Source organism: Vanessa tameamea, chromosome 15, assembly GCF_037043105.1.
Source record: "Vanessa tameamea isolate UH-Manoa-2023 chromosome 15, ilVanTame1 primary haplotype, whole genome shotgun sequence".
NCBI lineage: Eukaryota > Metazoa > Arthropoda > Insecta > Lepidoptera > Nymphalidae > Vanessa > Vanessa tameamea.
The window spans coordinates 7,148,158-7,209,105 of NC_087323.1; the positions used below are offsets into that span (position 1 = coordinate 7,148,158).

Here is a 60,948-nt window from a genome sequence, read left to right on the forward strand (position 1 = left end):
GTTCGAACCCCACACCTGACAAACACAAACACTCGATTTCATTTTTATACATAGTACGTACTCGTCAAAATCAATATCTTTTACAAATGAATGACAATGAATGTCATGTTAAGTCTTTTTTAAGTTTAAGTCTTAACTTATCACCTACAGTATGGCCCCATTACAATTTAATTAATATTTGAAAGTATATTTGGTATTTTTTTTAAAAAATATAATCGACTTTTGGATGACTTTTAAAGTAAAAACCTTAAACGTAATTTTCGAAAAGTAACATTTTGGCGCGTTAGACCTTCTTTTTCACTGATGATATTATTATTACCAATTTAAAACAAAAACATAATTGTGCCCTCATAAAATCGTAGTGTATAACTATTATTTTAAAACGTCATTTTTCTATTCGATAAATGTCGTCATTGGTTTTGATTTATTGATCATTTTATAAATTATCCAGTGTAATTATTGACAACTGTTTCTATTTGAATGATTGCCACGAGGCTATTGTTCATTTAACTAAATACTCGAATGAAATGCGGATTTAAATATGTACACAATGGACAATGCATAATTCTTATTTAATCAATTTATTCGATAATATATATATATTATATTTTTTATATAATTAGAAAATTATTAACTTTTTTCTCATATATTGAGATCATATATATTATAATAGGTATGACATACAAATTAATTTAGTTACAATAAATTACGTAAGGATGATTGAACAAACAGAGACGACAGATTTCATAAAAAGTGATTGTCTCTGGACGCTGGACTTATGAGAGACTTAGAATTTAATGGTTATTAGAAGTACAAAATATTAAAGAAAATCATAAGTATGTATGTAATAGGGAATATAATTTAAAAAAACCGGTTTAGAGGTAATATAACACATCATATTTTTATTATAATGGGAAATATAATAACAACCCAGTGTTAAAATATTATATAGTACAAGCGTCACGCGTCCACAAGATAGACGGCTGCGGTGGGGGAGGGCATGACGGTATATGAGCGCGTCATACAATATAGCGTCACGGCATATAAATCGGTCTCACTACCGAGACACGCCAATATGCGTTTTACATAAAAAACCGAACAATCGGAACTTTGTAACAGGTGAACACTTGAAAATATATAAATATGCCATAACAAAATGGGAAAAATAATACATAAAGTATAATATAAAATAGTTACTTTGATATTTGTTTTACTTGTTAATAGTTAATAATAATTATATAATAATAATTTTATGTTTTATTAATAATAATAATATAATAATAATTATTAATAATAATTGTATGTCATTAATTTGAAGTGATTTTCATTCTTTTAAAGTTTTTTGTTTCAATTTAAATGTAACTTACAAGGTACAAAATATAAAAAACGAAATCGGCTTTCACTCGGCCGAGATATTGCGTAAATTCATTAAAAATATATAATATAATAAATACACTATATTTTGTTTTGAATTTACCCAAAAAAAAAATATAGTTATAAGGCTACTTGATTTATAGTAATTCATATTTTCACTTTATCATATCAGTCAGGTTGGCCGAGTGGTCTAAGGCGCCAGATTTAAGCTCTGGTTCCCGAGAGGGAGCGTGGGTTCGAACCCCACACCTGACAATACTATATTTACTACAAATACAACATTTTTTACTGCTGTAGAACTTAATATTTTTTTTATGTTATTTATAAAATAATAAAATTTTAAGTTTTTTTATAGTCGAAAAAATTAATTACAAACTACTTATTTTTACGAATAATTTTAATTTAGATTGCCTTTATTTCATTCATTAAATATATCATTCCAGCAGAAGTCAGTACATTATGAACAAAAATGAAATTAAACAACTACACTGTGGCTATACACAAAGCTCTGTTTAATTACGGCCCATCGGAGCCACGGTATATTGTAAATTACGCGAATTTTAAAAGGATAAATGGGTGTAAAATATAGGCTCGATTGAGCGTAAAAACGGAGCTATTAAAATTAGTCAAATGTTAAAATCGTAGCTTAATTACCTTCAAGTGTCGTAAAGTTATTCGATTTATGTTTAACAACGAGACGATTGACAGTTCAGTTGTTTATTGATGTCGTTCTCGCCTTCTGGCAGGCTCACATTCTACACAGTCATTATAATAATATGCATTGGCTATAAAGATCTGGAATCGCGTATGAGCTGTTTAAACTTTGAGAGCAGTTTAGTTCGCTGGCTTGGATGTAATTTTATATGTAGATATACCCACGTCACGAGAACTGCTTTTGATTTTAGTCCAGACGTTGATACTTTTAAGACTGTTATATGTTATTCAATAATAATTTAACAACTGAAATTTACGTGTAGAAAATTGTATTGTCGAGACGAGTTATCGATCATTTAAATTACAACACTATTTTATCTATTACTTAAAATCTAAATAATACATACTACAATAAAAAATCTAGTTTTCATCTCATATAAGACAAATAAAAATTACTATATCTATTTTATATTATAAATTAATTTATGTCTTCAATTCTCATCTTTTTTTTCGCTGGAAAAACGCGTTACGCGTTCCCCCACCTGGAAGTGGGGGCGTATGTGGGACTCGCCGGTTTTTAATAACTAGACTAAAGATAAATTGGCTCATGCATTGTCTTTTATATACAGGTGGATTAAAAATTGATATAATATAAAAAAAAATCCCATCTAATTTTATTACATTTATTTGAACCACTGCCAAAAACGCATGCTGATAGATGGATAATAAATGATCATTTAAACGCCCTATATTTAACCTTAGTAGAACATATTTCAATGACAACACGACACCGAGTGCCACGTACACCCAGTACAGCCAAACGAATGTGTCAATGATATCCGTCCAAACCCTATACAATTTCATTAAAGTGTTAATTAAACCAAAAGATTTTTTCATGTACGTAAGTATATTTTTATTTAATCTCCACATACTAAGCGTCGTTGTCGCTGGATAACTTAATTGCATTTTTTTATTTATTGTTGAGGTCTATTAAATGTAACCTTTAATATACATGGCAAGCATTAACTATAAGTTTTTTTTTTATAATCGGTATTCTGACTGGCAATCGCCCGTCGTTATTAACACTTTGAAAAATATTAAAAAACTTTTACATCGTCAATGGGAAACTAAGATGTCATGTCTCTCTTGAAAACACTATGCACAATATAACTTCTTCCGAAACGAACTCTTCCGATCGTGTCGAATTTGCCCTCCAATAGTATTAAGAGAGCGAGGGAAAAGAACATGCACTAGTGTTATAATAACCAATAATATATAATATGCACACACTTGTACCCTATAATATATAGGGAACAAGTGTGTGCGTAACTATGTACTGTAAACATGTGCGGGACATATGTCCTGCGTAGTTAGCTGGTCTCCTTTGAGATTGCTCGCTATGACCGAAATCGATCAGGACGACATCATCATCATCAATATATTGTTTGAAGAATAGCCTATATGTGTACAGCACTGCTACCCGGGGAGCTTTACTATCCAAATTACCTCCCCTCGGATTCAGCAACCTTTTTTTATATCAGAAAGGTTATGTTCCTAGTCCTCGTTATTACTCGGTCTTACCTTTGGTTAAACTGCAAACTTTCAGTTTTGGCGAAAGATCAAAAACTGAATATTACTGACCCAGATATGCTTGCAGAGGGCATTATCACTAGTTTTTAAAAGTTGATTATAGTTCTTGAAATGTGCATAATTGTAACTATACTGTTGTTGAAATTACGTTTGAAAGGAGCGTAATACAAAGCAAAAACTGTTTAAAATGGTATACGCTGAATTAAATTCTTCAGTTAAGTTTTAGCGATGTAATTTGCAAATGCTTTCTTTTGTCGCACTTTCTGGGTCACAGTGAGTTGAAATGAAATGAATTTAAATTAAAACAACAAAGTTTTAATTTTATCGTTAAAATACTTAACATAATAATATGCAAACGAAAAACTTTTATAATAGGGAATCTGCAGTATAGGTAATAAACGTGGCTGGGTTTATAACATTGCCAGAAATAACGAGCAACAGAAATAATAACAAACGATTGCAATCATAATATTTTTTTAAAACTATTAGTAGCAATAACCGATTGCAATTTTATAAAAACAGTAACAGCTCAACTCCTAGGCAAAGGCGCGGAGATGGTTTGGAGTTTATACCACCACACTGCTCCAATTGCAGGCTTGCGAATTTATTATAAGTAATAAAAATTTTAACATGAAAAAGCTACACCCATATGAAAGATATTTTATAAATGTTTTTGTCTCAAAAATATAAATAAAATAAGTTGACTAAGCAACTCGCACGACGTGGCTACGGGACGCTTCACGCATCGATTACTTACCAATTCGAAGCCAACAACCTGCCCGATCTTTTGTCGCCTCGTCACGTCTCCCAACGGACTATTTTCACCTTTATTTTTAAAATGGAAAACGAATTTACAACAAACAGAAGTAAAAGTTCCAGCGTGGTAAAAATCTTATTCTGTTTATATTTAACGGATTTTTTAGTTCGTTTCTTTACTAGGACAATCTTAAATTTAATCTTCTTATGTCCTCCACTTGCTTTTCTTATATTTTCCTCTTGCAAAATAAGATAGTGCTAAGCTATTATTTCACATCCCCTAGCTTCATTTGCATCTACATACATTTTTTTCATCATATTTTTTTTTTCATAAATTAAACCTAAATCTTATTGAAATGCACACACCCTTATACAAAAGAAAAAAACTTTATTTGACACTTTATTTTATTTATAAGGTAACCGACACGACTTTTATTTTCTAGATAGAATTGTATTAAAAAAATATGTGTTAAAAAATTTTTCTTAAAAGATAGGATATGTTTAAATTATTTTAATTATTCGTTGTTTGTTGTAAAATATATATATTGGATGTAGTTTAAAATTGCGACAGCGTTAAAATTTTAAATTGAAATTTTTATATAATTAAATGTTTAAAACATTTAATTAAATAAAAATATTACTTTAATAGGTATACATTTGAGGCAGCCTACATCTGAGTATGCTCACGTAGGCTCCATACGCATACAGGACGATGCTGTTATGCGTGTGTATGATCGAATCCGAATGCAAACGCCTGTGAAAGCGCGAATGTGTGACTGCGCATCGAGTTATTCGAGCTGCCATCACACGAAGTAGCGCGTAAACTCGCGTTTCTGCACGCTTCTTTTTGCCTCTGTCCCGTCCTGTTTTGACACTCTCGAAGAACACTCGTTCAGATTATGTTTCAGATTTCATTTAAATTTATGCAATTATGTTGTGCAATTTCCTCTGCCAGACTCACAGACTCTTGCCAGGTGGACGGCCTAAAATTGACCCATATCTAAACAAAGTATCCCGGCTCAAATTAATTTCGAGTTTTATAAAAAAATATCGCAGATAACAGCTAGTTACTACATAAAACAGAAATTTGTTATTCCAGTCGACGTTAATACATTGCTTTTAATGAAATACCCATTCATTTTGGGAAGGCTATAAGCTAGTTGTAATTACTGGGAACGGAGCAAAGTAAGGTCACATAATTAACTAGTATTTGGTGCTAAAGACGTCGGCTTCTTGTAAAGTATATACTCGTAACAGTGAGTCACAATAATTTCAGCTAAGTAAATAAAGAGGAAAGTATATTAGTCAACATACCTGTTAAATTCTAGTTCAAATTTGGTATATTAGGCGATGTTTTGAATTTCTGAAATACTAAACTATTAAATATCATGATCAAATATGTATAATCGATCTATGATCAAATATTAAACTAGTAATAACTGTTCTAAAATAAACATCGAGAAGCAAATCCTTTAGTGCTTTGAAATAAGTATTTTAATGATGATTAATTAATTTTACACGAAAAGACTCTTTCTAACCAAATAAGAATACCCTAAGACAAAATTTTGCAGAGTTTTAAAAGCATGAAATTTATAATTAAATTGCAGAACGCAGTCCTTTGTTGGTAACAACGTCAATTTATGTATTGTCAAAGATATATTTAATAATAAATATAATGCATTTATTGTAAATGTAATGTTACATCATATCGTAATTTTCGGGCACAAAAGAATATCTTTCAATAACTACTACTACTATCAACGTAAAATTCATCATTTATTCTTCAAACACGTTTAAAAAGTTTAAAACTTTCATTAATTTTGAGAAAATAATTTAAAAAATCAATATTATTCAATTCAATTCCACGAGATGCGATCAAAATGGCCGATATTAACTTTTTTTTAACGCTAATGTAAGGTCTCATTGTATATTTTGACTCTTAATGACGCCTATAAGAAACAATCTAGAGGTAAAATCAAAATGATCATAGATCATAGATTAGTACATTTATTATATTTAAGGACGGTATCAAATTAGATGAATAATATTTTGACCAGTCTATCCAAAACTGGACATCAATTTTTTTCATCGAAATAAAACAAATCAAACAGATGTTTGTCATGTTGTATCAACTTTACAATCCCCTTGACTTATAAGAATATCACCATCTGTTGACTTTTGTTTAGAGTAAAGCCTCGCGGCAATACTTGTCTTAATATACAATTCAGCGTTCATGATGAAAGCCTTTAAAGCTCACAATTAAGCTGCGCCGGCTAGTCGAGGCGAAATCCCCGCAAACTCTGCCACTGTCCCTAATCCGATGCTGTATCTAAAACTACTCAAATCTCATGTAAAACAACATAGTTTGCGAGTTGGATTAGTTTTCCATGTACAAACTTTACAATATTTAGGTCATGCATCACGTACAGTATCTAGATTAACTTCATTTTGTAATTTATTATAGAAAAGTAAAATGTGAAATGAAAATTCGTTCTGATATCGTTGTAAATATTTATAGCGTGTTAACTTTTAACGTCTACCGCGAAGGAATAATTATTTTATCATACACTGATACAGAGAAAATGATTAATATTATTATTTAAATAATAAATAAATAATGAATAAAAATAAAAATAAATAATAAATAAATAATTTTGATGACCTCGGTAGTTGAGTAGGGTGTACACCGGTTTTCATGGGTACGCCACTCCGAGGTCCCGGGTTCGATTCCCGGCCGAGTCGATGTAGAAAAAGTTCATTCATTTTCTATATTGTCTTGGGTCTGGGTGTATGTGGTACCGTCGTTACTTCTGATTTTCCATAACACAGGTGCTTTAGCTACTTATATTGGGATCAGAGTAATGTATGTGATGTTGTCCAATATTTATTTATTTATATTTATATTTAATAACGTTGCATTTATTTAAAGTCCAGTGTACATATCATTTATTTTAATTTAAAATTACATTTTGATTTTATACCTGTTATTAGTCGTTTTATAATTTAATCGATTTCAATAAAAAAATCTTATTTACTTTTTTTTATCAATCAAAATTAAACGTCTAGTATCTAAATTGATTACGATAATTAAGTGATTACTTACAAAATATAAACCTTATTCGTAGTCTGTAGTCACTCATCGATTCGTTTAGGTTAAAGTTTTGTACAGCTGTTGTTGGCAGATGCGTGAAGATTTCTGGCACAATGATTATTCTGACGTAGTGAACGTACAATAGATGACGCAAATTGTATCGGATATTTGCTTATAAATTTAAAATGCATTACAATATATTCCATCATTCGATGATATCCAGACTGGATGTAAAATAAAAATTTGAATTTAAATTATTATAATTGATATTATATAAGCTATATCTAAACGTAATTATAAAAAAATTGGGCAATGATCGCAATGTTTTCGGTGTAAACCACCACGTGAAGGTTAGCAAACAAATTTGTTTTACAAATTTTTTGTTCGGTCAGGTTTGCAGTTTAATTAAATTTATAATATAGTTGAACGTAACGTAATTTAACTATATATTGGATAAATATAACACTGCATAGCGTACTCTAAATTTCTCAAACAAACTTGTGTAAATTATAGAGGTTGTTTTTCTCTTTTCTGTTAATTACTTTTTCGCAGTCAGTTTTATTTGTGCCATTTTTAATTATTTATGACTTTCTGGTTTTTAAGTTAATGCATATACTTTTAATCGTTTTGATTAAATTTTAAAATCATATTTTAAATAATTCAGATTGTACAAACGGACTTATCAAAAGATTTAGGTGTAGATTTGGTTTGTTTGACAATTTGCCACTTCAAACTTTATTTTTATTACATTTATAGTATATTTCTCTAATAATCTTCATTCGATATAAAAACACTAATTTATTTTTAACACATTACACCGCATAATATTGTTCCCTAAATAAATCATTTTGTTAACCTAGAACAATTTGAGTTGGCAATAAGAATCTATCTCAGCAAAAACAAACAGCCATTTGTTTTGTACGAGATAAAACAGATCATTACAAATTTTTTTATACTTAATATACGTAGGCTGCCTGGAAATACGGGCCACCTGATACTACAGTCCATAGAAATTAGCGCTGTAAGAAATACTAAGCATGTCATATATCGCCAATACGCCACCAACCTTGGGAACTAAAACGTTATGTCTCTTGAATCTGTAGTTACTCTGTAGTTCACCTTTAAACCGGAATACCGTAACAGCAATCGATACTCAGTATCTATTGCAGTTTAGCAGCGGAATATCTGATGAGTGGGTGGTACCTACCCAAACAGGCTTGCAAATAGTTCTACCACCAATTAATATCAGATACTAGCGAAAAACATAAAGCTTCATTTACAACCGGGTAAATACAAGATACATTTCCCACATCACAAAGCAGTAAATAAATACCGCATTACCAAGCCGAGTATTAAACGTTCAAAGTTTAACCATATCATAGTCCAACCTACTGCAGCGTAGTTTTACACGAAACCCGACAAATGTTGTGTTTTTTTTATCATATATTTCAATTGTCATTACAGTGGGTTTAATCGTATATATTTTAATGTATTGCAGTGCCATTTAGTGACAAGTTACTCTAGTGTAGTCTGGAAATAAAAATATGTGCCAACTTATATGGCGATCGGTGAAACGGTTTCGAAATCTATTAATCTCAAACCAATATACAAATATGTTTAAATATAGATTGAGTATTAGCAGTCTGTAAATCTCGCACTGCTAGACTAGGACTCACCTACCCACCTCACCTTTAGAGGTGAAGGTTTAGAGGTCATACGCTGATCCAATGCAAATTCTTAAATATCAATAATAACTCCATATAAATAGCGTAGATATTTAAACACAGGTAAAACATAAAGGTGCTTTTTCAAATAATACTGTCGGGAATTGAAGTAGCATTAGTAATTATGATTAAATAATTCAATATACCGTCTTAAAGTCTGTCAATCAAAGTTTTTCAATGGCAAGGAGACCTTTTTATACCCTGATAAAATCGAAACTGCGATTCAACGAGGAAATACTGTTAGCATTCTCGGCAGCATTCCCTGTGCAATAAACATTTTCAACGTGGGTCCGCGTGAACCCAAAACAAAATAACATTCCGTAAATAACAATTTCGGGCTATGACTTGTCCAGTGCTGGTCTTCTTCATTTGGATAACCCACCATTCTTCAGCGCCAAACTACAGCTTTTTGTGATGTTTTTCTACACAGGCGAACATGAGATGTATACAATGTTTTGTACCAGCGATCTCGAAAATAAAACACGATCTACTGGGTCATCTCGGTTTTATATTTAATGCATAACAATTTAAAAAATCCAGTAACGACGTTTTATCATGCATACAAATCTACCTACATTTTGGCAAAATTTCTCAGAAATTTCGGTTCAGCCGTAATCTGCTTATACGCGGTATTAACATTGTAGATAATCTTTAAATACCTCCCTTTATTGGGAAATAAAACCGTTGATAGTGGACGCTTTTATCTTTTTATTGAAATTATTTATAATACAGATATTATATGTATGCAATATTTTAATCGTGTCTTTGTCATTTTTCTAGTAAAAGCGAATAACTACGATTTTTTTTTTTATAATTTATAGATATCTAACCGAATGTTTCACAGATTAGAATCAATTAGCAGTCATTCCTGATTACCAGTGGAATTCAACTACATATTGCTATCTCGTACAATCACTAAGCGAATGACAAGGATGAGAATTGAGTATACATAAATATTATTATAAACCCTTTGTTCTCAATGTTTGTTGTATACATTTTTGACATTGTATTAAAATAAAATAAAAATATATTATCGTTGTATATTTTTTCATAACAAACCAGACTTAATTAGAGTTCATGTAAAGATAATTAGATTAAACTAATTCTTCGGTCTAATATCATTATTGACCTTTGTATTGGAAATTATATCATTATAAATTCATAATTAGGATAAAGTCACACATCAATCAGCGTAATAAGCAATTCAAATCGTATTAATCCCATAACTATATTGCATAACGTATTTATAGCGTTACAGAGAAACCTAATGTATGTTAATACATAACAACATGATTCATTAATGAAGACTTCTCGCTGCGTGTGATTAAAAAATCCAACTTATGTTACATTTGTAAAACAAATGTTTAATGATTCATAATTTAATGACAAACGAAGTCACGCTTTAATAATTCTCTTAGATTATAATCATGTTTGTTTATTCCTAAAACAAAAAATAATTTTATTACGTAACTATCGCTTTTATTATATGTACCTGTATAATATGTCATATGTGTGTATTTATGTATTTATGTGTGTTGTACATATATGGCGCTACTTGGACACAACTTGGAAGGCGAAACATGCTTACACGAAACAAGACTTTGTCTACTTTTGTCTGTCATTTCTTAGATAGAAGTAAAATAATGTATATTCATAAAAATAACGTGACCGATAACCAAACCTGTGATTATAAAAGTTGAATAATTAAGCAATACTTAACATATAGGTTTAAATTCTATGATTTGAAGATTTTTTTTAATAAGCAGTCATTATTAAGTTTTCATTCAGTTGTCATTATTTATTTTCAAGTGTACTAAACGTGAATGGTCAAAGTTTTGTAGGTCGATTAGTTCCTGAGCCTCCCGTTATTGTGGTTTGACTGATAAGTACTGGTACAGAGCTCTGTGCATGCCCGTCTAGGTAAGTACCGCCCACTCATCACTTATTGTACTCCAAACATTAACAGCCTTATATATAAAGTTAGTTTATCGAGTGTCTAGTTAAACTCTGATTTACCTCTTACTGTCATCATTGATATGACATTCGAAAGGATTATTGTTTAACTAATCACCTCCTAAACAATACTTTTAGGTGGAGCCGTAATTTCTTGTATTGCAGGTTTACGGTTTAAACCAGTTTAACTACAGGCACAAGATACATAAGGCATTTACTGTTTGACGTTTACATCACTATATTGAAACATTGGTATTTTAAAATATATTCCCTACTATCCGTTATTCGTAGCCTTATTTTTATGAGTATTAAAACAAACTCTAGTATCTTAATTACGCATCGTAGAATATTCTACTATTAGTAAGCTAAACTGAATTTAAAATCTTGAATTAAATACTAGTCACTACTTACAGTCAGGATATATTTATATATTTTCTTACCAATTTAAAGACCTAAGCAAAAAACAAAACAAACAATGAGAATGCCTACTCCATATAAAACAATTGTTTATAAATCCTTCAGCAATTATCCTTCTACAGAGTCACGGTTGCAGTTTCAATATGCATAGATTGTATATATTTTAACTTATAGAATATAATAGGATCGATCGCCGTGGTAACAGCAGAGCCTGTATTAGTTGTTAGACAGAATGTTAGTTAGTACGTTGGCTACGGCCTATAAATCACCATAGCCGCAACTGATTCAGATTATGGATGCAGTATAAGGTACTCGAAGATGCAACAAAATTAATTTAGAATAAAGGCGCTTAATGTGATTTCGTCTATTATAATTCTAGACGGTAGAATGGTGAAATCAATATTATTATATGGATATATTTAAATCTACACTAATATTGTCAATAGAAAGAATTTTAAGTAATTGCTCAAACCAATTTAAAATCAACCAGTGCTCATTGATTTTACATGATATTTTCATAGCAAAAAAACTATATTACTCTGAATTGTTACCGTATACTGCATTTAGGCCTCTGTATCTGTATAGAAAGATTGATTATACAGTATAAGGAAAAAGCATAAAACGATACCGAGCTAGACCGGCATAGAGCGCCTCGGGCGGACTCCGATAGAAAATTATTAAGAAAATTAAATGATCTACCGTATACTGGTTTACAGATATGCCAATTATTATTGATACCTAAGAACTTATAGAGACAGTTATATTGCGTTAGAAATGCCATCACATTAAAAATAGGAATTCGTATAAATTAAAAAAAAAGGTACTTAACATTTTTTAATTCAGTAGACTTTCTAAAAACTGATTTAATCCAGCATAATTATATTATTTTATCTGTATTTTTGTAAATATTGGTAAATTGTGGTTATTAATGCGCTTTTAAAATAAACATTACTGTTTACTATTAAATTATATAAGGAAACGTGTAACTTCCATTGATTTGCTTGATCTAAGGTTGATACGATCTCTAGGCAATAGTGAAAAATACGTGGGCAGAACGAGATGTAAATCGCGATTTAGTTATGTGTTTTATCTGTCCCGATCTTTGCTTTTGGCGTTAATGATAATTGATTCTAATTTATATTCAAATTTCTTTCTTTTCAAATATTTATGAGACAAAAGTGAATAATTTAACTGCCAGATGAAATAATAAAGCAATAAAGAAAATGAATAAGCAATGCGTTGATTATGTTTTTTTTCCTTTTTAGAAAATACAATATTCATTACAATATGAAATAAATACAACCTCATTACAAGTAATCGCATTTTTTTTTTTATTTAATATATTTTATTGCACAACACATATTGCACAACAATTATTGAGTACAGTAGAGAAACGAAAAATATATGACAAATGGCGCGCAAAGGCTTTGGTGATAGAAGCTTAAAACGTACACAGGTAAGTGCAGATACAGATAGAAAGAAGAAAAAATAACTATAATTTAAGAATACTTATATTAAAGTATAATAATAAACTACACATAAGTACATCCGAATAATACACATATAATAATATAATATATATTTCATATCAAAATATATATACATAATTATAAACTACATATTATTTCATACTTGCATACGTTATTGAGATTTGGACAGATTTTTCAAACGATGCTTAAAGACGGGCAAGGATTTAGACTGCCGAATATCATTGCGTAGCATTCCAAAGTTTGACGGTTCTAACAGTAAAAGAGTTACTGTAAGGTTGTGTCCGGCTGCAGAGTGTTACAAGTTTTTTATCATCACTAGAACGCAGGTCGTGTATGCTGTCACACCCAAGAAATTTAAAGCGTTCTTTAGGGTAAGGTGGTGTATGTTCAACAAATTATATTATATTGGTAAAATAAAAGTGAAAACTACAGATAAATATAATACATTTTTTAAGTGTAGGTAAACTGGCGAATAATACTGATGATGTTAAGTACTCACATTTGCCTATATAGGTAAATGTACATTGCAAATTACAATTGTAATTTACATTTATATAGGTATTGTGGCATAGCAATGAGAATATTAATCAGGGACATATTGTGTAATAGAATAATTAAATATTAAATATAAAGAAATACTTTATTTAAATAAATAAAGAAAATAATATTTGCTTGGCTGAAAATTGAATTGTAAGATTCCGTTGCATCTAGTGTACGTATACAGAGGTTAAGTTAATAGACGCGTGTTACTTTACTCGATTTTATCAAAAATCCTTAATCAAAAGTGTCAAGTATGCTTAAATTCACGAGTGTCACGTAATTCAGTCTTTATAAAGTAAAAAATAATAATAATCATTTATAAAGTAAAAAAATATGTTTGTTTTAATTAATAAAACAGATTGTATTTAGACATTATCGAAATCACTTACTAAAATGTATGCATATCGAATATATTAATAATAATATCCTCTTGACTGAATTTCCGCTTCAGTAGATCTCAAACTCTAGCCTATGTAGAAAATGTAATAGCGCAGTGTACCTATACCAACCATTGAGCTATTAATTAACTTCTGAGCAAAGTCAATCAATATCTTAAGAGGAAAATAAACGTCGTGTGAGTAAAAGTTACGTTTAAATATTTTGTATTCATAAGTAAGTACGTAATTTATTTCGACATTCAATTTGTAAGATACGACTGTTTACGGACCATCTAGTAACTCCTCACGTAGGCAATAAAACTCACAACTTCACGAACATTTCACAAAAAAGTCCGTGATAGGACCTGCAAGTGAATTAGAGAAGTCTTTTATAGGCCGACATGTACCTATCGCTTACAAAATTGTTTATTTGAATAAATATTTCTTCCAACTCATTGTTTCGTTAAGTTATATTTTTCACAATCACAAAATTTCAATAACATTTCCTTTTAAAAATAAGATTATTAAATAACAAAGAATGGAAATAAAGTTCAATAAAGATTTATATTCAATTTATAAAAAAAGTTTTCTGAACGATGATAATTACAAAGTTGTACCTCAACAAATGTTGGCGGCCAACTTATTCGTTGGAATTTGATATTGGATCAAATATACAAATTACAAGAACTTGATGCCATGTAACTGTATCTTTTCGCTGGTGTCGTTGGTCACGCACCACAGTTAAACACGAATTGCGCACGCGCATTGAAAACTAATTGAGCTTTTGTTCATTGAAACAAAGACAAGAGCGGACTTTTTGTTTTTATTTAACATAATATTAAGTTGACATATTTCGTTTCTTTTATAAATCAAAATACCTTTGTTTGTTCTTTCTTTGAAGATTTTATTATCGTATAACAACTAGATTTTTATCTACACCATGTAAGGCCTTATAACTTCTCATTATCATAATTATTTTAAAAGGACGATGTAATTAATCTTTTGTGATGATCTTAATACATTAAAAGGTTTTCATCGTGGCCCTACGCTGATCTCGTGATACTCGATCGCTTGTTAAATTAAACATGAATTGGCATCACCGAAAAGCGACCACGCCTTAACACCAGCCAGTGAGGCAACGCCCACTCCGCCCATCTCTAATTATTATAACCGGTTGTTTGTAACCGTAGTAATTAGCGGCCGATCAGCGCCACCTGTTGGTCATAATGTAATGTGTTTTAAAACGATATTGCATATTTAATAGTTTGACCAATTACAATATTAACCAATTAAACTCAAATATTTCTTGAATGTACTAATGTCACACTTACTTGCGTTATCCTGGGTTCGATTTCCACTTTTATATAAATATTTGTTTTACACAATAACTTAAGAGCGTGATCTTATTTACCATACAAAGAAAACAGCTAAACAATATTTAGGAATATCACAAAAATAACATTTCCTACCCTTATCCAATTTGACGACCTCCGTGGTCGAGTACCGAGTAGTATGTACACCGGTTTTCATGGGTACGCCACTCCGAGGTCCCTGATTCGATTCTCGGCCGAGTCGACGTAGAAAAAGTTCATTAGTTTTCTATGCTGTCTTGGGTCTGGGTGTTTGTGGTACCGTCTTTACTTCTGATTTTTCATAACACAAGCTTTAGCTACTTACGTTGGGATCAGAGTAATGTATGTGATGTTCAATATTTATTTATTTAAAAAAGATTCATGTAGTATACTTATATTAAGGTCACACTGTACGTAAAAGTTTTAGAACTAGTGACCTCAAGATCTGGTTCAGATCTGGATTTCAATATTAAAAATAGTATGTAAGGCCTGACAAAAATTTAAGAAAAATGAAACATGTAATTTTTTGATTTAGTAAATACGTTATAAAAAATAGTTTAACTATAGTATCAAAAATATATCGCATAATAAATTTATCATTTTTTAAATATATTACGAATAATAAAACTATTCCGATGAATTTCGATATTTATTCGATAAAAAGGCAGTTTTAGCGCTCTGTGGGGATTTGTACCATATCTTAGTGTTAGTTGGTTGAAAGGAATACCTAATCCCTTTTGCCATGAGATCAACCCGTATTTAACTAATAACCTACTTTAATATATCTGTGATTATTATTTTTATTAATAATAAAATAAAATGTTCAATGTGTAACTAACTACTAAGGTAATACGAAAATCTTAGTATATTACAAATACCTCACTATGCCTAGTTTTGAACATAAGTTTCAGTATAAACTATACTTCCATTTAAAAGTTAATATACGAGGAAATTGTAATAATATATATATTATTAATAAAGTTTCTTAACTTCAAAACCTAATGTAACCTCAATATAAAACTTTAACATTGTAATATATTATTATATATATAAATTAGATTATATCTATATAGTATGTTGAATATAGTCATCTTCTTTTTTATAGCTTGTTTCATTACCGGAGAAAATAGTTTGAATACTTCACAGCGAGCAAAGTAAAAAAACAACAATCCATAACATATACAAGAATACTTTTTTTATTAAGTACATTAGTGAAACGGACACTAGAACCAGGTAAATATTCACCACCGCCAATAGACATGGGGACTGAAAGTAATATTAACCATTCCTTACAAAATCAATGCGCCCAAATCTTGGGGGCCAACATGTTATTGTCCCTTGTGCCTGTAGTTAAACTGACTCGGTCGAACTTCAAACTAAAATACATACAACTTACTACAAATATCTACTAAAATTCGACAACGGTGTAATTTAACTATCTATTTTTTACAGATAAGTCACAGTTATCAATTTCATCGCGAAGAAAAAGGAAAAAATCTATGCGACAAATTAATTGTTGGTTTTGTTTGAGCTGCTTTGTTTAATTTCGCTAGTTATACTACTACAACATCTTTGATCTTTGTTTTGCGCTGAAATATAGATGATATATGAAGTATAAGCACACTACGGTCACGACGTTACCCGATCGTAGTCGGATCGGAACTATAAAGCGATACTTTAGTTTACTAAATCTAGTTTAAGGAATAAACCAAAATACACAAACAAATTCCTGAAATTCAGTACAAAAACCTCAACACAGACATACATAGATTCTTGTAACCGAAATTAGTAATAATTACGGATTTTTTTCCGATGAGCGTATCAGATATCACTTGTCACCAATACAGGTATTCCAAATCTACGCTATTATATTTAAAAATGGCCGCCCGTGGTATCGTTAGTGCGGGTATGGTCAGGTGCTAGATACACTATAATTTTCTCTACACCTATCAAGGTATATGCAAAATTTCATGATGTTCACATAAAGACACAAACAGATAAATAAACACACATTTGCATTTTTAATATGAGTCAGAATATTGTTTCTCAAGATTTGTTGATTCGAGTCAAGCGAGGAAGGTAGATAACGTTAAGAGTTTATTCATAAGCTTATGGTCGGATTTAGTAAGTAGTAGATTTGCGGCTTAAATCCCAGTTCCACGATTAAATTATATATAATCGTCGTGTGATATTAATGTGCTCATGGTTTTAGTGTGGAGTTGAATAGAACTGTAGTGACGTTTAACGTTTGAAGGTGACATTTGTACTAAATATAATGTTGAAGTGTTTTCTTAACGAACTAACCTCAAGATTTATCAGTCCGGGTTAACGCAAAAATGGTTCTTTTAATATTACTATTTATATTATAAAGATAGTTATAGATATATATTGTTGTTATGGATAAATATGCTTAAAGACAAAATAAAGCAAATCCCTTTAAATTCATTCAATAAACCTTTCAAACTGCCTACGTATCAACGTCTCGCAGAACGGAGCGGAGTGAACAATTACAGTAATTACTTGAAGACAAATATTTACCAGTATTTACAAGGTGATGTTTAGCGATCGCCCACACGCTGACAGCCGCCTATTACCTGCGCGGGCGCATGGCTCCCTCGGGGATTGGCCGTTTCGTTCTCGATAGCGAACAGATTAAATTAAACTTCGTGAAAGTAATTAGACGCTTTTCTGCTAAAATGCAACATTGTAGGTACTTTTATAGCATGCTTTCTAGAATCTTATAATGAAATTAACAGTGGTATGACTGTTTTATAGAATAATATGTCTACGATCATTATAAAACAAAGTAAAATATTGTGAATATTTTTATTACAAGCTCAATTTTTTATATCGGCCATAAGATGAATACCTGGTTTCCTAGAATTTCTATATACCGCAGGCAGGCATCCACAACAAAAAATTATGACTAACCTTTTCACTTGTTTCATTGAATATTATCAATACTAATTTTATAAAAAGGTAAAATTTGTTAATATTATATGAATTTCTTTATTAATAAATTTCGCCCATGGGAATCCGGGTCGAGTCACTAGTTAAAATAAAGTCAGAATGTAAAAAATAATAAAGTGTATATAACAAGCATGCGAAACTTTGGTTGTTAAAAATCTTTTATAAACGCCCGCTTGATAGTGTAATATAATTTTAATCTTATTTTACACAATGTGTTCCGTAATTAGTATTTTAAATATTTTAAGTAATTCCAAACAAATGTTTTGTATGTATTGTACGGTATTATTACTATTTCTTTATTTTTTATGCAACGACAAGTATTACCAGTATGGAGATCCAATTATTAATAGTTATGAGTATGTATTATTAATAGCTATACATAGTTATGAGTATGTTACCCGTATTGAATGATAAATAATAGTTAGGTATGTGTATTATCACATATCAACATGAACAGCGATGATTTTATTATATTACTTGAAAAAGTCTTACGCAAAGTGTCTTAAAATATTATAATAAAGCGAACCCATTTCATTGTAGATAATTATTTCCATATAACAATTTACTAAGAGCCGAGATGGCCCAGTGGTTAGAACGCGCGCATCTTAACCGATGATTTCGGGTTCAAACCCGGGCAGGCAGCACTGAATTTTCATGTGCTTAATTTGTGTTTAAACATCGTGAGGAAACCTGCATGTGTCTAATTTCAACGAAATTCTGCCACATGTATTCCACCAACCGTGGCGGAGTATGCTCCAAACCTTCTCCTCAAAGGGAGAGGAGGCCTTAGCCCAGCAGTGGGAAATTTACAGGCTGCTAATGTAACAATTTACTGGTGAAAATTTAAATCTACCGCATATTCGTTAGCCCTTTTTATACCTTGAAGCGTTTATATATTCATAATATTGAAATTGTAATAAAATTATCGCCTGTACAGCCCTCTGGCTGTTGTCTGATGACTTTCTTACTTTTATGTCTCGGAACCTTGGTATTTAATCCACTTGTCACTTGAAAATTTCCATCTAGACAGTTGCTATTTCTTGCTGTAATTGCGTAATGTGAATTTCCGTCGTCCAATCGGTATTCTGAGATGACGTTAGATAAAGTATTACAATCTCTTGCAGGGAACCGGTTGCGGTACACGTTTATCCTAGATGTAGGTAGGACAGTGCATAAATTTTTCAACTCTCGGTTTCATTCATTAAAATCCCCAACTATGTAATATTTTGTCTCATATAATAGATATATAATTAATATACGTTTAGTTACGTTATTTTATAGAATATGATAGTGATTCTATTTTGTTATATCTATGTATTGTATTTATTAATTTCATTTAAATTCATTTTATAATAAAAGTACAAAAAACACACAAACATGAATGACAACTAAAACACGTTCATCTTTCCTTACTACTCATTGCCAAACAATCTTAAGACATAATTATATTAAGAAATGTTAAGTTTATGTAAATCATATAAATTATACTTATGTATATGACGATAATAGAAAAAAAATGTGTGTAAATGTTTTAAGCGTCTGTTTATATTTAGAAAACATTAAAAAATACCTATAACTATAATTGAATACTAATTGTATCGCGAATATACAAACAAACAATAATTTATTTATTCCATTTAAATGCACTGATACAATCACGAACTCTAGTCTTCAAAATACCGAGTATTTCATTTGCTGTCTAATAAATAAATTTCGTAACCTGCCTCGATACTCAGCTAGAACGTTTCTCAGGCAATCGACAAACGTTAACAAGTAAGGCTGTTCTATACCGCCATGCACCAGCAATTAAGATAAAATTGACATAAAATATATCGATTGCATTTTATATCTGCCTTATCTAAGGAAAGGTCCGTAATCGTCGAATCCTGAGGCTTCTAGTGTGTGTTATTCTTATCTTAAATTCAATCAGATTTCTATTATAATATTTTTATAATGTTTATTACTTCTGGGAATTACTTTAAGTAAGTTTTACGGAAATAAAACTATTTATTTGATTATTCTAAAAGAAAACAATTGAATATCTATAATTATTTTAGGTGTAGGTACGTACTACATCTCTAGCGTCAAATGAATTAGTCAATGCCAAATCAAATCATTAGAGAAGTTTGAAAGTGCACGAACGTTGAAAGAAATGACTAAATTCATGACTCTATCGGACGCGAAGTAAGTACATAAGGAATAAGAAATGTGCTCAAGTTCTGTAATAAATCTTAAAAGAATGCTTTGGCCGCTCCCAAAAGGATACTCGTGGAAGCGTTCACCTTCTATTTTCCCTGTTATTTATGAGCCTATGCTTTATACTGGAACCGCGGGCCAAGAATAAAATGGGTAACTAAAATAAATTGTCCCATCTCACAACAATCGTACATTTGATAAATATTTTTTTTTTTAGTATTAAAAACTTATAATGAAACTAAAAGTCCGTACTAATGAGCAGTATCTTAACTGTCTAAAAGATATATACCGTTTGGATTCGTTTCGAGCAACGTGAAAACAAAAAGCCCATATTATCTAATCTAAGGACTTGATTTGTGATGAAGCGAACATGAATACAGACTATTATGGTTCAAACTCCACAGCTATCTCCGATTTACACGTTATTTACATAGAACTCCCTTCACATTTGCATGTTTGAATAACCTTTTTTTAAATTATCACGTAGGGAGCTACTTACAAGATTAGTTTAATGACATTCTCAGGTAATGGGATGAGAGGAAAAAAATTAAGTAAAAATTCCGTAACAGCAAACAGTTTCGTTTGTATGGTTGAGGTGTTTTCAATATTGAAAATAAAGAGGTCCTAAGGGTAACTTGACGCACAAATCTTTTTGTTTGATCAAGCGCCTGTTGACAAAAATTTTGTTGACGTTAATCCCTAGACAATGGTACGGTTTTATTCGAGTCTCAGTCGAATCATCGGCCGACCAATGAACCCTTTGTATCAGTGAGTTAATGTTTATTTAAAAGCTTTCTAGGAATTATCGCTTTTATTGAATTCGACGATGCAGCAAATCTGTACAAATTAAAGGGGCTCTATTATGTTTTTTTTTAAATCGTTTAGAGCTTAAAATTAAATTTAAGATTTGAAACCAGTCATTAAATAAAACGTTATGTAATTTGGCAGACATATTTATTCATACTTGTTAAATTTTAGCTGCGTCAATATAGCAAGTAATATTTATTTACACATTCGAATGAAGGTACGAAATTAATCACAAAAATAAATAAATTTAACTAAGCATCTAACTTATACTATATAATTTTGGTCATCAATAAACCAAAATATATTAATTGTTAACAGCTCAAAAAAACGTTTGGCTTTTATGTTATGCCCTACAACAAACTAAAGTTTTAAGTACACTGTTTAAGCTAACATGAATTTTAAACAAATCTGACTACATCATGATTTAACAATTATTACATGAGAATTTAATGTTGACCTTATTAATATCTACTTTTCGAACAAAAATCACGTAATTTTCGATTAAAATACGGATAATTTCATTTATTAACATTTAGAAATATCTGTTTACGTCCAAGAAAAATATAATTTCTCTGTCAGTTTTTACAATAAATGCTTCAAATATTTACAAATACATACATGTATCATTATTGCTGAAGAAGTCGTAAAGTTTCTAGAATAAGGAGAAGTAATATTCGCAATTAGATTAAAATATAATATATCTACGAACTATAACTAAACTGATAAGGACTAGCTGTAAAAATATTTTTATTATTTTATAAGTCTATGAGATGTGTTTTCAGTACAAATGAAGGTTAAACGGCAACATTTACGTTATTGCACTTTCACAAATATAGTTTAAAAGACTGCAAACAATTTAGGAATACATTTTCAGATATATCTCAGAATGGATAAAAACACCTTATCACTAATTTTATTCATGAAAATTGCTCCTTATGACACATATATTTACAGCACATTAAAATCAATTAATAATTAGAAAATTATGGTTTACCATGTTTTCGTAATATTTACAATACTAACATATCTGGTGTTTATCTTACTGTGATTCATAAATACACTTAAAAGTACATTTTTAATTTACAATTGGCCTAAATCTACGTACCAAAAATCATAATATAGATAATTTGATTTTAGCATGTACAATGACTTTTAAAGTTCGTCCGATTATCAAGTGTAATGTTAATAATAATTAACGAAAAATAATCGTTCTTAAAGAAATCTATTGCCATTTTTGCTTTCACTGGCACAACTTATATAATTGTATCACATTCTTAAATCCATTTTTCCACTGCACTATAATCAATTATTTTATGCGAAAGTTTTGTCCGACAACTTTAGGAACTGAAAACGCGGTCTTCAAATGACAGCATGTCAAAACTATGACGTCACACAACCACATCCCGTGATGCGGCTCCATTGGTTGGGGTTTCTGGTGAAATCACTGGTTGAAAGCAATGTGGTGCGGGAACGAAATCTTCCACTAACTTTCGTTTAAGAACTGAAGAAGATCCAACATATACGTTGGTTCCTGGAAAGGTACCTCGTCGCCTTCGCCTCCATACAATTGCAGCAAGTACGGCTAAGCCAAAAGCAATCATCGCTGATAGACATCCCAACACTAGTTCTGAATCTGGGGCTCGTTCAGGTACACGTTCACCACGCATTGAGCTAACTAATACAGACATAAGCCGATCTCCTTCACTGACCTCAACGTCTTGTACACTTTCAGTTGAAACACGTTGAGCGTGACTCGTGTCGATAGTCATGGTTTCAGATTTTTCATTATCAACTCCCGGTGTTCGGGACACAAGTTCTACCTGAATGTGGTAAATTGTGTCTGGCCATAAAGATAAAGTTACTCGAGTAGAATCAGTGAACAAATTTCCTTTTAGGCCTCCTCCGTCAACTTCCCATGTAACAAGATAAACGCCTCGGGCTATTCTTGGTTCCCAGGCGATTTCTCCAATCACAAGAACTTTTTGATGAATAAGTGATATTTCTTTTAAGATCCATTTATGTTCATCATGGTTTGAGGTGTTCGTATCATGAGCTACCCATGTTTCGTCTGGACTATAGATTGTTACAAGTCCTTGTGGATCTACAACAAGTACACGAAGGAGAGCCCCTTCATTATTAGATGGGACCCTGGTCGCTAAAGCTTGGGTTTGAATGATTTGCCTCCAGGGGCCTTCTGCAGCTCGACGCATTACTACGTAAACGAGAGGAACAGGACGAGAAGCCGCTCGAGGTGCAGGTGGTGGCCAGCGAGCTAAAGCTCCACTAACTCTCATTACGCCCTCACCCTTGGTGTGGATAACTGGTTGCGTTTGTGATGCTCGCGCTACTTCGGTGTGAAATTCACAAGCAACCTTACAGCCGGGGAACTGTAGAAAGAAAGGATAATTAAGTCTCTATTTTTACTAAGCAGAAACATACAAGATCAATGAAGAGATTACTTACGCAAATATCTTTTTCATCACAAACAGCACCCCAAACTTGGAAATTCGATTGGAGTAGTTCACAATTTTCCCAGCACTGCAACAATGAAATCCAATTTAATGGTCCTATCTATAAAAATAATAAACAATAATAATACTACATTAAGTTTAATTTCTATTAATTTCTAATTATATTTAATAATTGGTTTAAATATCTTCTAATTAATTAACCATAAATGTAAAATTTAAATAATTACTATGATTATTTAAAATCTGATAAATATTTAAAAGTCTTAATGTTAAACTTTTTTAATTTGACGCTTAACCAATTAAATCAATAACGAAAGTTCCAATCATATCTAACAAGAGACACATCTCGACTAACTGAGAAAGATGGCTAACAGAAATGCAGCATTTGTCATTGAAATACTCATTAGTTGGAGTTGACGTTAACTTGACGCCCACTCTCGCCTCGGTAAGCTTTAATAATTATGAGAACGGGTTGAACCGTGGTTATTAATTACTGGTATTGACAAAATGTCCTGTCGCCTAGAATCCGCGGAGTCTTTGAAGTGGTAATGTTATTGATTTTAGCAAGTAATTTCATTACAACATAGTTTAAGGTTTCACGCTTGAGTGCAACTTGGTTCGACAACCTTTTCATACACAACATTATCGTAAACTCGATTCAAATGTGCGTTGCATCCTGCACAATAACACGTTACAAAGCTGATGCTAGTTCAATGTAGTACGATTTTATCGTAGATATATTTTAAGTATAAGCAAAGTAAATATTACGATAGTGTATGTTTAATTGAAATGTGTTTAATGTTAAAGCGTGTACTCAAACATTTAATTCCACCATTAAACCAAAGAAGATATAGGCGTGACTGTAAAATCATATTATTGGACGGAAATTCAAAGATAAAATTTTATTATAACGGTCGAACGTAAAAAGTAATATTCTGTATAATTATTACGTAATATCATGCACAACACTATTATGTCGATTGTTTTTTTCTTAATTTATTGAATGGTTCTCGATGAATTAAAATATAATTTATTTTAAAAAGTATTTATAGCAAGAGGCAATACCCGCGCCTAACTATAATTTATAATTTTATGCTAAAATTAATTGGTATTAAAAATGAGTTATTATTTTGTAAACTGTATTGGATCAGAAATAAAAAAGAATCCTCACCATAAAACAGTCGGGGCCCTGCAAACACGATGACTCCCCGCCAGGTCGTGGTGCCGCGAACTGTGAACAAATAAAAGGTTACATTAAATAAAATCGATTTAATTTACAATTAAATATATGAGAAACAGTTAACAAGATCCCAACATTCCTTTCGCAGTTCGACGAGGATATAAAAGAAGAGACCATTCACAGTACAGTATCTAATAAAGTCCATAATACTATGAACGTATGTGTAATATAAATTTTTATCCGCTTTTTCCTTTATTTTCTTACAATGTATACGAAAGTAATATTATCTCTGAGTTTAAGTTTCAATTTATATACATAAAGAAATATTACAACGCCTATTACTACGCCTTTTCAATATTATTATAGTCTCCTTTTAATAATATGAAAACACCACAGTTTAATATAATTTTGATCAAACATAAAAAAGTGGAAAACAATATATAAATCATACATTTCTTAAGAAAACTTAAGCAATAATAGTAAAATTCACAATTAAAATCAAAAATACGATTTACAGTGATAGCATAAGTCAATAAACTGGAACTACGGTAGCAGCTAGGATATAATTTACGAAACTAGAAGTGTATCTGACCGCAAAATGCTACTAAAGTTAGCCTTTAGCTCCATTTTGCGGTTTTATCCTGCTCAGGAAGATGAAGATTCACTCTTACATAAAACGACCTATTCTTAAGGTCTTCGGCCGTCTTCATAAGAGAACCGGATCATTAAATCCGCACTAAAGCATAATAAAGAACCGTCAAGGGTTCACATTTTTCCCTAAAATATAAATTCCAAAGAGATAGTGGATTTGGACAAGCAATTTGACTTGAATGGGAGTTTTTCGAAAAGCATCGCATTTATTTTTAAAAAAAGGTAAATTAACTTAAATAATTGTGCAGAATTCTCTTTGAACAAAACGAAATGTAACCAATCAAAATCTCCGAAACAAAAGAGACTAAAAAACAGTTTGCCGGTAATTCGACATGCAATCAACCAGTTCTTATAATGATATATACCTACCCGATAACAAAACCATTTTTGGAATCGTAATGAACATTCGAATTCTTAATTAGCGTTCCATCTGAGTGTTATAATCGAAGTAAATATAAAAATGGACTTTTAATTATTCTTCAGAAGCCAACGCATTACGCGTTATCTAAGTCGGGAGAGGGTTTTATGGGAATGAAAAAACGAAAAACGAAATCGTGAAACGAGCGCTCAGTTTAATGTATTTGATAAAAGTGATGGGCATCTGCTTACTGTCTGTCGATGGACCGTTTTAATTGCATGATATGGCAAAAGGGACAGTCATCGAACGCATACAGTGGCACGAACATGTCAAATCTCTCTCGACTTGACGAAGGGTTTGTATATTCGAATGTAAAAATCGTGATGACTGACGAGTTTGTTTAAAGTTTTAAAAATAAGATTTTAAATTGAATGTCTCTTTTATTTTCTGACCTCGAAGCTCGCAACAAAGATTTATATACCGTCATGTTTTATCGTCTGAAATAATTTAAGGAATACCTTTTTTGAATAAATTATGACAATCATTTACTTCGCAAATAATATTTCGTTAAGCAAATACTATTTTCTGTAAATGCTAAAGTACTACCGTGGCTATCGGAACCTTTGAAATAAGCATCAGAAGTACTTTAACCTTTATCGTCATACCTAGCAATGAGAAATATCTTTTAATGGGCCGCGTATCTGGTTTGATAACAGAATGTCTCATTACTTTTAGTGTCGTCTGATATAAAATTGCAATAATATAAGTTGTTTATTAAGAGATAACATTTAAATATGACCTTTCGGTTTTATAAATAAAGATACACTGTTTTAAATATATACATTTCAATGTTATATAGATAGAAAACATTGGTGTAACATTACAATGTAATTAAAATAGTCAATCATCAGTAAATAAAATAAATTTCTTTCCCTTCTAGGTCACTATCATTTCGCTTAATGATGCCAATCTCTGACATTAACCATCAAACAAGTCCGACGTCCATTATTAGATGTAATCATCGTAATTTTTCACACAATTTATTTTTTTGGATCACGATACAACGTAGAAATGTTATTTCACGTCAACTAATGATAACAAAAAATACTCTCGAGAGTGCTACGCTTCGTGCTACTCTGATACATAAAACCTCAGTTTATTTACCCAATGAATCATAATACCTTTTTTAAATAGCTTTCGAGGAACACGCACACCGCACTTATAAATTTAAAGATACAGAGAATACGTGAATTGTCTAATTGTGTCAGAGTTAAGTAAATGCTTTAATGAACGCAAATCAATTCTACCATTTAACAAAAACACGAACATAAAACTTGAAATCAATTCAATTATAACAAGTATTGTATCGTACTTCCTCTCGAGGAGTTTGAAATATGAAAGTTAAACAAAACAAAACTGGCGAATATACTTCGGCAAATGCAAAGGGAAGTGAGTGAATAATGAATGATGGTGATTGAAATCAGCTCGACGAGAGGTTCGTATTTGTGTTAGATGCCGCCACAGATTACTCTTTTGTTAATCAAACAACGCTTATTGAATATTATTAAATTAATCTTTCGTATTTGACTTTGGACGCCGTTTTAGAAAGCGGAAGAAAAATCGACTGTCGAGAGCGAAAGCTAGTTACCGGCTTTTGAGTTATGTAATCATCAACAAAAGTATTTGATTCCTCTAACGGGTCCAATAACGGGTACTGTCGGAGTTCTTACTCGAACTCATCTATTATAATGTATAGGTAGAAATAAAGGACTGCATTGTAAACGATAGGATATCATAAGCTAAACACTTAACATTTTTAAAGGGCATTAAACATAATCGCTCATAAGAGCATCTTGGGGCCGCGTTTGGGTAGAAACTAATCGATCGATAGGCACACATGTCTGCTCACAATCAATCCATCAGCGTTTATGTTACAGTAACTATCGATGATCTTCATTTATCATTTCGTTTGTAAGTAGCGCATGGACGCTCTAGGGGGTCAAATTGAAGGTCTAAAAAGTAAACATGAAATATAATTATTTGTCTATGATATGTACTATCGTTTATACTGTTTGAAGAGCTGCATGGCTCTTGTCCAACGTCGCAAGGTTATCTAGCGAAATAAAAATGAAACAATATATAAATCGCAGTCGGAGTAAAATCTTGGAGTTTCATCTCATAAATGATAGAAATATAGTTTAATAAACGAAATCGAGTGCGACATTCACAAGTAAAATATATAAGAATATAAAACTTAAACACCTAGCAATCTCCTCTACAGAGAAGAGCAAAAAATATGAATTATGATTACACATAAAGATAAAATACAATCTGAGCTAGCGCGCCAAATGACGGAGAAAAAATGTAATTTTCTCAGGAGAGGTACGACCGCGACGAAGACCGTAGTAAAAATAAAGGAATCCGGTTAGTTTACTATTACACCAAAGAAGTATATCAAATTAAAAAGATTAAACCAGTAGCTATTATTCTTAATTTGAACGAAATTAAAAAAGTAATTTCGCTGTTACTTCATGTTTTTTGGTCTTACGGTTATAATGAGTTCTCTATTAAAATTATTATACCCCATCTAAAAACAATTTTGTATACAACTGTAAACATATCTATTAAATTACCGTCCTTTGTACCTTTATTTGAGCACAATAGGCTTAAATGAAGCCTAGTCTCGACTGTAGTCAGAATGATAATTTCATAATCTAAATGCAAATTAAAATATAAATGTGTTATCTCATTATGTCTCCCTACATTTTGTTTGTTATTTCTATTACAATTCACAAATTTAGTTTTATAATATTATTTAATTAATACGATTGAAAATAATGCATTGTAATTTGAATCATATTTTTTGTCAACGAAACAAATGGTATTCAATCGAAGTTAGAAATACTTACGCCGATTCCTTAAAACAATATTTGTATAAAGTTGTGATATTAAAAGCCTTTTTACAAATAGACTATTCGAGATAAATCCCAGCAAGTAAAATAAGTGAACGTAGCTCGAATGTGTGCAGTGTCTCTCCCGTACGTTAGTTGTTATTTTATTTGATCTGAAGGTAAACTCTATTACCGGACGGTTTTTACAAGTAGAAATTCAATTTCAGCTCCCAGCGTGTTCTTAGTGGAAACTAGGTTATTGGATATGGAAGACAAAAATGAACTGAATTTGTTTCGACACAGATAAATAAATGTTTATAGTATGTCTACTTGAACGTAGTTATTTGATATTTTATACTTAGCTTATGTTGCAATGGTATTTAACAATTGCGATGTTTTTGCTTGAAATACGTAATGTATAAAAACGCAATTAATTAACAGAAATAGAAATTATCTCATTATTTAAGTTGTTGATATTCAATGAATACATACAGTATTTAACTAATGGGAGCCGTAGGGGTTTTAGAAATTATAAATTCCACCAATCAAATTTCATTTAAAAAAAAACCTTTTTCTTTTTTCAAGTCGACATATTCAAACATATCCATTTGTCGTTACATAGACATTCTCGAATAAAAACTCATACGTAGAATACAACATATATATAAAAGCATTGCCATAAATGGAAGAACCGAGAGAATTTCTACTCGGCCATATATAAAAAAAAAACACAGAAAAAAAAAATATTCCAACTTTCAAAACAGTATGTCATTTCTATGTTATTGTTTCTAGGAAACCAAACCGTGCATGTGTGTTTGACTGACGTTCACGTACATACGTTACATTAAGTACGTGTCAACATTCGGAATAAACGATTAATGAAAGATATATCCCCGTTGGCAATAAAAGATGGCATCGGCATCATTAGGGCGCGGCTAAGATATGAATTTTTCATGAAATATGGACTCGTATAGTCCGCATTTATTGCCTCGTGTACAAGGCAGAGCTCGGTATTATTATATACATCGAATCTTTTTTTGTACAACTTTTTTCATTCGTTTGACAGACCCTTACAATTTTATCTCGTTTCGAACAAGGCTATAAAATGTCATTCGTTATATTTAAAAACGTGATCAGGAATTCATTAAGTTGCATAGATGGACGAGACTTATTTTATCTTTTAAACATATATATATAGAATATATATATATAAGTTTAAATAGATTTGTATTATAAAATTAATATTTTACTTTCTTTTTCATTATTATAAAAAGAAGAAAATAAAGTATCCCCGTACTCTCGTCGTTTAACGAATACCTCCGGTCGAGTATTACGGTATTATCAACTAATTATAATACAGCTAACGTATTATTATTGACTAAATGTAATTTGAAAATAACGAGTGTTTTTGTATTTTAAGCCAAGCAAAGTGTTGACCCATTTTGTTATTATACCTATTGCCGGCGCGGTATCCTGCCAATTTACTTTATTGACGTTACATTATAGCATCATTCAGTTTTTATAACCGGTACCGGTTCAACCGTCCCTCTATAATTATGACGATATCAAACTATCCTTAAGCTATTTTTAAATTGCACCCACAACGTTCTAAAAATCTATTTTAGTAATAAAAGGATAATAGGCATGCGCTAATATCCACAATAACTTGATTGGCACCTTTGGAACCATAAATTTTAAATGCGATCTCTTTATAAGAATTATTCATTAAGTGATTATGCATGGGTATAAATATCAATTAAACGATTGTTTTATAAACGCTTCTTGCATGTTGAAACAGTTATAATGTGTAATAGTATTTGTTTAAATAAAAAAAAACATTTAAATAAGTTTGGAACAATAGACATTGTTTGAATTTCGAAAAGAATCTCGATTGGGCGCGAAAGTCAGGCACGCAGCCTGAATCAAATCAAGCTGCCAGAACATTCATATAAATGGTCACAAACAAGTACCAAATTTGATTATGCCGCGTATAAATTAAATGAGAACACAATCAAGGATTAAATTACTGCTTCATTCTGCCTCCCACACGATCGCGAGTTGCGCTCGCGACACATGCGAGGACGCGACACTTTCCTCGTCGTCGGCCGTGGCGCGTTATGTATGGAGGTGCCTTAACATATAATATTGTGGCACATTGTGCGACTCGGCGACCGCATATAAATGCGCTGAGAGCAAATAAAACGGTGCTATAATTTCAAATCATACGGACAGAGAATGGGTGTGGACGGCGCTCTCATTGTGTGGAAATGATGTAACCGCTATTAAAAGTGTGGGTTGTATCCCCTGAATATTTCTTGCAACGAAGACGTCGTAGGATCATATCGGTATTTTATATCTCGCTGGAGACAATAGCATACATTTACAATAAGAAAACTGGCTTCGTACGTTAAGTGGTTATGGACTCGCATTTCAAAATCAACGTCAAACTTGCCGAAGATACAGTTAATAAAAGTGAATGAAGAACAAATACAGAGAACAATAAATTTATAAGTTTTAAATATACATACTGCTTAATGTTAATAACTGAAAAGTTATTAAGTAAATCTTTGTTTTATGTGAACTGTGTATGCATATTTTAATGGCAAAAAGCTGAAAATAAACTTCGGTAATATATGATATAATATAATTTTATTATTTTATTAACATTGTTGTGGTTTTTACGATTTGTATTTGGTCACAAATTAAGTTAATAATTAATAATATCAAGAAACAATTATTCGCATACCTCTTGTTTCCACGAAAATCGAATTTACTGTTTCAGATATATGTAGATGGAAGAGGATTTCGATGACATTGAAATTTTAATGACGGAGCAAATTTTTTGAAAGAATTGTATAAGTTATATTACAATATCAGAGCGAAGGTTTAAATATAGCTTATAAATTCCTATTAAACTAAGTTTTTACGAACCGAACATAAATCTTCCAAATCCATCGAAGTTGAAGGACAGTGGTACCCCCGTTAGGGATTAATTTATTCCAGCTGTCCCGCTTTGACGTACACCGATATTATATATCCATCCCTGTCTAGCCGGCCTCGTCGGTTTTTGTGAGTCTCAGAAGTTCCGTGGAGCATGCGACAGATGTGCGCTTGGATGCGGTCCCTAACGAAGCGTGTTTCGATCGGGATAATCAATCAAATCTCTGATTGTTTGACCGGTGATCTTTGATTTCGAAAGTCATATCAGATATTACGGTCGAATCTTGAATTTAATTTTTGTGTATGTAAAAAGTTTCAAATAAAATTATATGATGATTATTTGCTATACTATTTATGTTAAGATTTAGCATTGCTATTATAAACTATATCTAATTATATATAAATACAACAAATGTTGTATTATATATTTATTATGTCAACCATCAACGCAAAATCCGATTCGTAATAGCTTTCTCTCGGCACATTTATTTTTTTATTAATACGATTTTTATTACTAAATGAATATATCTTAGATTATCCTCTGTAGCGTTTAGAAAGTCAGTCCTCGTTTAAGCCTAACACAGGTATATTGAATATAATATCTTACACGAGATATCGTCAGCGCAATCACGATGCAAGAGAAGGTAATGCGCAGAATGCAGCCCGATACGAAGACCGTTACAAAGCGATATCGGCATCGAATCCGATGGCCGCAATGCGAAAATTATCCACAGACACACTATGCAATTGGGTCACGCTAAGTCGGTGATTTTATACAACTGATACTCAAGTAATATTATGCGAATCCATAAATGGAACATTTTTTTGCTGACGGTTCCGTCAATACTTTTATCAGACCAAGTCTCCAAGAGCTTGTGCGAGTACGAATGAAAGCAGAACGCAGTATACTTTGATGAGAATATTTTTGCGATTATTTTTAGTCTTCTTTTGAGACATATTTTTAAGGCTAAACAGTTAAAACATGGTTTCATGGTTACTTAATACATAGATATGTGTGCTCGGACACAATGACCTACTTGTGTAAATCCCAGAAGATTCACAATTCTTTATACATTGCTGTTTTATAGCATAATCTTCGAATATATAGTAACGGAATATTTGTATTTCAACTAATTTTATCTCAGTTTAAAATTATATAGAAAGCCATAAAACGTTAGCAATAAAATCAATTGTTGGTATCTCCGTCATGTGTTTCCTTTATAATAGTGCGAGGTGCAACGAGAACAAGCGGTCTGTTCGCAGCTAAACTTGAAGGCGTAAAGACGACATCGAAATGGTTATGTTTCTCTATGTATCTGATTTAAGTGACACCTCGTTTATTCTGCTTACGGTTTCATGAAAGCTTAGATGCGATCGATTTATTCTTATTTATTAGCGAATAAAACCAGCGTATTCGCTTAAACCATAATTCTGTATTGTTGTATTTTTTTTAGCATAATATTCAATTTAACGTGCTTACAAAAATATTTAATATAAAGTTCAAGTATTTAAAGTTCATTATCGAATAAAATCTAGCAACTCGTTTACGCTTATTGTATTCTGTTGCTCAAATTGCATAAACAGATTCAAAGAATCTCATTATGTACAGCTACGCGGTAGTCAACGGTGTCATGCTTCAAATCATATTCAATACACCTTATTTGTAATTTCCGTTAGTACCTAGTCCGACTAGCTGCCTATCGATCTAAAACGTGAACAATGATATTATTAGTAGAATGTACAGTTGCACGATGTACTTATATCTTAGGCATTTCCTTGATCGAAATCGACGAGAAACGATACTGGACCCATATCAAATCAAACCTCATAATATCAACCAATGATATTGATTATTCGACGCTTTTTATTTTTAAATTATCACGACTAAATATTTCTTTACGATTGCGTTTACGACCGCGTCGGGTTTCATTAATCGCGGCCATATTTCAAAAGTATAAAATAAGAGCAATTAAAGGGTTCATAACTGAGAAAGTAAATGGCCGCATTCTCTTACAAATATTTATATAGGCGAGCGAGTAAACAGTAGCGTTAAAAGCAAAGACATGCGTTTAATCCAAGACAAACAGGCTGAAAGAATTACACGAGCGGGACACAAACACCATAAATGCCTCTCAGTTCCCTGAGGGTAAACAGGAGAGCGGTGCGAGTAAAGTGAGGTAATCCCTCCTAGCTCAGACCGTACAACGGCTTTTAAGGCGAAGCACCGCGGGTTCAAAATGTAAATGACTTGCTTAGAAACTCTCAACTGGATTAAGATGTAATCTGCATATGTATGATATCATAAACTGTTACGTCGAAGAAATACTTTCACGCTATGTCTTCTAAATAATAACTTTAAATTTGAATTATGAATAAGGTTTAATGTTAATACTTTCATAATTTTAAATATTCTACAAAGTATTTATAGTGAAATTCGCATATGCACTTAAACATAGTTTTAGGCGAAGACAAGACAAGACGGATATATACATATCTATCTAGGTTTTTTTTTAATTTTTTGACGTTTTGCTATAAACTTGATGAAAGAATTTTAAGAGCAAAGGAAGAAAAGAGATGGTGAATTAAAAAGTGCAATTGTAAAATAATAATCTCAAAAAAATAATATAAATAACTCTGCCTTAACTGATGTGTTCCCTGAAATGTAAAAATGGGCATGCGTCATACACTTCACGTCGCAGTTCTGCCGCTAATTACGACTCCACCTCGTCCTTCAGCCAGATAAGTAGAAAAGGGATACGATGATATGCGCAATCATTTGTCATCCACGTCCTATTATTTTCAAGGCGACATCTTTGTTGATGGTAACCATGGTAACGAACTACTCTATGTGTAGATGGAATACGATTAATTTGTATTACTTTTTGCCTTTTATAAAGTCTAAACTTCTCTCATTTTATAATAATTTTCGATATTCGCGTATTATAAGAATATTAATATTAATTATAGCTAAGTTTAATAGGTCGAGTGTGTAAAAGTATGAAATCGATACTAAAGTTCTTTAACGAAGTAAATTTTCTCCTTATCACGGTACATCCTTATTTGTTAAGCGAACAACTACAGTAAAGTCTTGAACTAACCAACTTGTAAGAAGTTAATTTACAGCCAATTACTTCCGTGCTAAGCTAGTCTTGACATGTTGAGTGCGCACTACAATACTATTCCGCGTTTAATTATAAAATACATTTTATAGGAAATATATATATAATTTAATATTATGGTAATTACGATACAATAAACGACGTTTCTTTATGACTATTTGTGCCTTTTTTTAAGTTATTAAAAATGGAGGCGTATTATTTAACCAATCCTTATATCGCCAATGCACCATCGACTTTGGTAACTTAGATGTTGTCTCCTGTGCCTGTAGTTACACTGGCTCACTCACCCTTCAAAACGGCACACGGCACAAAGCCCTATCACCTAAGTATCTACGTATTAAAAAAAAGTAATCTACAATAATAAATTAAAAGTATAAAACGATATACATTTACAAACACTTAAAGATAAAAATCATTCAATATAAATAATAACTGTGAAAGTCTTTTTTCATTAGTCTAATAGAAACAACTAACAAATGTGGATTAGTAAGGATTTATCCAGTGAGGAGTTTTCTATTGATACATCAATGCCATTAGGTCTGAATAATGGCAGAGATTTATAATTCAAGCACCTATCTGAGTCACTTCCAATTACGTGAAAATATATTACAAATAAATATATTGTGTTAAAGAAGAAAAATAATACACCGATATTTATTTTTAATATGACATCTTCGACGCTTGCTTTAAAACGACAAAGTTTCCATAATGGCCAAAAACTGAGCAAAGAAAACAGATGCCACAGACAGTTGGAAACAACTAGTACAGAGTTGTTTTATAAAAAGTTAGCTTTTAAAACAAAGATATAAATCAATAGAAGAGTTTAGAGGAAACGTAAGGCGGAAATTTACGATGATGGTTCATTCTGGTCTCGAGATAAATCTATGTAGATAGTACATAGCTTTGTTGTAGATTTTAGGGCAACGCTAATCACTTGGGGAGGTGAGGCTCACTGGGGTGATTTAGGAGACTGAAGGGATGTCGGGTAGAATCTACAACCTCTAGACGGGAAACGTAGAGCTACCAATTTACATCAAATCTACTAAGTACACGTAGCAGAAGTAAGCTGGGTGATTACATTTTGAATTCTGTACTAAATACATTAAAGTTCCTCTTCTTGTTTACTCATATATAATACAGTTAATAAATACTTCATGCAAATATTTATTTTCAACAATAAATATACGCGTCAACGACATATTCATAGTGGGTTTCGATCTTTACACATTTAATAATAATATATTAAATTACATATAAATTAAAAAACTAACTTTTTCACTCAGTTTATAAAGTTTTTAATTGAGCAATTGTAAGATAAGGCAACTGAGAAGATTCTATTATGTACACAAAATTACGTAAATATATCAAAGGAAGGGTTACATTTTTTGTTGGATGAAATCGTTACGCTTCGATCGGTATCCAATTTACTCAGAAGAGGCCACCATCCGGTACCTGTCTTTGTCGCATGGTCACGCTCGCACTGAAGTCCGTTTGTATACGTAATAGATTCTCATCTGTGTACTTTCTAATTAAAATATTTCAGATAATATAAAAAAGACGCTATTAACTTTGATGAAAATAAATTGGATTGCATGGGACCTTTGACTCTTGCTTCAGAGTTGTCAGATGTTGATGTGGAATAACGGTGTGACTTGACGTTCAAAAACTAGATCGTTCGAACGGTAATTTGTACTCCAGATATTAATTGATAAGAAACAGATTGATCGATTTGTATATTAAATTTAAGGTAGCAGCTACTTTAAAAATTGAATTACGGATCTTTAATATTTTTAAATAATCGCATCGAGATTTCTGATTATGCTGCCTGTAGATTCAATGATTTTTGCAGAGATTAATTTGATAGGTTCGTTTTATCGATACAGAAGCCAATATTATATTTAAAATACCAAGTGCATTATTTAAACATTTTTTCTTATCTTAGCTTAAATAAAGTTTTTAACATCGAAATTCATAAAAATATCCAAATTTCACGTAAGATATTAAATATCTTTTTTACATCCGATAAGAATTTTTCGACTGGTTAGTATAAAAAGAAATAAAAACACAATTATATTCCAAATTCGAAAATCGCACGAAATTCTTAAGAGCAAACGAATAATATATTATATGGTACGTATTTATTGTTTAAATAATCAGAGACATTGAACAAGCACTTTAGAATGTGAAGCAAAAAGTAACATTAACATAGTTACCGAGTCAGGCTGGCCACTTAGAGCAACACTACTTAATACAGCAAAAACAATAGCAAGTAAACGTTCCACACAGCTACTTACTACCATTTGCCTACTTATCTGAGTTACTTAGCCGGCTTTCTCAGTTTATAGGTTGCTGTTCCTTGTTCGGATTGTGTATTTTGCGAGTCTTTATTAACATAACCATCATAGAATTATAAAATATTGGAAGGTGATACGTATCAGTTCAATTTTTAACACAAAATCTAACAAAGTAAATAAATAATAAATAAATATTGGACAACATCACATATATTACTCTGATCCCAATGTAAGTAGCTAAAGCACTTGTGTTATGGAAAATCAGAAGTAACGACGGTACTACATACACCCAAGACAACATAGAAAACTAATGAGCTTTTTCTACATCGACTCGGCTACGAATCGAACCCAAGACCTCGGAGTAGCGTATCCATGAAAACCGGTGTACACACTACTCGACCACGGAGGTCGTCACAAAGGCCGAAACGTCGAAACATGCTTTGATTTAACTGAACACAAATACACACAAAGACACATAGACGTACGTACACTAACAAATGAAGGTAAAAAATAAACAAAACGTATTCTAAGATTAACAATTTATATTTGTACCTACTTTATTAATATAAAGCTCTTCAACAATAATATAGAAAACGATGTCGGAAAAATCGAGATTTGAAAAGCATTCATATCAATATACAATATCTCCATACGTCTGTATGCTCGCATATCGAGTTAGGATATTCAGCTGATACGATACAAACTAAATCCAGCTTTCTTAGATAAGGCCGGCTCAATGCAGCTCAGCTTGACAAATGGTTGCGCCTGTGAGGTCAAGACTACAACGAGACTCCCGACATACTCGAGAAATGAAACTATATAAACGTATAAATATTGTATATGTTATAAGTTTATAGTATACTATTAAATGAAGGTAATCTTTGAATTATTTTTAGTCTCCGTCGCATTTTATCGCATTTGTGGCGAGCACTTAAGAAGATGAAGTATTTCTGTATTGCTTTTTGTTCAAGTTTATTGTGAATGCAATAAAAAATTAACTTTTCTGTGTATAATATTTATACATATATAAGCGATTATAGTGGTATATGATTTTTGGAAATGAATAGTCGATCGGGACATTTTTATCGGTACAGAGGATAGACCAAATTTGGCAGGATTAAAAGGATTCATAACCCTCTAAAGCACTTACGTGAGAAAGAGATAGCAATATTTTCAGACATGTAAACTTATTTGTTTTGTTGAACATCTAAGCATCAACTTGCAAGTAATTTATTCTTTCTTTCAGTATTTTTTATTTGAAACTAATTTTCGGACACAATAGCTTGTCTCAAATTACATGACAATGACAATCTTTTAAACTTCTTGAATTGATTTTATAAGATAATATAATTGACAATTGTCATGACAATGTTAGCCACACTCCGCGTGACTAATATACCAGTTATTTTTAAAAAGTTCCCAGACCGTTACAGAAATGTAATAAACAGCTAAGCGATAGACCCACCAGGAAGCATATAACGTATTAATATAATGCATATAACGTAGCCATTTAAGTTACAGTTTTTATTATTACGTTTAACAAAAAAACATTATCAATTGAGTTTAGAACGATTATCTTTTTTAAAAAAACTATCAATATAAAAGATTTAACTTTATTATTCAACAAAAAATTCCAAATTGCATTTAAACCTATGTTACATATATATACTTATTATTAGAAAATTATAAGGTAAAATCTACATTCCGAACCGGTGGTAGCTTTACTTTAAATAGTTTGTTAAATGACGATTCAAAAGTGCTTATAAAAGCCTACTTGAATAAAGTATATTTTGATTTTGTTTTTATTTTATCGAAATGGGTTCTTTATAATTAAAAAAAATGAGTTCCATTTCCAAAAAAAAATGTTTTTTTTTTTAAAACGCAATTTTAGTCTAAGATAGGACTTTATGATGGTCCACCTGGGTGAGTACTACCCACTCATCAATTCGATCTCTATTTAAAGGGTGCTTGTACCAGCATAACTACAGACATACTCGTAAGGGATATACCATCTTAGATTTCATGGTTGATAGCTGATGGATTGGTTTATACTTATCGAGCTGCCAATTCCCATGGGCGGCGACGACCACTTATTGTTATCATGTGGTCTAATTTCTTATACATATTTAAAAAAAAAAATTCATATTAAGAAACAATTAAATTTTTACAAACTGAAATCTAGGAAAATGAATCCTAGGAAATATGTTGTTTTTAAAATGTACACATTGCCTAGATATAGGGTCGAATCTATTCGAAAGATTTTGAATACAGAAACGAGGTAAATATAAGTTACTGGGATTTTCCCAGAGATTTTAGCTAGCAGTCCCAAGTTGGGAAGATAAGTATTTTGGGAAGCATCGATATCCGTTCTCATCGGACTATAATAAAGCATCTGCGTATACGTATTCTAAAAATATCATCATACATAAAAAAATTCAGCTCAAAAAAGATTTTACATATTTTTTACAACAATACATATTATACTTTTATTTTTAAATTTTAATTGACATAGTTGGTCATAAAAATGGCATCTATAATATTGTTTTTAAGCAATAATTTAATTTAATAGTACTCGTATATCGTGTTTATTGACAACTTATAACAAGCGGAAAGCTAATACAGGTTCTCGTGCAATGTTTTCCCAAGATACATAGCTGGTATGGAGTACACGACAAGGCTATGTTAGTGTAACCCGTTTGACCTCGCTTTATTTCGTATTTTAATTCATTAGTAACTTTAGAGCTGCAGAAGCAACTTCTGAAACTGATTGTAATCTCCATACGTGAATCTGTTAACAATTAATATTAGTCTCGAAGTATACGTTTAGTTAAATCGCTAGTTTATTAAATATCTAAAAAAGTCATTTTCCAGAAAAAAAAACGTAATCTCGGAATATTAATGATAATTCCATATAATATTAATAATTAATCAATCCACGTAATAATTTGAATGTAAAATATTACTAATGAATATTTTAATATATTTTCGGCGGTAATCCCAGGAGATTAAAACGACTAATCATTAGATTGCATGTTTCTCAAATTATTTTCTCACCTAATGTTACCTACGGTTGGTTTATAAAAAAACATATAAGAAACAGTTATGTGAGAATTAAAAAGATTGTGCGCCTTGATAAAACGTTTTCTTACTTAAGTTAATCTTATTTTAAAGACGTATCATAATATAAATTACAAATCAGGAAATGTCTGTCAGAAGTATCGACATCAATTTATTAAGAACATATGAATGAGCATATTTGGCAACAGTTTGGCCTTCATTTAAGTGTAAAAAGTCAATTAGAAAAAATGTACCCAACCGTCCAATCACAATGGCTTGACGGTCGTCGGTCGCGTTCCATTCCACACACAATGTACAAATTATAAACAGTTCACTTGCCTCAATACGCGGACTCGCATCGCTTCCTGTGGCACCCATTGTCACTTTTCAATACAACAACTTTTATTGAAATGATACTAGATCGTGGCTTCGCACCAGAATAGACGGCGGCCATTTTATTTGTGGGTTCGTGCGACATTGTCGTACCCAATTTCAATTACAACGATTTCCGTTCCGTATCAAAAGAACGGTACGGATGTCAACGAAATGTTTGCGAACGCTTTCGTTACAATATGTGTGCGGTATTACAATAGCGATTTACAATCGATTTATGGTGACAAATTCAGGCCAACCCTTAATAATTGCTATTAACGTTTGGTTACCTTATTCAACTATTCTATTATAATCGTAGGAAGTCATCCTTTATACCTGGAACCAAAAAAAAAACAAATTAGTGTTGTAACTAGGAGTATAATCAATTATTATAAGTGTAATGATAGATAGAGTAAGACCTTTTTTTTTGACATAATTCAAAGTAAAATATAATTGTAGACATGGCTTTAATATTGGGGCAGATGTTAACATTTTTTTATATAGTTATATTATAATGCCAAAAATGTTGAATTGCCGTAAGATTTTTTTACAGGAAGTATTTAGAGTTTAAAGGACACAATATTATAAGATACGTCTTAAATGAGATCGTATATAAAATGTTATGTCATTCATATATGACGTAACCAATACTTTTTAATTTCAGAACATAAACAGAATAATCGTAAATAAGAAATTAAACTATAAGGGAACTGCAATCTTTCGAGTACCGACTGCGTAATATACAAATTCTATTATCCCTGTCATATAAGTATAGCTTCTTTAAAATTATTTTATCTAACAAGATCTAAAGCAATTTATCATTTTTATATCTAGCAAGGTAAATTTGATGTACCTCGATATAACAATACAACAATAAGATATAGCCGTGCGTTGGCGTCCTCGGATATTCTAAGCATTTATCGACAAATAATTAACATGCATGCAATGTTAGATGTTAGTACTTGGGTTGTCGTTATGAGCTATAACTCGGTGTAGTCTTTCGATCATTATACATATGTAATAACTATTACTGTTCATTCACAGCGATGATCGAAGGAGGTCACTGAACTCCCTCTACCGTTATCTATGGTCGGGGACTGTTTTTGCACCAGTTGTAATTAGAAAAAGTAAATACGTTGTATTAAATGCGTAACGTAATAAATTGTAAGACGATGATATAACTTAATTAATATTTGCTTGTGTGCGAAAAATGGTCTTCCGTAGTGAGTTCGTTGTAATTACGCTCTTTTTTTTCGCATTAACTTTATTAATAATTAATTGACTCTTTACGAGTCGGAAAAAAATGAAGTGGGTAATAACTTTGTCATGTTAATATTTTTTCTACAGCGACATGACTTCATTTAATATCTTATAATTATAAAACCCAATTATCTTTTTTGATATTGTTTTATAATGATGTCAATATTCTATTTTTATGTTAGAAATATTCTCTCTCGCCAGTATTTCGATTATGTAAGATATTTCATAAATTTATAAATGTAAGCCAATTTTACTAATTAAGTGTTTAACTTAACTTTAATTGACTTACATTAAGTACTTAATTAATTGCATGTCATTTTATATATATAAATTATATATTTTTTTAAATCGTCTTTAATAATTTTACTAATGAAGTATATTTTGTCGTATTTTAAAATCGTTTAAAATTTGTATTTTAAATTATAATTCATGCCGTAACTGCCTGTAAATAAAATTACCTAAAATGTTTAATTAAGTGAGTGTTATTGAAAGGTAATAAATAAATATAAGATGACAACATCGTTTATAAAGATCATGGCTAGAAATCAAAACTAAACTCTCCTTTTCTTCGCTATTGTCGGGTAAGGCTTAGGACAATGACCGACGTTGATTAGTACTCAAAGCGCAAATAAAACGTGCACTTTACTTATACCTAATGATTGTCAAGTAATAAAAACGAAGACCATACAATGTACGCGAGCGTTTGTACAAAAACAAGTTCCGAAGCTGTTCAATAACAAAACGTTCAGCGATGAATTTCGATACTATAGATTAAATTGGTAAGTCGATTCAGGGTGTGTTCAAAATTAGGAGACAAATTACAGAACATGTTCTAAACTGGTCAACTTGTACTTTGATCACCCGACACACATAAAACGTAATGGTAGCCATCAATTTTGATAATACTCCAGCCTTTTTAATAAAGCCGCTATTTGCCCAACGTGGCGTAGTACGGAAAGATTAATAAAGTAAATCATTGTAAGCCGGTCAAATTAAACCTAAAACAAACGTACTCATACAAAGCCTGGCAATTTAAAGCCTTAATTAAAATAAAACCTTCGCATAATTTATGCAACGTTGCGTAAATGCTGCGAGGCGCAACAATAAGAATAATTCATTCCAAACTAAACGTCACATAAAGTCGTGGGCGAAGAGGACAGCTCGAAAAAAAAAAACAAAATCTTTTTTTTTTTTTTAATTTAAGGAACAGACAGTGAACAAACACAGCTGGCGGAATGCAAAACAATGTAAGGGAAGGAACCCACATGTTAAAAGCAACTACCTAAAGAGACACAACATACATTGCTTTCGTTAAGTTATTTATGAATCGCTGAATATTTTGGCGAACGCGAAATAAAACAATCTAGAAATCGTATCAGATTTTCGAATTTTATAATTTGAATGTAGAATTCAGTTATTTATTTGTATATTGTTCATTTAAAAAAAAAACATGAAATGTGTATCAAATATAACAATTCATATTATTATTTCATCTGTTTGTTAAAAGTCGTTTGCTGTTGTTAATGTCGATACATATTTATATATGTCAATGTTCTGTTGTGGACTTGGAACTTTTTGTACGTCTAACAAAATAAAGTACGGACGGACGACAGAGTCCGATTACAGCGATACCACTGCGATATCAGATAACTTATCTGGAGCTCGGAAAGGAAATGCACTGTTCAAGATGTATTATTGTTGTGACTATTGCCTACCATAAACATTGGCCACGAGTCCTTAATTAACAACAAGCGGAAATGTCTTAAAGAACCATAATTATATTCCGAAAATTAATACATACAAAAAATATACACATTATTTCAAAAAATGTATTATCGTTTTGTTTCTTCGACAATGATTTTAAAAACGGCTTCAAATTCATCGTGTTGGTACAACACCAATAACTTCGTTTCGATTTGGAAACAATATCAGTTTACAAGTTTCACGGGGGCGGGGCCGTATTTATAGTTTGTCCGCTTTCCTTTCCGCACCCGCTTACGCCGCCTCTGTGTTCTTGCTCTCCTATAAATATGTCCGATTAACACGATTAACGACCGAAAGAACAATATTTAAGAGTCAATTATACATAAACATGTACGGACGCCCGGCGTGGCTCGCATAAAATCGAGCTAATAGCCGTTTAGATGGCAACACTTAACAGCAGGAAGCCTTGTTGAAGGTCTGTGGTATTCACGCCGCGGGCGCCCGAGTTCGGGCCTGTTTACGACACTTCGGCTGTTTCCCGTGATTGAATTAACCACAAATTAAAATACACGTGAAACAATATTTATAGAGACGATTTAATATTATTCATCATTCCAAATGCTGCATTGAAAAGTCCATGTTTGTGTCCATCGTTTTATTATTTATTGCCTTCTAAGAATGCTACCGTAGATATTAAAAGTTGCATATGAACAAGACTATATTCAGTTATATTACAAACGAAATTCAAACAATGAAATAAAAATGAAATAAATTCAAATGAAAGATATCAGCAGCTATTGTGTAATGCGATATTTTTACGACTTAAGAAGCCATATGAATCCGACAATGCATTGAGGTGTCGTCTTTTAAAACTGCAAACAGTACGTAAAATCTGCTGCGGTGACTCACTTTCACGAATGACTGCGTCTACTTTTACATTTCATTTTACTTTACCTAATTAAATTTATTTCTACGTTGTTGAAATTTTTGTGATTAATTCGAAATAACGCGAAAAACCCGATTTGAAGGTCACATATATAAGTAATAGCCTATTAATGGGTCCTATGCTGGGGAAAGGCCTCCTCTCCGTTTGGAGCAAAAGCTTACTCCACCACGCCACTCTAATGCCGTTTGGTGGATACACATGACAGATTCTCATCCACCACGAGCACGATATGAATTATAAATTCAAAATTAAGGACTTGATTTTCGTGGTGCTTGACCCAGGTTTAAACTCAGAATCATCGATTAAGCTTCACGATTTGTAACCACTGGATCATCACAGCTTTTCTCGCGTACCGCGTATATTTTTTTCCGAAATAACAGAGAAATGTATAGTCTGACAAATTCGATACTCAACGGAATCACTGAAAGCAAGTTGTCTCGTAAATATTTAAAAAAGGCTCAAAGACGTGTCAAATCATGAAGCGGGAGTCCTCTTCAAAGAACGTATCCGAACACGTCAATTTGTTTACGAATTACGCATAAATTCGTCCCCGAAGACAAGACATCTCGTGCGGCGATCGCTGTTGCGACATTTCAATAAAATTTACGATTGTGACTTAAATGGTGTGTTCAATGGACAAAAAATGTACCGACATATCCCGCTTTATTTTAGATTCTCGACTTCGTTAAAATTTCTGTCTAAAGATAATAAACCTGTCTATGCGTCGCTTCTAAACAGCAATGAAGTGGATGAATTATTGATACGGTTAATTAAATGTTTGTTCAAAGTATATTATTGAAGTTTGATTTATATTTTATGTACAGAATAACTCGACGACTCGCTCGACGGGAGTGTTTTTATTTCGTTACAGTTACGAAGAAATGTTTCTCATGGCAATTTTTACATCTACTCTTAATTTACGACATAGGTACTCTATAAACGATAACATTTAAATTGTTAATATTTTTTGTTCGAAGAAACGTACGGGCGTCAAAAAGACAATTTAAAAGTTTTATATTCGTATATTGCGTGGGTTACGATTTGATTGCATCGTTATTTCTAAAACAAAATAAGAAACTTACAAAAAGTGACCTTAGCGAGTGTAGAGGATTAAAATAAAGAGGTTATTTGACAAGGTGGTTTAAAGGTTAAAACTAAACTATACATTAAATGGTTATTATTTTTAAAACGTTTTAATGTTCTTTATATTGAAATTAATACTAGTTATTATTAACTTTATTAACTATTGTTAGTTACAGCTGCGTAATTTTATATGAAATATTCATTGTAATAACAGTCGGGCTATTTCAGGTTGTAAAGGTTATTCCAGATTAGTTATAAATTAAACTTACGCTATTTTCTGATTGTACAAAAAACGTTAACGATTATTTAAATTGTTTGTTATTTTTAAACAAGTTGAATGGAAATTATAATTTATTTCGGGTGATATTGTAGCTTGTTTGTGTTACTAAAATTAACGGAGAGTGGCATAGCCAAATGCACGCAACATTGATATGTGTTATTGGCCATGACAGCTGAGTCTAAGAGACGGATCGCCCGACACCCCTATCGGTATTTTTGTCACACTACTGTTGACTGTCTACCAATTTCTCGTGTTTACTCAGATGAATCGGAATTTCGAATTTAGACCTACCTACTGTTGCTATTCGATTTTCACTACTCGCTTCGAAGTTTTCGTATACTTTTGTAATTATTATTACCTATATATAATATATATCTATCTATAGGTTTTGTAAATTTATATGGATAAATGTTTTTGTAATATTTAAGGTTATCTGAGCACTGCCAATAGATGTCTTACAAAAAAATTACGCTATGTAAATTATAAAAAGAAATCCGTGATATTTTAATTCTAAAGTGATCAAAAATATTAACATATTTAGAAAAACATTAACCTCATAAATATATGCAATCGTATTAATGTATCCAATTCATATTTAAAACACAATTTATTAATAATACAATGTAATATTTATGACCACTTTATAGTAAATTATGATACCATTTAATATGCAGAGACCATCAAATTTTTATTTCACAAAATTTACCTTTCAATTTAAAAACAACAACGTAACTAAATTTTATTCTTTACTGCGGTCTTCATTTTAAATACAACACTTAAAACTCTCAGCGTTTAACATAAAAAATTGTTATAAAGAGGCATATTTCATTATTTTTTTCCTCTAAAACAACAGGGTGCCTCATGTTTTTTGTAAGTAGGACCAACTGTGTCGCGGCCTACGCGAGCCCCTATGATCGTTCACACTTTAAGTGGCTTTACAGTAGTGATATATACCTACTCAAGCTATTATTGGAACTTCTAGGAAGGCGGAGACCTTATAAAAACTGTTACTTCTCAAGTTGTTCTTCGATACGATCATACATATTTAAATTTCAAATTTCATTGATGTAGCGTAGCGGCTCGCCTTGTGTACCAATATATCATTACATATTTATATTCATATTTCGGTTTAAATTGAAACTTTGTTTTTTAAGAAAGTGTGTTATCATAAATTAAAATAGCGATCATTCAAGTTTTTGACATACTTTCACCTTGTATCGACACCTCTAGGAATTTTGATCACAGCGTCTTAGATTCGAGCTCACGATAACTGACGGTCCCCCATCAATTTCGTACAAAATATTTGGTGAGATCGAAAGATTTTTTTTATGGGTTTCAAAAGATTAATGTTAAGATAAAAAAGATTTGGGGCGTCTAAGACGATGAGGAATTTAAGGAAGACAATAAATTTTAACACCTTATTTGCTTTGTGTAAAAATAAACGAACCGGTCGTAAGGACATTGTTTTTTTACAACGTTATGAACAGTGAATGATTAATTAGACAGAAAATACTCTCCCCACTTATGATCATTTGCCCACCCCTTTATTTTATAAGCTCGCATGTTGCGTATACGCAACGACTTGGCCCCGCCTATCACGGACATCCTACTGTGCTTTGTTTAAAATTACGAAATTGCCGATGCGTGAAGCATCATTTTACTCAGTGAAATATTATATTACAATAGCTTCTTTAAAATTACGCATAATAAACAATTTCCATAGAAAGTATACTATATTATTGTCTTAATTCGAATAAGAGTAATTATTTATGACTTAACATTTTTTTTTGTATTGTTTGACCGATAGCTATTTTACTCGCTAGTAGGAACTTCGACGGTGTAATTATTTGTTCGAAAATTTTAGTTACGAAGTTAGTCAACATCCCAACGAGAGCGATTAGTTGATCGGACGTTCGAGTCTCAAAACGAAATTTACGAGCATTAAAACTATCTCCATTTCATCACTGTGCTGGGCTTAGTCTATAGAGGGCAGCTGCTTTTAATCGAATCCCAATCAACTCACAAATGATATTAAATAGTTTACTGGAGTATTAAATATGTAATCAAAACTGCCGCCGCGCTCAAACTGTTACTCTAGTTCGTATTTTATAATAATACGAACGGACTTTTTTTTTCAACTTGCCTTAATGAAACTTTATCGTAACATTTTGTGTATAGAATATCACAATAATCCAGTCCATTGTAAATAACGGTACTTTTAATCACTCTTTTAAAATAGAAAAACAAAAGCTATTCGTTATTTATAAATACGTAGACATGTATAGAGTTTAATTTATTGTATAGACGTAAAAGTGTCCGGTAACATTCCTACGTGTTAGTCCTCATTAAACGCTACACCCTCTTTGGAAGTTATCAAAACGTGATTTATAGATCGCATGATGTCATTGATAGAACAATGTGGATGTCCAAAAGGTTGATTTGATAAAGTCGTAGATTTTATTAGTATTAAAACGTCCCCATTAACGATAAGCCAAAACGACGAACCATTAGATAGCGTGCATGTTTGATTGATCGTCAGCTGAGATAAAGAGGAGAGGGCCATTAATTTGTTATTTACCAACCCAACGGGGCCCGTAGGTGTCGCTTGTGGAAGAAACGGTGATGTCAAAAATCGGACAGCGACACAATGGCATTCAGGATTAAAAGCGAAGTTATGTACCAGTAGCGGGGCATCATTTATCAGGACAAGTCTTCCGCTGTCGAATACGAATGTTAATAATTTTGAATTTGTTCATTTGACTTATAAGGATGGCGATAGATAAGACAGTTGAAGCTCGAAATATGATCATTTTATTAAAATAAAAGCAATATTTTAAGTCACTTCCACTGTTATATTAATAATTCAACAATGATAAAATACACTCAAAAGTGGTACTTTATATCCGAGTCCCTTTATTTAAATAAATATTGAAAATTTTCGTAATGTAAGAAATAATCTTTCCTGAGTAAGTTATTTTTCGGAAGCCTAAGAGGCTTATTTATCAAAGATATTTTTTTGTATTGCTAACAATGAATTAAATTTATTTCGAATTTATTACAAAAAATAAATATTGTGCTGTTGATCGTTAACTAAGTTATATTTAAATGCGATCACAGAATACGCACGTCTTATTAATAGAAAAAACATTATAAAATAAAAAGTAATCGTATTTTTGTAATGTATATTGTAGTTTATAACAAATAATTGCGTGCGTTCTTTCACTGTAACTATTAATCTAAATAATTTAATTTTATATGATGTGAAATATTACCTATATTATACATAATATATTGTATACTTATACGTACTTTAAATCATTGATAATAATACAATATTCATAACTTTTATGTGACTAGCATACATTTAGAGCATTTAGTAAGTATGCGTAACCTGCGTAAACTCGTTAAATATTTACTATTCATGAAAATATATACCTATTTAAGAATATGATAAAAACAGGCAAAAACTGCTTGGAGGTTATTCCACTGCTCCAGTGCGGTAGCTGTACTTATAGCATTATTATAATAGGAAAAAAAACGTATTGCTTTAAATTTGTTACAATTATTCGTGAGCTAGACAAAATTGTCTTAGAACGTATATCTCATTATACGTATAGACGAAAAGGTTTTGTACAAAACGAGCTTTATTGCCGGATTGCGTGACAACAGATACTATTTTAAGTTTTGAACTAACTGTAAGTCATGTAATTTCCAATAACGACGTGTTTTTTTATTGTCAACCTCCGAATCGCTGAGTCTATCCAATAAATAATGTTCACGTCACATTTATATTAAAACATTAAGTCGTTTACATTTTTATCATGATTTTATATAAACCTTAAAATATCTTGTTCAGTAATAAAAGAAATGATTTCGATTCGAGTGTTCTGTATTTTCGACTGTGTTTTGTTTCGTGCGGTAGTAATGATCTGCTTTGAGTTTATCTTTCTGTTATAAACATTGACTTTGTAATAGACAAACAAAAGGCTTTTAAATAACAGCCGACGCTTCACCCAACGATACGCATCGACTTGTAACAACTTCACACCAAAGGCGATTGTAACATCAGCTTATTACCACGAGACAAATAAATTCCATCACCTACGTTATCAAGAATCTTTAGGAGAAATCCGAAACCGTAAACATGCACGTTGAGCTCACAGTGTTAACTATTCATTCTGTGTCTCTAGAGAATATATTGAACAAAAGACGGGTTCAGCATCCGACTACACTATTTCTCACTACTTCGGTGCGATGTAATCAGAGAAGACGACGTGTCGCGCTTATTTATGTATGAACGGGGCGCGGGCGAGGGTGGGCCAAGCGCGGGATACAAACAGAATAATATTGATGACACTGAGCTACGAGGGGTCATGAATCATTAATCGTACGCTCTCGTCTACGGCTCTATTACGACTACCTTGTTGGATAAGCCACCCTTCACGAGGTGAGGTCGCAAGATACGCCGCTTACGCTTGCCTTTTTCATAAATTACGGACTCCTGTTTTATGATATGAATGCCGGCGACATTAGCAGTGCCGGTATAGGTGTTCGTAGATATTCCGCTTATAAATGTAGAAACACATTGATTAATGTTTGTATTGTGATATTATAATAGTTAAAGTCATGAATATAATTTAATAAAATGAACGGAAAGTCTGGTAATCATACATCTTTAAAACGTTCACGTTATAATCCTTCCCCTGTCGGTCCTGTATCCGGTTAGATTACAACGGATTAAAACTTCATTATATTTTTTAAACACTTATGAATTATTTCTATACATAAATTTGTCCACATATACATAACTATACATACCTAGTAGTTATATTTTTCTATTCGTAACAAAATGTTTACAACTAATTTAATATTTATTGTTCGTTTTTACATTTGTAAAGTTACAATTATAAAAAAAGAATAATGAAAATTTCTTAAGCATAAAAAGACGGCAATTTAAGTTAATTCAGTAAGCAACAGACATGGCTACTTCCAAATGAACTCGAACGTAACAAAAACGAAAACAAATCGTGAACAAAAACGCGGGTCATTTCGTTTTGGAGCCTCTCGTTTATTTTTTCTAAGCGAGGACGTGCATCCGAAACCTTGAAGTGGTTTTTTTTTATTTAAAAAAAAAGTTTAGTCAACATTTAGTGATGAAATAATATTCCAGTCGAAGTAGGTAGGAATGGAACCGAAAGAGGATATTTGAACGGTCTTAAGTTTGTAATCAAGGGTTTATAATGCGATGTTAGTTTTTACGAAACTCCATACCTTTTTACGGTTGACAAAAAATAAAGGTAACTATGGCGATGTCAGCAATGTTATTTCTGTTATACGATTAGAAAAAAAAATTAAATATCAAAACAAAAATCGTAATGAATGTTTACCTTACTAAATGTAACATCAAACAATATAAATATCTAAATAAGTCATAAGTTAATTATCTAACTTTTTCTTAGCGAGTAATCTATGGATTAGAGTCTTCCTTCCAGGATCCCACTAAAGAGTCGAGTTTACTACTGTTACTGAGTTACTGATTCCATAGCATTTTGGTATCATTTATACAAAAAAATACTATAGAATCATTTACATTAACAATAATAAACTATTACTTATTATTAACTTATGACTTACTTAAATATTGATATTAATTAATATCTATTTTGTTTGTTTTCGTAATATTGTTCATTTCGTGTTGTTTTAAAACAAAGTATTCAGTTAATCATTTTACGTATCTATTAACAAGAATAATGCAATTTTAATTGAATCAACAACAATTATTAGACTAACATGAGAAGCAAAGAATATACCATCAAGTTTCCGACTCCAGGGTCAATACATCGTTCCCAGGGCAAGGTATTCGATTGTATAATAAATCCAAAAACATTTATCTTTGCCTCTTAATATATTTAAACTTTAAGTTAAAAAAATAAACATTAATAGGTTCAGGCGATAAGGCTATTTACACACACAATAGATAAGACATATTTAATCTGTAAAAAAAGAGTAACTACTGAGTTTATTGCCGGTATTTTTTGGAAGGATCTACTTCTCGAAGCAATGGTAGCTTTACATTCGATTTAATCCTAAAAAAAGAGGATTCATAAGAGCTTATAAGAGCGAATTTGATTACAGTATATTTTATGTTTGAGTTTTCGATCAGTTAGTTTTTTTATTATATTTTTGATTCATTATACAGCAGTTATTAGTTTTGCGAAAGTTTAGTTGAATGGATATTTGGTGGATGATATTATTTTCAAGAGCAATATTTTTCTTATTTTTTTACACGAATATTTGCTTTCATCGATATGTAATAAGCAAACTTATTCATAGTGTATTATTATAATAGTTATTTTCTGTTTATGTTTGTTGACAATTATATGAATTTGGTATTATAATAACATAATGTAAACAAATTAAAACATCTTACATATGATTTATACGTGTAATTTCTTTAAATTAGTAGGTACATACTATATGAATATGTAAAATTATTCAAGAGTCCATTTGGTAACTAAGATCCTACCACAAAAGAATAAGTAATAAAACTAAAGAAAGAATAAATTCAAAGTTAGGTAACTTGAATAACATTAACTTAAAACCAACTTTAAATGTACAAAGCGTTATATATTTTACATGACAAGTCACTTACTAAACTTAAAAGTTAAATCCATATCTATAACTTAAACCTCTGAAGGTACCTCTTAAAATTCATCACGTGTACACAAACTCCGCGTACTCATCCACGGAGGCATGCTTTTAAGAAAATATAAGATAAAAAATCGGCCAAGCGTGAATTGAAGTTAAGAAGTATTAATATAAAAACTTCTTATGTAATTTACTTTTAAACTTAGTTTTAAGTACTAATTATATAATATAAATTGAAATGGGTATGATTTATTTTTACATATAACTATCTGCTTTAGGTATAAAGGTAAGAGCAGTAAGGCATTTATATAATTATTTTAAAAAATCCATAAATTCAAATTCTAGAATTCCCAAAAATGTGGAAATCTGTTAAATTTTAACACATTGTAGTATCAAAATAGAATATTCATAGAGAATATTTTATTCTTTATTCAATATGATGTATGTAAAATATGGCTTTAGTCCATTAATAATACATAAAAACTTTACATACGGAACCCAGAAAAAGAAGAAATGGAAAAACACAAACCGATATATTTAAAAAGGACACTGTTACAATGGCACACAATAAAAAAAATTGTTCTGTCGACAGTACCACAATGACACAATACGACTCTACATTTTTTTACTCTTGATCTTTTTGTTGTGATGCCTAAATAACTATTTAAAGCCGGTTTTAGTTTCTGGTACAAAATACAATGAACATTATTTAAAATACAAGATAGAACTTTTATTTATAAACATATTTTTAAATAAAATACACATATTTATAATAATCACTTATAGGCCCTTAAAGTACATAGTCATTTTTACCAGCCCTTTCATCCTTTTCGACTCTAATACAGATTTTTTCTTTTTTTAGGATTAAGATATCCTTTGTGCCTGTAGTTTTACTGGCTCACTCACCCTTCAATCCCAAACACAACAATACTAAATATTGCTCCTTCGAGACTGAATATGTAGTCAGTGGGTGGTACCTACCGGCGGCACAAAGACCTATCACCAAGTTAATTCATAGCTACCTACCAGCCTCTATGGTATAGACCAGAACAAAAACCGGTAATATAGGTAGAAATTAAATTAGTTTATTTTAATGAAAGTTTTATAAAAATTAGTGGTAGGGGTAGTCAGGACTTAGGCCTAAAAAATATGTCCTTCCTTGGAGTTCAAGCTTACAGACAGAGAGACAGACAGACGGAGACTCTAGACATAGACATCAATTTACAAGCTAGTGTTCCACACGAGAAACCTTTTTACGATTTATTTTATGCTAAGTTATTAATAGCATCATTCTCTTATCTAGATAGGTAGGTACGTTAAGATTTATTTGTATAGATAATTAATGTTACCAAACTCTTCCTCAGTTATATTAATTACACTAATTACATTAGTACTCAACTAATGAAGTAAATGAAACCAATGACGAATATAAAAAATATAATTAAATATATTAATATTAAACAGGCGTAACATTTTATCTATGCCAGATTAATATGTCGTTAAACAGATACAAATAATAATCAATACACGGTAATAAGTACATATATTGCTTTAATTGCCTTTTAATTGTATCGAGTAATCCATAATTAAATACCAGTATTTTATATTACTCATTTACGTCACACTTTTTTAGTAAATTTTAAAAAAGACCTTCCGAATTTCGAAATTTAAGTTACATTTCCACAATTCTATTGTGCTATCATTACTCTTAAACATCGTCAGGTATTTTGTGCTTCCTGACGCGCACTCACAATGTGAATAGAGGTACTATCCTTCCGCCCTTGGAAACATCACGAACGTCCCTTCAAAATAGAATAAAAAAACCTAATGCCGCGCTCATTGTGTTTAATCTTAGAAGCAGGTAGATGCGAACAAAAAAACGGTCCACTAAAAGTGAGGCGTTACGCAAAAAAATAAACGGAACGTGTTCATAGTGAGTACTAAGGATTATAAGCAGATGTCGAAGTTTGAAATGCGTTCGTAATGTGTGTGATATGGGTCTTATTGTCTGGTATATTACGAAATACGTTTAATAGATCTCATATCGATAACAGCATAAGAAATAAAGAAAAAAATACCAACACTTTTGTTAAAGAACAATTACATTTTTGGAATAAATTTAATTAAACCGAAACATTCTTTTGAAAAATATTTGCAATAGTTGAAGGCAATAAACATCCTCTTTTAGTATAAATATTTGAAATTGTTAAATTGACTCAAATTACGTACTTAACTGAAACAATGGGTTAATTTAGTCGGTATTTTCTTAAGAATGTTATGATAAGAATCTACGTCCAATGATTCATTATTATGTACATAAGTTAAAAACAAAAATATCTTGTTACACAAAAAGATCATTGTTACTGTAATGTATTGACAAAAACAGTTTCATAAAATCGAAACTTAATCTCTTAAATTTGAAAAATAAAATTGATTAAAAAGTAATAATATTAAAATTTCGATATTTTATTGCAGATTTAAGATTTTTTTATACTATTTTCTCATTATTGATAAATGTGTAAAACAAGGAGTATTAATAAACAAGGTATTACGTTTTTAATATAAGCATTATTTTTTCTGGACTGATAAAAAAAAGTTACGACTGAGCAGCGACATAAAAACTCAAATTGTCTTGCTTGACTCCCATCGTAAAATTTAAAAAGTTAATTAAAACTCAATCAAGAGTCTTATTAAGCCCGTAGAATAATACATTTAATCTCTGCGCTGGCAGCTGAGAGATATATTTTTGTGAACACTATAAAAATATATTTACATAAACATATTTAGTTTTTATTAAATATTAGGATGATTTTATTTTATTTTATATTGGAGTGTTGGATTTAATTGGCTAGCCATTAATGGCAGTAATTAATATTAAAAATAAAACTATTTTATCTTGAATATTTTTGCAATAAAACCGCATTCACGATCGATAAATTTCTAGGCTTCTAGACATGATACATTTTATCAGGTGGCACTAAAGATATAATAAAGAAGTCCCATTAAAAGACCACGTGGGCGATGTCGCAGGCGGCCGCTAGTCATATAAAAGGATAGTCGATACAAATTACATTTATGGAGGCACAGTTCCAATACAGATAACCGAGCAACCTGTTCGGAACGATTCAAATAAATAGCATAACCCGTTTAGATAAATCCTATCTGTAAATATTGGTAGATATAAATTGTACCGGCTTATCATTTACAGTGCGCCGATAAACATTTCTTACTTACATAATTGCGTTTCCTTCTGGTCTGGTGATAGTTTTTGTTTCATTGGGTATTGATTTTTTCAAGATTGAAGCCCCGACATATCAAAAGTGTCTAATGAATGATAATAGAATGTACGTACGCTAATGTAATTTTTTTTTTAAAATTAAATAATGTATTTGAATTCGACATGAAATCTATATAAAAAGCACGTTTTTGACATATTTGTGACAATCGATAAGTTTTGTTTAATTTTTAGAGCATATTTATTGTTTTTATTTAATCTATGACACAAAACGATACAAAAATTTTATCAGCATAAATCAAAACGGACCATTGCTTAAAAAAATTGTACTATTATAACGTCGCGGGTGAAATTATTTTTATTTGTTTACAACTCGTAGAAAGTTCTGGAGTGGAGAATAAAATGTCTTTAGGAAAACTAAATGTCTTTGAAGAAATCAAAATAAAGGTTGATCAGTCAATCGATTGAAGCGATGTTCATTGAACTTTAAACATTATTCTATTTAAAAGTTGAACTACTATTTAACGTTTCATACAAATACTAGGTTTTATATAATCTTAGTCGAAACATAGTGAAACGTTATAGCCATACAAGAAACGATTTAAACTTACAAAAATATCAGATGAATTTTAATGTTATTGGATTCAGCCTAAAATGCGTTGTATTTACCTACCTTTTTATTATATATTAGTGACCCACTCGGCTTTGCACGGGTGACATTTATTAATAAAAAAAAATGTTATAAATACAAATAACACCCTATAGCACTCCGGAATAATGTAGCTAGCATATGGATTATTTCCGTTCCGGAGATTACCTCTTACATACAAAAAAAAATTAACCTCTTCATAATTTCAATAGATATGTAAAAGTATTCTATTATAAGCGACGTGTCAATTGAACGGGGACACGAATATTGTAAGTTTTTTTAGTTATTTTTAGCAGAATTAACAAACGATTAACAATAAAAACAATTTTAGCGATATTTGTTGAATGCAATGGTGACACGCGAACTCTTTACTGATGAGAAGACATAAAGTGCAATGTTTATAAAGTGAAATCAATACTACATATGTAGCATAGATATACAAATTATTCTCAAATTATCTTGCTAGAAATCTAGTTTTATGTTATTATTAATTACGACTATATTTGGAATATCCATCGTAGTGGGTAGTCTAAATAAAATCACTTCAAGTATGTTATTATCTGTTTTATTAATTGAATGAAGGATTTCGAATATAATGTCGTGCAATGAATAGCGTGTTAATAATTCGAATGAGCTATTTTTATACAGTTTATCTAAATAAATAAATCTAGGATAAATTGGCTTTTGGCCACATTTTATTTATAAAGTATTTTCGTTGACCAAAGTAATGCCATTGGTACGTTTAAACCTTTATCGGGCTTATAGTTCGTTTCGGTTAAATTTATTTTTCAACGGCCGTCGGAGGATTGAAGTAGACCGGTGATTGATTCGAGGACAAATGAACAATCTATAGGTTCAAAGTTTGCATCTGTGTATGAAATTGCATTCAAATTGAGTTTTTATTTTCATGCCATTTTTATTGATGGCAATTTAAAAAATATTTTCGGATAATCTATTATTGCACGTTTTTCTGAACATATTAAAATTTGTATAAATGGAATTTATACCTAACTATTCTTGAAAACTAAGGGATAAAGGTCTTATATTTGTTTTTTACTTATTTTGATAGTATTTGTATTACAACCTACCTTTTGTAAGCATGTAGCTCTACACTGTGCTACTCGTAATGGTGATGACACTTCCTCTTCAGCTAGCACTCCAATCCAGGTTATAATCGCGGAAAACAAGGAAAAATTATATAATAACATTTTGGCACACATTCTCTTTGGTATCCCTCGTGAAAACTATTGCGATTTTTCGTCAAAGTTCCTCTCTTATCATAACCAGCACATAAAACCGTATGACGATGTTGACATAATAAAGTTTTAAGTCAATAAAACGTAACTTTATTCAAAACGTAAGTTTGGTAGCACGTTGAACATGATAAAAGGTCCAATAAAGTTTTTGAAATCCTTTACGAATGTTATGACACCGTACTCGATCAGCGTCGTAATCGATAACAAATTAAAACTGAACGAAAAAAAACAGTGTTGATTACGATAGCACACAAGAAAAATTATCTCCACAAGTTGAACCGTTCGCCTTTCAACATTTCCCGAGAGCCGACGCTACCGCGAGCGCGGTTGAAAGCGGACTAACCACCCCGCCTGAAGAAGCTCTGTTCCTCTCCCCTCTGATAGTTAATTTTTATGCCTTTCTCGCTCCCGCACGAGGGTTCCCCTCCTCTCCTTCACTCTCACTACAAAGTACACGTCCATGGCTACTACTACGTATGTCGCTCTCTCTGTTCACTCTACTAGTGCATATATTTTATTCTATCTCGTTTCATCTCGGGCGGTTTTACGTTGTTTTTCCTTGATGCAGTTTAACGGATGGGAATGTGGTGGTTATTGTTAGACAAAGACGGTGGTAGTAGAAATTTTAGGGTTGTTCAAAAGGGGTGACAAAGAATCGAGCTAATTCAGGGCTTGCGTTTTTATGGGAGTTCGGGCGGTTAAAAGTATCCCGCCTCTCTCGTTTGTTCAAGTTTATGGTTCTCGCGTCGTGAAGCCATATTAATAATATTAATGGCTGTCGTATCAACAATAACGCTATTCTGTTGTAAAAGACGTTTATGAATTTTTAATGTATACAAAATTATAAAAAGATTTATCTCCGACTTTTATTATAAATATGACTTATATTGCTGTATTTTATAAGTAATTGTCTTTGCTTAGAAGTTTTACGTTTAAAATGTTTAATGTAACAGCCTGCGAACAGTTATATGCAAAAGGCAGAGCGTTCGCGAAACCTGCAAAGGGATTAAATAAGAATACAGTGTACGTGACAGAACAAGCCTTTATACGAAAAGGCATTTTTCGTTTTCTTCAACATCTCCGGGCTGGCTGTATTCATCTCGCCGTCTTTAATCTCCCAGACTTTGTCTAGACGAGCCTGTGGACGACTGCACACAATTTTGATACCGACTATCTATCGGACCTACATCGTCGATCGTAAATTGATACTTTGAGATTTTTTTGCAGAACCTGCGGAAATACCTGCCTTTGTCTCAAAATGTTTATACAAAAACTTGTTTATGGTTTAATTTATATGTAGCTTTTTCAAATTATGTTTTCAACGTCCTATTTTACATTTAGATACAAAAAACTATATCCATCAAATATGTAAATTTCTAAAATTTACATTATTAATTACTTTACAAAAATAAATGCAAAATATTTTTCGATTGCTTATTTGATTGATTTTTTATTTATATTAATAATATCGCCTAAGGCCAGAAACATAGCAAACTTGCCACAGTTTATCAAATTTGATTAACATGTCACATTGATAATTTTATTTTAATAATAAATGTTTTTTTTTCTGGATCAACCTTTTTTGTTCTGCATCAATATATTATAAAGTTTTTTTATTCTTCCTATGGTAATCGATTATTGCTAGATATTGTATCGACGATATAAAATTGTATGTAACACGAGAAACATTTTATGTTTGTGTTTTTAACGAACGAAATCCGTCGGTAGTTTATTTACAATTGCAGACAATTATGAAAGGTTTATTGCATCGTAAAGACGGCTGTATTCAAGGGTGAAGGTTTTATAAATCTCTACATTAAGTTGCAAGGATCACTTGATGAAAAATATCGTTAAATTATATTTTTAAGTAATATTTATCGAGCATAGCTTATGATTAAAAAATGATTAATTTTGTTCCATCCATCCGACATACATGGTTATACTGACCGAATATAATCGACCTGAAGACTGTTTAAAATAAAATATATTTGAATTTAGAAACTGACGGGCCCAAAAAAATTATTATCTATCCGACTACAACATTAAGGAACGATGTGTTTTAGAGCAGAAATATTGTGTTTCGTATGTGCGTAACGAGATATTATTATTTTATATGAAATGTATGTATTATGTATCTGTTATATCAATAGCTGTATTAAGAAAGTCAAAATTTGATTTTTTACGTCAAAACTTTAAGATCGTGTGGTAAATAAAGTGTTTTTTTAAATTAGAATTATAATTTAAATGCTAATGTATTTATATTACTCTGTATTTGAGTGATATATTTTATCAATTATGCAAATGAAATTAAAAATCGAACGAAATCAGTGACTAAATTACCTCATTTATTTAATTTTCCGATTGATTTTTATTTCTAAATTTAAATTCTAAACGGTAAATGAATTGATATTCCATTATATGTTGTATATGTTGTTCTGTTTAAGCTTCCATATTTATTATCTTTGCACAGCTTAGAGATATATATGGGCTACTACATTATTGTTAGGGTACCGTAGTGAAATCCGAATTATTTCTATATTATATTCTCCATCAATTGCAGATAGCAATCATGTCAATGTGTTACCACCGTTTATTACTAAACACATGTGTAAGTTAAGATCACCACTCATCTCACTATAAACATTTCAACTATTAAAATGAATATAACCAATATTTACAATCCCTTATTAACTAGCTCACTAACCTTAACTTCGAGCAACATTATAAGTAACCATTAGTAAATTTAACGATAAATTAAAACAAATATACTTATTTATTGAATTGATATTAGATATGTTAATCGTTAAATATGTTTAACGTGTGTTCTAAGATCAAAAGTGAATCGTTAAGTCATTACTAAACTAGGTTTGTTCGTCGATCCTTTTTCACTCAATCGGTGTAGACCGAGAGAGTAGTCTTATGTTGTCATATTATCCTAGTAAACTGTCAGAGGATTTAATTATCAATTTTCTTTGTTTTTATTACATGGGTAAATACGCAAATGGGCCACATGATGGTAAGTGACCACTGCCCATAGTTCACATTGGTGCCGTAAGAAATTTTAACCATTCCTAACATCGCTAATGCGCCACCACCATCTTGGGAACTAAGATGCCTTGTGTCTTGTGCCTGTAGTTACACTGGCTCACTTAACCATTACACCGTAATACAATAATACTATGCGGTAGAATATATGGTGAGTGGGTGGTACCTACCCAAACGGGCTTGCACAAAGTAAATACGAAGTGCAAAGATAATTACAA

General features: G+C 31.3%; 1 protein-coding gene and 2 non-coding genes across 3 annotated transcripts in view; 2 read left to right on the forward strand and 1 right to left on the reverse strand.

Annotated features, from left to right (window-relative positions):
* The window catches only part of Trnal-uaa (transfer RNA leucine (anticodon UAA)), an 84-nt gene extending 63 nt beyond the window's left edge, over positions 1 to 21 (forward strand). Inside the window, exon 1 of the tRNA in view lies at positions 1 to 21. This exon is cut by the window's left edge and continues 63 nt beyond it. This is a non-coding gene — a tRNA (tRNA-Leu).
* Positions 22 to 1,545: 1,524 nt separating this feature from the next.
* On the forward strand, positions 1,546 to 1,629 carry Trnal-uaa (transfer RNA leucine (anticodon UAA)). Its single transcript has one exon. It is a non-coding gene; the product is annotated as a tRNA-Leu (tRNA).
* A 19,787-nt stretch (positions 1,630 to 21,416) lies between these two features.
* Positions 21,417 to 58,043, reverse strand: LOC113399111 (uncharacterized). The gene is made up of 4 exons (XM_026638149.2): positions 57,518 to 58,043; positions 24,934 to 24,993; positions 23,755 to 23,829; positions 21,417 to 23,678 (listed from the first exon to the last, which is right to left on the reverse strand). The coding sequence occupies exons 1-4, from the start codon at positions 57,647 to 57,649 to the stop codon at positions 22,680 to 22,682; spliced, it is 1,266 nt and encodes a 421-aa protein (XP_026493934.1). The 5' UTR covers positions 57,650 to 58,043; the 3' UTR covers positions 21,417 to 22,679.
* Between the last annotated feature and the right edge of the window lie 2,905 nt (positions 58,044 to 60,948).

Coding starts and splice junctions, on each gene's coding strand:
- LOC113399111 (XM_026638149.2), bottom strand. CDS start 57,649: ATGTGTGCCAAAATGTTATTATATAATTTTTCCTTGTTTTCCGCGATT. Junction 24,994..57,517: donor GAGCTACATGCTTACAAAAG/GTAGGTTGTAAT, acceptor ATTTGTTCACAG/TTCGCGGCACCACGACCTGG. Junction 23,679..23,754: donor GTGATGAAAAAGATATTTGC/GTAAGTAATCTC, acceptor TTCTTTCTACAG/TTCCCCGGCTGTAAGGTTGC.